This window comes from Megalobrama amblycephala, linkage group LG6 (assembly GCF_018812025.1).
Source record: "Megalobrama amblycephala isolate DHTTF-2021 linkage group LG6, ASM1881202v1, whole genome shotgun sequence".
NCBI classification, from domain to species: domain Eukaryota; kingdom Metazoa; phylum Chordata; class Actinopteri; order Cypriniformes; family Xenocyprididae; genus Megalobrama; species Megalobrama amblycephala.
In genome coordinates, this window is record NC_063049.1 from 39347540 (window position 1) to 39419628 (window position 72089).

Sequence of the window (72089 nt, forward strand, 5' to 3'; positions counted from 1 at the left end):
TATTTTCCAAGGAGAATTTTTGAAGGTTTACCATAGAGCTCTTTCTCATATAAACTCCAAAATGAACAAAATTTTTTAAAAAGCAGACCGTACAACTTCTGCACTATATTCCGATTGTTATGAAGTTATATGATAACTTTATGTGAGAAATTTAAAGTTGCGATGAAACAGAAGTAGTGACAAATCTTTTCTTCCATAATTTTAACGTACATCCGAGTGTAATGGATTATTGAAAACGGGAAAAAAAGTAGGGCGGAGACTTAGTTCTATGCGTCAGTTGCCCATTGGATGTTGAAATGTGGGCGTGGCATTCAAAAGTGTAGGCAGATGAACGCAAGCTTGCAGGGGCGGGGTTTAAGCGGACTAAATGATTGGAGAAGTCCTGCATGCATCATTAGAGAGAAGTTTGACGAGATATTAATTAAAAATTGAGGTCAAAATATTTTTTAAAAAATGAAACATGCACATATTAATTGTTTACAATAAGATCTATAACATGCATTTAGAAAATAGATTGAGTGAGTTTTCATTTCATGATGACTTCAAGTAGTTATTCACTGATGGTGCATCAGAAAAAACTATTTTTATTGATTTGCGTGAACTATTCCCTTAATAGAGCTAAAATACAACTAGTCAAAAAATAATTGCCACAATCAATCAACTATTCTTTTCCATCAGAAAGCAAACTAAAAACTCAACGTTATATTTGACAAATGGTTTGTTAAGCAAATTTGAATGCACGTGTTTTTTCCTGATGATATGTGATTTGTATATTCAGGGCTAATCGAGACTTTAGCCTAAAGTCTCCAAAGTCTCTTTCATAAGCCATGGGGACGCACAGGCATGAATAAGCCATAGAATCATAGACAATCCATTAAACAAAGAATCCTTATGCCTGACAGCTTGTTACTACAGGCTAGAGTTACTCAGTCAGCGGCTGTTTCTGTGCTCATAAATCAACAGTGATCAACAACATTCAGTCTCTACAGCAACCATGAGAGGCAGACACATGGGGTAACAGAAGCCTGTTTAACAGTACAGCTCCTGACTCACATACAGAGAGATACGTGATTTGGAAACAGAAAGAAATAAACTAAATAATAATAAATTAGCTACAGCTGTTATTGTCAAGCCCAGCCTTTTCTGCCAAGTCCAGAAAAATAACAGTCATGGCAGCCAAAACAAATTAACAAGGAACACATCAGCAAAGGAGCTTAAATATTATTAAGAATTAATTAATGGTAGGCCAATGCTAATGCAAGCATTGCTACTATTGCTCAGGGTTATGTTTGAACGACACTTGAACAAATGCCTTACTTTGGTGCATAACCCATCCAATAGTAGCTACATTTACATGCAACCAAATAATCAGTTTATAATGGTATTGATGGCTCATTCGGACTGAAAAGGCATTCATTTAAACATCGCAATCGATAATAAATATTAATAAAAAATAATAATAATAAAAATTTGATCGAAATTTGATTGAAAGGGGTGGTGTAGACCTGAAATAATCAGATCAACAAGAAGAAGAAAAAAACATGTTGTGAATCCAACTATTTTCTTATTGTGTTTATATTTTTAAATTTTACAAGCAACCATCACAAAATACAAAAATCGAACAAATCCTTCTCGAAAAGTATTTCTAAAGAGACCCACAGACATAGATTCAGATTTTGCCAACATTCCAAAGTTGTTATGGGGGAGTTACTGAAAGTTAATGAAAACAGGAGTGTAAAAAAAAAACCTTAATTAATTTGTTTTAAAGGGTTAGTTCACCAGATAAGGGGTTCATTCTCATGTGTTGCGCAGCACGTTTGAGCTTCCGGAAGAGGTTTGATCTTGTGCATCATTCAGGTTCTGCATATGTTCACTGATCAATGTTTATATGTGAATAAAAGCCTAAATTCAGTCTGTTCATCATATAAAGTAATCATGTCTCTTCAGAAAATTTGGTCTAAACCACTCAATTCATATGGATTACTTTTATGATCTCTTTATGAACTTTTAGAAGCGTCAAAGTTTCAATCATAGCCGTCTATGAAGGGACATAAATCTCTCAGATATCATCAAAAAGATCTTCATTTTTGTTCCGAAGATGAACGAAAGTCTTATGGGTTTGGAATGATATGAGGGTGAGTAGCCTAATTAATGACAGAATTTTCATTTTTGGGTGAACTAGCCCTTTAAGGCTTAACCCCACCTTTAAAAAGTCACAAAAAGTAGTTATTATATTTATGTACAAGTAGCCTACATAAGACTGAATGGTTTCCAAACATAATTTTAGTAGGCTAACCACAAAAAATAACGCGATGCAATAAATAAACGCGGGTTCACCACTAGGCCGCTCGAGCGGTTTAAGTTACAATCGAGATTATTTATCGTTTTATTGTAGACTCACATATCAAAAATTAAATGACAAAAAAGCTACTGGGTGTTTATTTTAAACGTATTTCATATATGCCATTTGACGGTCGCGAAAAGACAACTGCACGAGAGAAACTAGTAACCGCGCCGAAAATTCACAGAAAAATCTGGATAAATCTCACACTGGTTGTTTTGTTCTAACAATAAACGTAGAAAGCAAATGCTGTTATTTTGTCTAGCCTAGAACTATGGTCATTTCAACTTAAGAAACATGGCAGTAGTGGCAGTCATAACAAACATTTATCCAAAACAGCACATGAAACAGCCAGCTGTCTAAATATCGACTCTTCATCTGACTTTGACTAGCTTTTGACGTGATGTCATTTCGGAGTAACATGACAGCAAATAGGACCCAGCAGAGCTCTCCGGCGAACCTCACCTGTCCCCAAACGCACTTTTACTTTTCCACCTGAAGTCGCCTGCAGAATCCCGACATCTGTCAGGTCTTAAAGATAACGGTATGTTTTGTGCATTGCTCTGCAGTTTGTTGCTCCTGCACGGCTCGGTCGGGGAGATCGTGTTCCGCTGCCCGAGCTGCACCGCGGAGCGCCAGGCGGCGTGTCCCAAGCTCACCACTTCTTGCGAGATTGTCAGAGAACCGGGTTGCGGTTGCTGTCCGGTTTGCGCACGGCAGAAGGGCGAGCAGTGCGGCGTCTACACGCCGAGATGCGGGAGCGGTTTGAGGTGTTACCCGAGTGCGAATTCAGAGTTACCACTGCAACAGCTGATACAGGGACTAGGACAATGCGACAACAAAGTGGACCTGGAGCCCACCATGACCAACCAGGAGTCAGGACACAGTGGTGAGTCTCAAGACTTGTTTGTGAACATGTAATGATGCACAGCCGCTGCCCAAATGCATGCATCTAAGTATACCACACGGATGATGTTGCACTTTGATGTCTCCTCTCCTCTCCATGTGTCAGGACTTGGGTAATAAACACTGAGTTAAATATCAGTGCAGGGTCTTTGTTCTGGCACCCTTTTCTCCACCATCTTGTTTGATTGTTTATACAGCCCCTTTGTTAGATCACCAACTTCTGTCTGAACTGCTTCTGGTGCTTCTGCTCATACATGCTTGATTTTGTTAATATCAGGGTTCTCACAGTCATGGAAAACATGATAATGTCAGATAGTGTTAAAATTGGGATTTCTTTGGGAAAGTCATGGGAATTAATGCAATTTTAAAAAGGCATGGACATTTCTGGAGTTAATATAGGAATATTTTAAATATTAATATTTAAAAAAAAATATTGTTCAAATATTTCATCTTCTAGAATTCGATATAGTGCCCTTTAACATAAGCGTTTAAAGCATAGGCCTAAATTAATAAAAAAAAAAAAAAAAAAAAAAAATATATATATATATATATATATATATATATATATATATATATATATATATATATATATATATATATATATAAAATCCTTCTAAAGCACTATTTATGTATTTATCAGAGATTTTATATATATATGTCATGTAGTTGATGCAACAAGTTGCTCCACTTTTGCACAAAGTTCAGTCACTGGGTTCAGTTCCTTTGTTGCTGCCGATGGTAATGTGGCTTTATCCGGTAATAAATGACTGGACAAATTCTTCTAGTCATGTTAAGCTTATCTGGTAGTCGCAAACATGGAAAAAACATGGAAATTCATTGTGAAAATTTGTTGGAGCTCTGTTATATTTATTTGGATTAAATGGTTTATACAATGCTTTATCCATGCTTTTATCGTTTTGGTCCTTAGTAGCCTTAGACTTTTGAAATGAGCTTATTTTGTACCTGCGTTAGAATAAATTGGAGATCTATAACATTGTGGCCATGTTTTTGAAACCAAGGCTTCTGGGTGCAAGGATGACCAGTGTTGAAATTCAGTTGACCATGGGTCCAATGATCCTCTCAGTAAGCAAACAAGCAAACAAATCACCTTTTAAACTGTTGACAATTTTATGTTATTGCCATTCTTTCTTGTTTTATTCGTATCAGCCTCTCTCTCTCTCTCTCTCTCTCTCTCTCTCTCTCTCTGTTTTAACCAGTGGTCCCCAGAGAAGCAATTATTTTTTTTAAGTATTTTTCCCAGGGTTTTAAGTGACCTACAATTTACAAATGGATCACTAAACACATTCAGTTAGCCAGAAAACAGACATTTCATCCCTCCTTTTTTACAAGGTTGTACGAGGAAAAAGAGAAATGACTAAGTGTGTCTTTGAAACTTTCTCAGGGACAACTAGAAACATATTCCTAATGTATCATGCAAAATGCTGCCTTTTGCCTTGATAATATCATTTGATCTCATGTGGGTATCATCAGAGGTCATGTCCTTTGCTCTAGAGGCCAGGATGAGCAGTTCCAACCCTTTGCATACAACTGAATTATGTGACCTAGATTTCTAATAAAGAATTTTCAAATTACTGATGTCTAAACTGTGCCAAATGCCTCTGCTTTGAAACAAGTTGGCATCCTTTATACTGTTGTGCTATTTTCCAAGAAATCAAGGGTGAAATAATGTTGCCTGGGCCAAATTGGACTTTTGCAAGCACCATTGTGAATCTGCCCTGCTATGCTGTCTGAGCAGTATCTGAATGGTGTATTTTGGGATACCAATAAACACTAAGCAACAGGGTTGCCCAGCATCGGCAATTAATCTGCTTGTTTCCAACCCTTTCCAATGCAGGTTTCTAATAAAGAGAAAATACTGCCAGTATTACTGCCTCTATTATTATCTTTGGGCCTGTTTACACCTGGTCGCTCATGTGTTTTCACTGATCTGATCGTGAAAATACCAGGTGTAAATGCCCTCTGAAGCGTATCGAGACGGATTTAAATCTGATCACTCAAACTACTTCAGGAGGTGGTTTGAGATGCATTCCAGGCGAAACTTGTCAAGTGTAAATACATCTGGTTGTTGAAGACACATTTGTAAAATTTAACTCTTCCCAAAATGGTAAAAAAATAAATGTGTGTTATATGGCTACCGACTCCGGTAGCCATATGACGGATGAGTAGCTGAGTAGCCGACGCGACCAAACTGCCGCAAATGAAACTGACAGTTCGGCATCACATCCAGAAGCTCAACACAAAATCATCTTCAATAAAAGTATAGTGAGACTAAATGATCTTACTAGTGCTGATGCCACTCTCTCTCCTATTGCTGATGATAAATAAAATGCAGCTCATATCTGTTGCTTTTGCTGACGTGACCCTAACTCCGTTAAATTTTCATATAGCGCTGGAACTGAAGATCAGATTTATATTTGTTTTCTGGAGACTCATTTATGTATGGTGGCTGAGTGTAAATGTTTTAACAAATCTCAATGGATCAGTTTTAACAAATCAAAATACTATCAGTAAAAATGCATTAGGCCCTTTGTTCTGTACAGTATCTATTTTCCAATAGTTCTGAAGCCATACTTTAGCTTTGTGTGAGGCGAAGAACTTTTCTTCGTCCAGAGCAGTCAAATTTAATTAGCACTTGTGTTAAATTCAAAAAGTTTTTTTTCTGAATATTAATGGCTTTTTTTGTCTATTTTTCTCCAAAAAAAAAAAAAAAAAAAAAAAAAAACCCGATGTATGGCTTTTGAAGACTTTAAACATAGATACTGCAAGTCACACATTTTTAAATGCTACTTTTATGTTTATGTTGTTGTATTGTTGTAGTATAAATCACTATCTACTGTCACTGTATGGAAATCAAAAGCTCAGACATTCTGCATTTGATCTCCTTAATGTTTTCTTGAAGAAAGTACCTAATAGTTGGAATTGGATAAACAAAATTGTGACAACATTTTTGGTGAACAAACCGTTTAATTAAACCCTAATTGGCAGATCACGGAGTGAGGTGTGTGGTCAGTATCATGCATTTTTCTCACTGTTTTGTGACAAGAATTCAGAATCAGCATCAAACCAGTTTAGCTACGTTCACACTGTCAGTCCAAATTCGATTAATTGTGTATCCAATTGGAATCTGATTTAAAATGACTGATGTTCACATTGTATATTGCAACTGTTCAGATCCGATTTGTGTTTTCATGCCACTCTTTTGTTTTCCGAAATATCTTTTTTGGTTTCTATGGCAATGACATTGTGTTGGTAGGCATACGCCAAAAACAACAACAAAAAACATAACATGGAGGGGTTTGCAATACAGATGATGTCTTGTTTACAATATGAAAATGTGTAGCAGCCGCGCTGGACTACTATGAGGAAGCGTCAGAAACTGGTATGAGCGGCTTTATTCTTCTCTGCCGGTTTCAAAACATGAATGGTATTTTCATTTTCTGCTCGTCCGGCACCTTGCAACACCACATTCTGCAGCGACTTTCTGCGTGTTTCCTATAACATGTGACATTTACGTTTTACACGGCGTGAGAAATCACATAAACCACACAAAATCCAATTAGAGCAGAGGATTTGAATAGGATTTCAAACCATATATGAATGTAGCTCAAAACGTGATTTTTTTTTTTTCATGTGATTTTTTTTGACCGTTCACACTTGCTAAATCTGATCGGATTTCAGTCAGATATGGAGAGAAATCAGATTTGGACTGACAGTCTGAACGTAGCCTTATAGTCCTGTGAGTGAGAATGATTACTGAAAGTCATGTGGAAATCTTGTTAGCAAAGGCCAGACCCATTCTGGTCTAGTACTTCTGTTTCTGCTTAAAAGAAAACACAAATGAATGCTGATCTAATGAATGACGAGTATGTCGCTATTAAGGTTAATTAGTGCAGTGAACTCTGAATGAATGTTGCAATTATGAAAACTAAGTACATGGTGTACATGCAGGACCTCTGATCCTCATCTTTGTGTTCGCAACATGCCGAGAGGTATTCACTTTGTGTTGTGCACTCATTGGTGTAGCTTTAACTAAATGTGGTGATTTGGCACAATGTATTTCAAATGAAAGCTCATTCAGCACTGATGCTGTCGATTTATGTGTGGCCTCAACTGTGAGCATATTGCACCACCTGTAGTTAGCGTTGTTCATATGTCGAGCTGCTGCCTCAGACATGATCTAGCATGCTGTAGGACCTGATGAGAGAAACATCTTCAGTAATGACACTTAAGCAGTGCACAGATGCTGACTTGCATAATGCTCCATTGGCTTTAATTTTGGACCTACTACAAGAAGTCTTGAATGTGTTTTGTCCATATCCAGGGTTTTGAAAGGAACTATTTTGCAATGTGCGTGAATGACCATTATTAATCTAATATGTTCCTAGTACACATTTGAGGACCTCTGCTATCGTTGTGACCTCTTATGCAAAAATGGAAATTTTGTCATTCGTTGTTCCAACACAAGTGCTGCTCTTTTTGCATACAACGACAGTATATGCATACAGAAAAGCACCATAAATGTATCACACAACTTCTTCGAAAGTCATATGTTAGTTTGTGAAGAACAGACTGAAATTTACTCTGTTTTTCAATAATCCTCCCCTTAACCAGAGTTCACATGTTTTAGTCCAGCTTTTGTTCAATTACAAAATGGCGTAATTATGTATGTCACACCAGATTTGATGAAAAGCGCCAATGGTTCTTGCTTGTCATGTGCCCTTTTACGACAGGTTTGAAAACATTCAACTGCACATGAGATTTTAAAGCTATAGCAGAGGGGAAATTTATTAATATTGCTTCAAATGACTATGAATATAATGCAAATTATATATGTGAACTTTGGTTTGATCAGTGAATGTCTTAAATTTTAGTCTGTGCTTCACAAAAAACTATCGAATGACTTCAGAAGACTTGAAATATTGTGCATGAGTTGTATAGACTACATTTATGATTTTGGGGCTTGGCAATAAAAAATTTTTGGGTCTTGGCAATAAAAATCACCATTCTCTGGCATTAAAAACCGCATAAACATTCAGCCTAACATCATCTTTGGTGCATCATGGAGGTTTGGTAAAACATGAGGTTGAGTAAATAATTATTATTATTATTATTATTTTTTTTAATTCTGTTAAAAGCTTTAATGGCTGGTTTGCTCCAAGACAATGTTATTTTAATATTATTTCTATGCTATTATAATATTAATATTTTGACTTGTTTTAAATATATTTTCAGTTTTCATTTTAATTTAGTATTTTTATATTTGTATTTGACATTATTTTTAATAATAGTGGGCTTAAGTTAATGTACTTTAAGTTGCTTCTAATAAAATGACACAAAACTTGGAAACATAATCTGATGTATCCAGAATTACATTGATCAATATAATTTAAAATAAAATGGACTCTGGGATTGCAAAGACAGCCATAGGTCATTAGATGAAGGCAAGTAGAGAGATGCGCATGTAAACTTTTGCACAAATTCCCTCCAGAAAAACCAGCCTCCTCACCACCATACTACAAATATATCTCAAGTTTATTCAAGCTAGCGGTTTTATATCTCATGTTTGTTTTTCAGTCTTTTCCTCTTACTCCTTGTATGGCGTGTACCGTGATTGCCCTCGGAACCCTCCGGGGTCTGATGTGCAGAGACACGCTCTCTTCAACACCTTTCCAGTGCCTTGGGTGGCGGCGGCTTGTCGAGACCTGTGACACCAGAAAGGCTCCTAGTAGGCGCCATGACTTTACTTTTACCCCGGGGCATCTGGAGTGTCATGGGTGTCAAACAAGCAATTGAAATAACAACAAAAAAAAAGGGCCCTTTTTCCCTCAGGCCATCCCAGACAACCCTCCACAGACTGAGGAGACTATGGAGCGTCAGCAAAATACACAGTCTGACACATCCAGCTATCTTTCACTACGCGCTATAAAGCTGGCTGCCTGCCTGCCGACTTATACAGTTGAAAATGTCAGTATCGACTGCAATGGGTATATTCACTCTGAAATTAATGCAAAGAATACAAGTCTAGTAGCAGTGAGGCTTATTAATACAACTTGGCAAACAGTTGTGTTCCTGACAAAAAAATATGATTTATAAACCATCCATACCGGCGTGATGAATACGATCCTCAACTGGATGGAACTGAAATAAATACTTTGATTGCTGCGATCCTATCAGGCTTATGATAGCAACCTGATTCGTAACAAAGCACTGTTCGCCAGAGGAGAACTGGCCCCCCGACTAAGCCTGGTTTCTCCCAAGGTTTTTTTTCTCCATTTTAACACCTATTTGCCACTTGTTTGCCACCTGATGTCACCTGTTGGAGTTTGGGTTCCTTGCCGCTGTCGCCTTTGGCTTGCTTAGTTGGGGACACTTGACATTTGACTTGACATTTGATATTACGTGATTATGAGCTTATCGCGTTCAAGTTCCGACATGAGAGGGCGTTCAAGTGCAATTTTTTAGGAAATTTTAAGGAAATTTTTCAATCAAGTTTTTTGAGTCCCCGATCGGAGTCATTGAATATTGAGTATCTGCTGATACGGAGCATAGAACGCTAGACACGCTAGAACAGACCTCATTGGTTCTCACACATCACAGACACACATTTGAGCTTCTTCTTTTCCTTTTATGGTGATTGGCAAACCCACTTGAAGGTGCATACCGCCACCTACTGCACGACACCTGCATGACAGCCGACTTAAAATAAAGGATCGGGCCTAGGCAAGTCTGGGTATCTGCAGGATGGAGTAGGTAGGGGCGTGGAGAAGGGTCCTTATCATTGGCCACGAAAGCTGTCTTGTCAGGGTTTGGGGTAGGGTTAGGGGTTAATTTCTGTTGTAGCAATTCACTTTCATCACGCCTCCTTTCCGTACGCCCATTACTCTGTCCCGCAGCTATCCTTGTTTTGGCTTAGGATAACCGATACCTATACATTAAAAAAAAAAAAGTGTAACATTTTATTTTACAGTGTCCTTGTTACACATAGTTACTTGTTATACCTTGTTACTTGTAGTTACTATAGTAATAACTATAAATTGTGCAGAATTACATGCAACTAACCCCAAACCACACCCTAACCCTAACTCTACAGTAAGTACATGTAGCTAATTATTATTACACAGTACTTAAATATATAACTACACTGTAACACGGACACCTTCAAATAAAGTGTAACAAAAAAAAGTCTTGCTTTGCAGTGTCAAAGCAAGCATTTCTAGAGTTTTTAATACATTATTTCTGTAAACTAATGACAGCTTACTTAGCAAAACATCTTCCTGAAACCCACGCTTAGCATTGTGCCAAGTGTGTTATCACTGAGTTTTATAAGTTTGTTGCTCAAGCTCAGGCAGTTCTTGACACTCAGGAGGCTGTAGTTGCTATGGTGCCAAGTGAAGATCAACACTACTTCACAAAATGAATCCAAGGCATTTCCTGAGGAAAACTTTGACTTCAAGCTGTTTCCTCAAAGTTTCAAATTTTAATGCTGAAACTAGGTCACTAGTATTTGTCAAATTATAACTGATTTTCAAATTGCTTGCTGTTGAGGAATACTAGAGCCTTAAAGGGATATATCACACAAAAATGCTCTTCAAAATGTATAAAAAATGGATACAGGAAAAATGGAAAGGATACAGGTTTGGAATGACATGAAGATGAGTAAATTATGACAAAATTTTCATTGTTTTTGGGGTGTGAACCGTTATCGTCTCTGTGTAAACTGCAAAAAAAACGGTGATGTCATGCGCATGCGTATTACGTGTTCAGTCTATGGGCGCGTAGTGTTTCTTTACAAAATGACATCGCCAACTACTGGCCTGACATAGTACAGCGTTTTTAATCAGTGTTTTCATGGATCTGTGTGAACTGGGATAATTTGAACAACTTTGTCGTCTGTACTTGGAAAAAAGCAAAGTATATAGTATATAGACAATATCGATTCTCGTAGACAGCGATTCGATATTTTCCGATACCTCAAAAAGTTCTATGATACGATTAGATTCGATCAATATTTCGATATTTTGAGCCTATTTTACACAACCAGTTAAATTTTTATTAACTCACAACTGCAACCAAAATATATAACAAACATTTATTTCAAAATTTCACATCCTGAACCCTGATTAGGACATCCACAAATAAAAAAATTCACACAGTAATCTAATGACAGCTTATGACATGACAACAGTGAAGAAAGTATTTTAGTTCTGTGCTAAAATGTGTAATGTCAAAAAACTGATAAGCAAGGAATACACACACACACACACACACACACACACACACACACACACACACACACACACACACACACACACACAATTAAAATACATTTCTTTTAAATGTATAGTGCATGTTTTTAATGAAGCAACAGCATATTATAGGTAGGACAAAACAAGACAGGCTATTAATATTCTTTCATTGTGCAAATGTATTATAAAGGCTCTAATAGAGAGCGGCACAAAGCACTTGCGCGCATCCCGTGTGCAGAATGATGCGCTTGAAGCAACACAGAGTCACAGCGCGCGGCGCTCCTATGCGGCAGTTTATTGACCATATTCTTTCAGTGACAGTTCCATCTACTGTCCCGAGTGTCTTTCTCAAGTTCTGAAAGGTAGTTTAAATGAGAATGCACGCGTTGGCGATAATGCATAGACTGATATTGTGTGAAAATGTGGAGACTGTTAAAACAAAGGTGCCTCTATAATTAGCCCACAGGTATCGATTTTTTTTACGCATTGCATCGATGCATCAGATCGTTAGACATTAGATCGATGTATCGATCTATATTGATGTATTGTTATACCCCTAATATCTACTAGGGCTGCACGATTTATCACGATTAAATCGCACGCGATTTGGCAAAGGCTATGATTATTTAATGCGCAGCTTGTCAGAGCTGTACGGCTCTGTGATCAGTAGGAAATGCTTCTCCATCTGAAAGCCAGAGGGAACTCTTGTGCAGAAACTCTAAATAAATATGCCCTGCCACAGAAGATAACAGGTGTCATATCGCTGTAGCTGAATAAACAGAAGATTGAAAGGATTTGATTGGTTAAACATGACTAATAAACATACGACTGCCTTATTCCACATCATCTCACAGAAGGACGCTCAACTGTCGTTTTGAAGTGAGTTTGGAGTAAAAACATGTTATTAAATGTTGTCTTTTGTTGGACAAGATGTTAATAAATGCTTCTCATGTCTGGAAAGATGTTTGACGTGTGTTGCTTTTTTAAATGTACATTATAAGCGATTTAGACTCGCAGTGCTTCCAGATGGATTAGCATTTGGAGCCATACTTCATTGACAAGCTGTGCATAAAAAAAATAATCGCAGCCTTTGCGATTTCATAATCGCACTAAGAATCGCGTTTAAGCGATAATCGTGTTTGTTCAATGTTATTTTTCGTATCCTGCGATAAATTGTGCAGTCCTAATATCTACAGTATACAGCACTTTTCAATTTGATGTTTATTTAAAATAGGGCTGCACGATATATCGCATGAGATTGTCACGCGCATTTCGCCAGTAAAGCCGGTTCCCTGATTACCGCTAAATCGCCATCACCTGCTTTCAAATGGAGCGGCATTTGAAAGCAGGTGATGGTGATTTAGTGGTAATCAGGGAACCGGCTTTACTGACGAAATGCGCGTGACAATCTCATGCGATATATCGTGCAGCCCTAATTTAAAATATTATGGTATATTTCAGTGACTCAGTTAATGAGTGCAAGGACAGTGTATTCATGTGTAACTCTTTTAAATATCTGCATGACTCGTGAGAAACCTGTAGCAGTGCTTTATTTAATGGCATCTCATACTAAGTTATTTTTGCTTGTTGAAATCTGTGTTTATTATATAGAAATTATCAGCAGAAGCATACACGCTCAAACGAAGACTCGAGGACGAATCTCATTCGTCTGCAGAGAACATTTCCTTTGTGCACAGTGGCTGCTGAATCATCGAGGCTCCCTCAGTAGGCCTCTGATTTATGACTGTACAACATCGCTGTTTAGTCTTTGCATATGCAATTACAGAAAAGATAAAAGAGAGAGAGGGAGAGTTGAAGAGAAAGACAGAGAAATGTGCTGGCACGATCCACCGTATATTGAGAAGAGGCTCAGGGCGGCTAGTTTAGGTTGAATGAAATCTTAAACGCTTTTTCATCAAATGGGGGGAGTAAAAAAACGGGAAGTGCTCCCAGAGGATGGTGACAAATTACTTCTCAGAACGATTTTCTTAAGTGGAATCAGAGAGAGTGCGAAATACTAAGACACCGAACAGATGTTTCAATGATGTAGAGGACACATAGAGGACATCAGTGGAAGTTCCTGTTGGACAGAACAGTAGAAGATGTGGTAAAGCATTGGGGAAAGAAGTCAACTAGCTCATGCAGCTGTTTTCACACTTGTTTGAACCCGAGTTCTCTTCCAATGTTATTTTAGTATTGTTTGTATAATTTATTCATATTTTGAATGATCTTTTATATTTATATTACCAGTTTTCAGTTTAACTTAATTATTTCCAGTTTAGTACTTAGTTTCAGTTAGACTCCAAGGCAAAAATGTTTCAACATTTTTGTTTAATACAATTTTTTCATCTAATATTTATATTTTGTTTAATTTAAATGCTGCTTTAGTTCAGTTAACAAAAAAAATTTTTTTTTTTTAATAGTTTTAGTTAAAGGGTTAGTTCACCCAAAAATGAAATTTCTGTCATTAATTACTCACCCTTATGTCGTTCCACACCCGTAAGACCTTCGTTCATCTTCGGAACACAAATTAAGTTCCCTTTCGATACTTCACTCGTACTGCGTATGGGGAAAGGTCTCCTTTTTCCCCGTTACTGAAGCCTTTTTCAATAACGCAGTGTAACTGCATCGTCATTGGTTCACTCATAGACAAGTTGTTGAACCAATGACGGCGCGGCATAGCTGCGCGACCTATGGCGACAGAGCGTGCGAATATTCCCGCCGAAATGGGCGGGGTTTAGGGTTATATAAGCGGGCGTTTCGCCATAGGATTTCAGTTCTCTCTCCTTCAGCGACGACTTCACATCGCTCCTCGCTGATCTCCGGCTGAAGCCTTCGCCGCCTGGAAAGAAGCTCGCCTGGAAAGAAGCTCTCGCCGCCGTCGAAGAGGCTCCCGCAGCGGACTGCTGAGCTCGCCGAGGAAGAAGCGCCGGCGCCCTCGTCGACTGCCGCCTCGAGCGCCGTCTCGAGCCGCCCGCATCCCGCTTCCGGCCGCCTGCCAGCCCGTCTCCTGCCGCCATCCGGCGCGCCTAAAAGAGCGATTTTCCCGCGGTTTATTGCCGCTCTAAAAGAGCTTTCCAACAGCGGTTTTCACTGCTCTAGCGGCCCTCGCCGCTCTAAAAGAGCCCCTCAAACGCCGTTTTCACGGCGGCGGCGTTGTTACAAATGCCGTGCCACTCGTGTGGCACATGCAGAGCCCCTCTGCATGACGACGACGGTCACGGTGAGTGCGTCGGCTGCCTGGGCAGACCCCATGCAGAGGCCGCGCTCACCGGGACCTCGTGTTCTCACTGTGAGAACATGAGTCTCGCCTCTCTGCGCTCGCGGATCGCCTTCTTCAGTGAAGGCGATCTCGCCGCTCGCGCCCTCCCGTCTTCTTCCTCCCGCGAGCCGGCTAGGAAGAGACGGCGGGGTAGAGCGGCCCAGTGCACGGAGTTGGATGACGTCACGCCGGCTTCCCCGCGTGCCTCACCCTCTCCCCCGAGAGAGCAGTCCCCCGTCCTGTTCTCCCGCCCTGAGCTGCGTCCCTCGGCAGATGCGAGCGACCTCATCTCTTTTGGCGGTTCTGAGGACGAGCCGCTTGATGACGTCATGTCTCTCGCGGCCTCTGAATCCGAAGGTTGGGCCGGTGATTCTGACCCCGCCCGCCTTCCTTCGCTGGAGCCCATTGACTGCAAGCCGGGTATGGATGCCGAGCTCTTCCGCATCCTTTCGAAAGCAGTAGAGGTTTTTGACCTCGAATGGGCTCCGCCAGAGGAGCCATCACGGAGCAGGCTCGATGAGTGGTTCCTGCCGGGTTCCCGCCAGGCCCCTTGTCAACGCGCCGCACCGTTTTTCCCAGAGGTTCACAACGAGCTGACGAAGTCATGGCGCGCCCCGTATTCTGCCCGCCTATGTACTACGCATTATTCAGCTCTCACCTCTGTGGATGGCTCTGAAGAGAAGGGTTACGAGCATTTACCGCCCCTGGATGAAGCGGTGGCGGCTCACCTCTGTCCCCCCACGGCTGTGGGTTGGAAAACTAAGAGGGCCCTTCCATCCAAGCCCTGCAGGACCACTTCTGCCCTGGCTGGCAGAGCATATACGTCCGCGGGCCAGGCTGCCTCAGCGCTGCACGCCATGGCTATTCTCCAGGTGTTTCAAGCGAAGCTCCTCCGTTCTCTGGATGAGTCCGGCGTCGATGCACCTGCCTTCCGTGACCTCCGCAGCGCCACTGACTTAGCCCTGCGTGCCACAAAGGCCACAGCTCAGGCCATCGGACGATCCATGGCCAGCCTGGTCGTGCTTGAGCGCCATTTGTGGCTCAACCTGACCGAGATTAAGGAGATGGACAAGACGGCCTTTTTGGATGCCCCGGTCTCTCCTTCTGGTCTCTTCGGGCCAGCAGTAGAGAGCTTTACGGAGCGTTTTACTGCAGCACAAAAGTCGTCTCAGGCTATGCGACACTTCCTGCCTAAACGCCCTAGCTCCACGTCTGCTTCCAGCCGCCCCAAGTCTGTGCCGGCTCAGCAGAACAAAACTGCCCCCTCTACCTCTCAGGCAGCACCACCCAAGGAACAGCGCCATCGTAAGCGCTCCTCCTTCCCGAGGCAACGTCAGGGACCCCGGCCTAAGATTACGCTGGACCCGACGCCTCCTAAGCCCTCCTGATATTTCAGGAAGGAAGAGGATGGGGCAAAGTCTCGCCACGGCCGGACCACCCCAAAAGCTCTTTCGTTCCACCCCCCCTCCGCCTCGTTCAGCTCCGGGCGTGGGAGATATGTTCAGTGTTGTACTAACTGGGCCCAGTGCTGCGTCCATGCAAAACGCTATTCTTATGGCGAACACTATGAATATTCTACCTTCTCTAAGAAAGAGCGAAGTTCCTCTTCCACTCTCCCCGGTGCACGGGCCCCCGATTGGCGGCCCGTCACCCGATACCATTCAGCCCCTTGTCACGCGGGCCGAGGCCTGGCGGGCCATCCCCGGAGTGTCAAGCTGGGTTCTGGGAACCATAAGTCGAGGCTACTCGCTTCAGTTCGCCCGAAGGCCCCCGCGCTTCAGCGGGGTGCTTCAGACTTCAGTCAACACGGACGACGTTCATGTCCTCCGAGCCGAAGTCATGTCTCTTCTGAGGAAAGGAGCTATAGAAATAGTCTCCCCCTCAGAGAGCAATTCGGGGTTCTACAGCCGTTATTTTCTAGTTCCCAAAAAAGATGGCGGTCTCAGACCCATCTTAGATCTCAGGCTCTTGAACCTCTCCCTCATGAGACGGAAGTTCAAGATGCTAACGCTGAAGCAGATCCTCGCGCAGGTTTGCCCCGGGGACTGGTTCTGCTCGCTGGACCTGAAAGATGCATACTTTCACATCCAGATGTGGCATCGGTCAGGAACAGAGCCTATTTCCCTCTGAAGTTTTTCCAGAGGATGCTAGGGCTGATGGCTTCCGCCTCCCCGGTTCTGCAGCTCGGCCTTCTTCGGATGCGGCCTCTGCAGTACTGGTTGAAGTTCCGGGTCCCTCCTCACGCCTGGCGGCACGGCCGCCTGCGTCTCAGGGTCAATCAGGCCTGTTTGGCGGCTCTGAAACCCTGGATGAACCCTGTATGGTTCAGCCAAGGGGTACCCCTACAGGCGGTGTCCAGAAGGACGGTGCTCTCAACGGATGCGTCCAACACAGGTTGGGGCGCTCTTTGCGAGGGCAGACCGGCCTTCGGCTCGTGGTCTCACGAGGAATGCCATCTGCACATCAACTGCCTCGAGATGTTGGCAGTGATTCGAGCCCTTCATGCGTTCCAGGCACACCTGACAGGGTGCCACGTCTTAGTCCAGTCGGACAGCATGACAGTGGTGTCATACATAAATCACCAGGGCGGTCTTTCGTCCAGCCGCTTATGCGCTCTGGCGAAGCGTCTTCTGGAATGGGCATCACCGAGGTTTCAGTCGCTCAGGGCGACTCACATACCCGGGAGAACAAACTTGGGAGCAGACATGCTATCTCGGAGCAATGTCCCCTCAGACGAGTGGATGCTCCACCCCCAGACGGTTCTCATGATCTGGGAGTTCTTCGGAAAGGCAGAGGTAGACCTCTTCGCTTCAGAAGGCAACTCTCACTGCCCAATTTATTTCTTGAAGGAGGAAGATGCGCTGGCCCATGTCTGGCCCAGCACCCTCCTTTACGCTTTTCCCCCGATCGCTCTGATCCCACAGGTCATCAGACGAATCAGGGAAGACAAGCACAGAGTCCTCCTGGTGGCCCCGCTCTGGAGGAGCCAAGTTTGGTCCTCAGAGCTGTTCAGGCTTTCCACAAAAGCTCCGTGGCCGATCCCCCTGAGACGGGACCTCCTCTCTCAGGCGAACAGGACGATTTGGCATCCCCAGCCAGAACTCTGGGCTCTGCACCTCTGGTCCCTCGACGGGAGCCTGCTAACCTCCCCAGGGACGTGCTGAATACCATTTCTCAGGCAAGAGCTCCGTCCACGAGACGCCTCTACGCCCAGAAATGGTCGGTCTTTGTTGACTGGTGTTCTACACGCAACATAGACCCAGTGGAGTGTGACGTATCTCCGATACTGTCTTTTCTCCAGGAGCGTTTGAATCTGGGTCGCACCCCTTCAACGCTCAAAGTTTACGTAGCAGCCATTGCAGCGTTTCACGCTCCTATCGCTGGCCAGTCAGTGGGACGAAACAACCTTGTGGTGCGTTTCTTGAGAGGTTCTAGGCGATTAAATCCTCCTCGTCCTCTCACTGTTCCCACCTGGGACCTCTCTTTGGTCCTCAGAGCTCTTAAAGGGCCTCCCTTTGAGCCACTGCGTTCAGCTGACCTCAGGCCCCTGACACTCAAAACCGCTCTGCTACTTGCACTAGCATCGGTTAAGCGAGTTGGTGACTTGTAGGCCCTCTCCGTGAGCCCTGCATGCCTTGAGTTCGGGCCCAACGACTCCAAAGTCGTTTTGAAACCTAGGCATGGCTATGTCCCTAAGGTGCTCTCGACTCCATTCAGAGCACAGGTTATTTCCCTCTCAGCGCTTCCTCCCTCGTCGGACGAGCAAGAGTTGGAACTACTCTGCCCTGTCAGGGCATTAAGGACCTACGTTGATCGATCACAGCCTTTTCGGCAATCTGATCAGCTCTTTATCTGCTTTGGTGGCCGCACCAAGGGGTCTTCGGTCTCAAAGCAACGTCTTTCGCGTTGGATAGTCGACGCTATTGCTCTTTGTTACTCCTCTATGGGCCTCGACTGCCCCATAGGAGTTAGAGCTCACTCTACTAGAGGAATGGCTTCCTCTTGGGCCTGGTCTAGTGGAGTTTCGATTAAAGACATCTGTGAGGCGGCCGGCTGGTCCTCGCCGTCCACTTTTGTCAGATTTTATCATTTGGACGTCCCGACCTTACAAGCTCGGGTCCTCTCGGTATGATCCAGCGGCCTCTATCGAGCTCCGCTTCATGCCACTCTGGGAGTTAACTCCCTTTTTGTAGTGTAACGAGGGTTCGACGGCTCCGGCCTTCTCACTTGTCCTCTGGTTCCCTCACGGTGCCCAAGACAAGTCCAGTCGTTCCCTGCCGTGGCACGGCGCGGTTGAATTCGTTCCCCATACGCAGTACGAGTGAAGTATCGAAAGGGAACGTACTCGGTTACTAACGTAACCTCGGTTCCCTGAGATACGGAACGAGTACTGCGTTACATGCCGTGCCACGAGGCTGCAGCTTCAGTGTCGTCGCTTCAGTCGAATGACCTGAAATCCTATGGCGAAACGCCCGCTTATATAGCCCTAAACCCCGCCCATTTCGGCGGGAATATTCGCGCGCTCTGTCGCCATAGGTCGCGCAGCTATGCCGCGCCGTCATTGGTTCAACAACTTGCCTATGAGTGAACCAATGACGATGCAGTTACACTGCGTTATTGAAAAAGGCTTCAGTAACGGGGAAAAAGGAGACCTTTCCCCATACGCAGTACTCGTTCCGTATCTCAGGGAACCGAGGTTACGTTAGTAACCGAGTACGATTTTTTTATCCCTCATAGAAAACAATGTAATTACCAGTGGTGCACATAACTTTTTTGATTTGGTTCTCAAGGGAGTACCTGGAGATGTTGCTTGGTACTCACAGTTTACGCGAAACATAAAAGCTGTCCTCATCACTTTCCTCCTGACTGCTCTCCTCACTATCTTCTTTTCTCTCGAACATGGTAGATGATGATAATGTTTTTTTTTTTTTTTTTTTTTTTTGACTAACATTAATGACACAGACAACAGCAAGAAAATTAGGCTGCTGTCACTTTAAGAAGGAAAGCACGGACCGAATAACTGACACACATCCGGTTTCTTTCTTAACTGTTCACTCATGTCATAACCGAGATAATACTTTCCGAGACAGGTATTTTGACATAATTTTTGTGTGTATGTGTCCGTTAAAGTGCAAGAATATGCGAAAGAGGAATTAATTAGGTATTTGAGCGCTGTCTGACTGTCTCTCTCTCTCTGCGTGCACGTGTTTCAGGGGTGTGAGGCTGTGTGCACAGATAGCAGCTCACGAGTCTCGATTTTCGCCTCTTCTTCCGCTTCTAAAATCGTTTGAATGTGTTAAGTGGCGAGACAAAACACATCCAAATGACAAACATTCACTGTATGATGGTTAAATTTAGCAGTTAATCCGCGAATCACAGGTGTGCTGAACCGTTGGACTTTATCCATACGGATCACGGATTAACTGCGATCCGTTGCACACCTAATAATTAAAGAACACACTTATCATCATGATTGCTATCTTACCAGAGATGGAGAAAAATCCTACTCCAGTAAGTAAACATGTCCCTGTGAACCGGTCCTCAAAAATGTTGGTACTCAAAAGCGATTCCCTCCATGTTTTCTGGTGCGCATCATTTATTTTTACCCTGCATGCGTACCTGCGTACCACTTATGTGCACCCCTGGTAATTACCACCATTCAAGGTCCAGAAAAGTATTAAAGACATCGTTAAAACAGTCAACTTGACTACAGTGGTTCAACCTTAATGTTATGAAGCGACAAGAATAATTTTTGTGCGCAAAAACAAAACAAAAACAGTGCCGGCGTTCTGACGTAGAACCTTGAAGCGCTGAACGTAAACAACAAATTTGTTGAATAAAGTCATTATTTTTTTGTTTTTGTGCACAAAAAGTATTCTTGTAACTTCATAACATTAAGGCTGAACCACTGTAGTTACGTTGACTATTTTAATGATGTCTTTACTTCTTTTCTGGACCTTGAATGATGGTAATTATGTTGTTTTCTATAGGGGTTAAAAAAAAACCTTTTGGATTTCATCAAAAATATCTTAATTTGTGTTCCGAAGATAAACGAAGGTCTTACGGGTTTGGAACGACATAAGGGTGAGTACTTAATGGCAGAACCCTTTAACTATAACAACAACACTATTCTGTTCAAAGCTCTAGTGTGAAAGCACCCAGAACAGTATGTGTTTTACACTATTTTTATCCAAAAGCTTCATTCCCAAAGTCATTCGAGAATCAGAGGGAGCCGTTCATGCAGCCTCCGGTCATTTTGAGGACCAGTTTTTTAAACTCTGTTAATAATCATATGATGTTCCAGGCCAAATAAAAGCTGTATCAAATTCCCAAAGGAAGCCATGCTGCCCCCACCAAAACCAACAATTAGTTTTTGCAAAACTCTCCCACACCTGGTCTTGTTTTGCCGGACACTGGCATAGCTTTCCTGTGAGTCGTGTAGTTCCACAAAAGAACGGAAATTAAATTACGTTCTACACTGTTATTTTGTGCCGCCGTGGTACAGCGAGTCCTTGAAGTTACAACCTTTACAAAAGGCCACATGGTTATGTAAGTAAGAAAAAGCGCCAAATACAAGCCGGTTTCTCAGGCATCACAGCTGCTTATGTTTTTCTTGCATTACTTTTTCATACTGACACATTCTGAGAGTCAGCATGCTCACTGCAGCCTGTTTGGAAAAGCAACATGGCTGCTCGGCTCCCTCTTCATAGCCATGTGGGTTGAAGGAGCGTTTTCTGTAAATGTTTAACCAGATGGGTAAACTCCGAACAGGTTTCAATCAATGTCAATGTCTTTGGGTTGTTTTCCCAGCATGCAGTGGGCCTCAGTTCATCCGCAAACTGACCATAGCTTACTGGTTACAAGAGGTTCATGTTGCGTGTCACAGAGTGCATGTTTGTATATATCAGTAGACTGTGTATTGTAAACCAATACAACCAGTTATAATCCTGCCGTCAGACATCTGCATTTTCATAAATCCTGGAGAGAGCCTGTTTTTAAAGCTCATTAAAGAAGTATGCATAGATTAAACCAAATCAGCGGTGAAAGAGAAGATTTAGTGTTTGATTATGGGTGGTAGCATGCAACCAGAGCAGAACTGACCTCGAGGGTTTTTCCACTTTTTCTGTAATAGTTACTCTGATGAAAGTACTATAATTTAAAACAAAATTATTATTTTTTTATTATTTTTTTTTTTTTTTAGCGTGTCGCACCATATGCCTTTTAACATTAAAAAATAGTTATAAAACTGCATCAGGAAACATGTTGTTCCGTTTTGCTGTTTTTGTATGCATCCTACAGGACACGTGCGTCATATACAGATACTTGCTATAGATTGTGAATGAAACATGTTTTTTATGCTCTACTAGATGATATATGTAATGGGTATTCTATCTGTATGATGTTTTTACTGATTTCTGTCATGATTATCATGATCACAATTTATGTAAAATAACATGGTCTAACTTGTCAGAAAATTAAAGGTAGGGTAGGCAATTTCAGAGAGGCTAGCAATAGCAAGCTAGCTTTGAAAGATCCCACCCTTCAGAGCATCTCCAAAGCCACACCTCGTACAGCCAGAGCAGAGACTGCAAAGCATCACAAGAGACGGCATTAAACAACCTCATGTCTCAAAGCACATACCATTTCAATAATAATGAACATAAACAACTTACAGAGCTCTTAGTTGTACTGCTGCAGATTCATTTCAGCGTTGATAGTGTTGACATAGAAAGTCTGAAGATGTGAACAGCTCTGGGTAGAACATCTTGGGTGCCAAACTTGTAATTTGAATACAATAATTGGATGAACATATTTTTGGTCCTGATACTTCCAAAGAAAATATATATATATATATAAAAAAATGACATTGCAATATTTTGTTTTTCTGCGATATATATTGCGAAATGAAAAAAGATGACTTGAATAGCTCTATTTGGAAATAATTAATCATTCTGGGATGATTTGGGGGATTCTGTTGGTGAGCATAGAAAATAATGAACAAATTACAAGCATAGATAAATATAATAGAACAAAGATACAAATGAAATAAATACTGCTTTATATTTTCAGTATATAACAGTATTCAGGTACAGAAATTGAATAATCAAATGTAAAATAACACTGCATAGTCTCACTGTATAAATTAAACACAATTAATCTATGTTAAAACTACAAAAGTGTTTTTTCTCTTTGTCTTTTGTTGTTTGATTAACATTCATGACACAGAAAGCAGCAGGGGCTTCTGTTGCTTTAAGAACGAATACGCGGCGCAGATACATAATACTGTTACTAATAATACGGATACACAGCGTTTTTCTTTCTCAGTTGTTTCGTTTAACTAAGCCACAATCAATTGTGTTTACGAGTATAGTTGATCTTTTACGTGCATTTTGAAATTTTTTTTGCATGTATGTGTCCGTTCCGGCACAAATAGACACGGAAGAGAATGGCATTCGGTGTTCACGTGCGTCTGCGCAGCTGTGTGTGTTTGTGTGTGTGCATTCTTAAAACAGCTGCACATTCAGAAATGAGTTCTTTTCTGTGTCTTTGTGCATTCAAATGGTTTAAAATCTCTTGAATCTTTGAAGTGACATGACCTAAAACCCGTTCAAATGAAAAACTTTCATTGTATGATGGTCAAACTTTGCAATTAATCAGAGAATCATCTGCGTTTTGAACCGTGGTTTCTGGTCCGTACGGATTAACGATCCCTGTACTAGACATCGCACATCCTGCAATGTGACTATAGTGGATGCGCACTTTACGATTTCGATGCTAAAATGATATATATCGTGCAGCCCTAATATATATATATATATATATATATATATATATATATATATATAAATATTAAATATTTAGACCACTTCTATTATTGGTTGCTATCAAGTTGTGAAGAGAGTTTCAACCAGTATAACAAAAAGTGTTTATTAAAAAAAAATGTCCTACCCTACCTTTTAAGTACTAGTTAAGAGTTGGTCAGATTGCCTGTATACATTGCAAAGTTCAGATTCTAGATTTTGAAACATTTTGAGTCAAGTGAAAGTCTTTTTTGAAATAAATTAGCTCCTGTTTAAAGGGTAAAATATTTGTTACTAATATCGGTCCAGAAATCTAATGTTAGGATATGACTCTGCTGATGTTGTAAAGTACTTCAAAGTTATAAATATTACAAATTTTTAGCATTAAAATGTCTTAATGTTTCCAAGTAAACTGAACCAACACTGCAGCAGGGATTTTCTCATTGATTTTATTTCAAGGGGAGTTTTTTTTAGCTCCTGTTTAAAGGGTAAAATCTTTGTTATTAATACTAAATAATAAATTTAATGTTGGACCATCTTTTTTTGGTATTGAATCAAATGCGTTTGTTATTTTGCATTTGCATTGCATTTTCCACCATAATTAGATGTGTTTTTCCCCGCACTGAGCTGATACATTATGGGATTTTTGAAAATTGACGTAAATCTTCTTGTTGGAACAGGTGCAGGAAGTATGTCTATGATGCCTCAAAATGCTCCCTACATAGACCACTCACTATGTTTTGGAATAGAGTCAGTATGTAAATTCACAAGTGGCACTTGACTTTTCAACAGCATGTCATGCTTCCTTGGGAGAAGTGAGAGAGAAACCGGCCCAAGCCCTGAAAAGAGTTCCTGTCCACTCCCCAACCGCACAGCCCACACACTAAGCCTTTGGAAAGAGAGAGGAACTGTGAGTGGGAAGTGTTGCTGGTGTAGGCCCAGGGATGAGAGTGTGGAACAGGGATGCTTCCGAGGATATGTAATGGCAGGTGTCTGCTGAAGCACGCCCGCCAATAATGTCTTCAATGAGGCAAACTCTGGCAAAGTCGCCCGCTGTTTCAGACACTATTCTTAGGTCTGTTCCTCACAATTGGGCTTGAAACTTAGACCACAGTATTCGGTGCTGGACAATGCTCAGAGCGATCACCCTCCTTCAGATCTCTAGGCTTCATACTCACCCTACACTGACATCATGCGAGCAGCTCTGGGCTCGTGGCCTGAGGTTCTGCTTTTTAATGTTGATGGGCCAGACACAGAACAGATCTGAATGCAGGCGAGAGTTTCAAAGGGCCAGCTAGAGTCCAAATGACCCGCTCTGTGCAAGTGATGTTACCAAGAGGTACATGTAACCTACGTGCCTGACACAAAGTCCAAAAGTACATATCTGTTGGTACAGTACTTTCCAGATCAAATACACAGAGGTTTGTTCAGCAGTCACATGTGTTTTGATGCCCCCCCCCAATCAAAATGTCAAACTGGGGTCAAAATGATTTTACCTGGGTAAGAACAGTTCTGTCATTATTTAACCTCATTTCGTTTCAAACCTATATACTGTTTTTTGTTTTGTTTTGCAGAACGCTGAAGGCTCAAAATCATTCACTCACCCACATGCATTGACACTATTCTTTAAGAGCTGCTGTGCAGCCAAAATTATGTACCCGTTATCACTGTAAAGCTGCTTTGACACAATCTGCATTGTAAAAAGTGCTATATAAATAAAGGTGACTTGACTTGACTTGACATGCCATTCCAAATCTGCATGGTTTTCTTTTTTCTGTGCAACACAAAAGAAGATATTCTGAAAATGTCTTTTTTCCATACAATGAAAGTCATTTTTGGGGTATACTATCTTTTTAAATAAGGATAAAAGTCTCTTTTTGTTATTAGTAGTTCACTTGTGATTTGCCAGGCATGGTTTGACTTAAAAGGCACGTATCTCTTCACAGGCCTCTGAGCCTATCTGAATCAAGAGCTGTCATTAATCCCAGCCTTTAACTTTCTTTCTCTTCCATGCTTTGATGCACTGCCAGAACACTGATCCCGGGTTTGTTTTCATTGACAAAAAAGATTGCTTGCAGTCTTTGACCTGAGAGCAATAATACAAATTTCTATAAATAATATGCTAATTTGTTAAGCAACACCTAGCATTCAGAATGCAATTGAAAATGCCTTTTAAAAAGCTAATGCATTTCTGAATTTTTATTCTGAATTTCACTTTTCATTGTCAATTACATATGTACTTTAAAAGTCATACAGTGTATATATATTCCTACAGTATATATAATCCATATTACAAAAATAAAAATATTAGCGCAAATATTAGGTACAGCGGGAATCCACATTTCTCTTGCCTCCCCTGAGCCCATTGACTTTAAACAGACCCCCTAAAAGCATGCCGTGGGTTTGGTGGGGAGGAATGGAGAATGAATGGAGGAAAGTCACATGAGAGGAGACGATGCCTCCATTGCGCAATAATTGGATATGATTGGTTATAATGGGATACGATTGGTTCGTGCGATTAAATCCCACCGCTCTTAAATAAACAGAACATTAATTACACTGTTTACTGTAAATACAAAATAAAATTGCATTTTTTAATGTAATGTTTAACCATGTTTAAAATGTGACAACATTGAGTGTAGGTATAACTGGGACATGAATTTACATTTAATTAAATTAATAATAATAATAATAAAAAAACGGTTACACTTTATTTTAAGGTGTCTTTGTTACACTGTAATTATACAAAAACAAGTACTGAGTAATATTAAAGGTGCACTAGAATCAAAAATTGAATTTACCTTGGCATAGTTGAATAACAAGAGTTCAGTACATGGAAATGACATACAGTGAGTTTCAAACTCCATTGCTTCCTCCTTCTTATGTAAATCTCATTTGTTTAAAAGACCTCCGAAAAACAGACGAATCTCAACATAACACCGACTGTTACATAACAGTCGGGATCATTAATATGTACGCCCCCAAATTTGCACATGCCAGTCCATGTTCAAGGCATTACACAAGGGCAGCCAGTATTAACGTCTGGATCTGTGCACAGCTGAATCATCAGACTAGGTAAGCAAGCAAGTACAATAGCGAAAAATGGCAGATGGAGCGATAATAACTGACATGATCTATGATTACATGATATTTTTAGTGAAATTTGTGAATTGTCTTTCTAAATGTTTCGTTAGCATGTTGCTAATGTACTGTTAAATGTGGTTAAAGTTACCATCGTTTTTTACTGTATTCACAGAGACAAGAGAGCCGTCGCTATTTTCATTTTTAAACACTTGCAGTCTGTATAATTCATAAACACAACTTCATTCTTTATAAATCTCTCCAACAGTGTGTAATGTTAGCTTTAGCCACGAAGCACAGCCTCAAACTCATTCAGAATCAAATGTAAACATCCAAATAAATACTATACTCACATGATCCGACACATGCATGCAGTATGCATGGCGAACATCTTGTAAAGATCCATTTGAAGGTTATATTAGCTGTGTGAACTTTGTTAATGCACTGTTTTATAGTCGAGAGCTCGGGGGGCAGGGAGCGCGCAATTTAAAGGGGCCGCAGCCTGAATTGGTGCATAGTTAATGATGCCCCAAAATAGGCAGTTAAAATAATTAATAAAAAAAAATCTATGGTATTTTGAGCTGAAACTTCACAGACACATTCAGGGGACACCTTAGACTTATATTACATCTTGTAAAAACTGGTTCTAGGGCACCTTTAAGTAACTACATGTACTTTCTATAGGGTTAGAATTGGGGTTTGGTTTGGTTTAGGGTTAGTTGCATGTGATTATTCATAATGTACAGTAACTACATGTAGCATATGTAACAATGATACTGTAAAATAGCATCACCAAAAAAATTGTGAGGACTTTGCCTCATTTCAGAACACCACTGCATGCCACTGATATATATCCCTTCATTCAATGAAAGAGAGAAAATGATTAAATTCTGAATTTTTTCCAAATCCTGTAACCTACTCTTCTCTCCATCAGGAGAAGTAAATGGCACGCGCTCCCCTCCGATGAAGAAGACCGGCAAAGAAAACACCTACCAGCACTACAAGGAAATGGCTGTGAAGCAGCATCACAACAGTAAGAAGAACAGGATGTACAGCACCCTGGATGATCCCAAAACGCTTATCCCCAAACTGGTGAGTGTCCCTCTGTGAAGTACTCACAGCACTCTTGAGTACTGGTGAACACAAAAGATAAGATTATATTAGATTAACACAGAGAATGATAAACCTATTGAAATAAAGACCTGTATTCACCTTGAATGTCATTGTGTTCAGTACGGCAGTGCCCTCTTCTGGTTATCAAACTAACCCACCACATACACAACAGTGTGGGCTCACACAACACACACACATACCCCCACTCTCTCTCACTCTGACATAGATAAGCTCTTTTCTGTATCAGCTAAACATTAATTATCCTAACACAGTTTTCTGGGGTTCAGATTTACGGTATGTCCTTTGTACAACCCTCTATATTTGATGTCGCTATAATTCTGTGGTCTGAGGTTGTTTGTCAATGTATAATTTATTGCTCCAGTATGTTATTTTCATGATTGGAACTGTGCAAAAACAGCTGTAAGCTGTGTTTTTCGAGTGTTTTTCGTATTAAGGCTGTTTCTGCTGCCACTTTTGCTATGTTTTTAGTTAAAACACATGATAATTTCCTTAGTTACCTAATTAACCAGCGATTACTGATGTCTAAAACACTGCCCGATGATAGCATGCAGTCACAATCGGATTGCCAAGACAGAACAAACGGCTGCCGTCTCTGCTGAAACAAGTAATGGGCCAGTGCTTGTCGAATTTGGCCATCACACAAATACACAGAGTTAATTAACTTTTCTTGGAATTGTACCATGTTTTACCTGGACCCTTAAATCGTTAGCCAAGTGACCACTGCAACAGGACCTCACCCCAATCAGCATCTCTATCAGGCATCATCAACTGTTCTGAGCCAATAGACAAATTGTCTTGCTAATTTACTTTAGTTGGCAAGTCGGTTTTCTTTTTTCATACTTTTTTTTTTTTTTTTTTTTAATAAAGTAAAACATGGTGCAGTAAACGGCAGGTCTGGTAGTTTTTGTAGTAACTCAAATGTAGGTCTTGTTTTGTATGACAACTTATTTAGATCAAGCCTGTCTGCTTTACATTGTCTTATTAGCATATCCTCACCATTTAAAGGACGCCTTAAGTTACGGTGGCCCAGTAGTGCACAACACAACGAAATTAAAAAAGCAAACATAAGTACCATAACATAAACAACGGAATAAAGCCACAACACAACTGAATAAAGCCACAACACAACGTAATAAAGCCACAACACAACGTAATAAAGCCACAACACAACGTAATAAAGCCACAACACAACGGAATCAAGCCACAACACAACGGAATAAAGCCGCAACACAACGGAATAAAGCCGCAACACAACGGAATAAAGCCGCAACACAACGGAATAAAGCCACAACACAACGGAATCAAGCCGCAACACAACGGAATAAAGCCGCAACACAACGGAATAAAGCCGCAACACAACGAAATCAAGCCACAACACAACGGAATAAAGCCACAACACAACGGAATAAAGCCACAACACAATGGAATCAAGCCACAACACAACGGAATAAAGCCACAACACAACGAAATCAAGCCACAACACAACAGAAATGCTCCCGACCACTAGGGGGCTCTCAGAGCTCGTTAATATTAGTATTCCTTGCCAATGTTCTATAAAATCGACAGTCTTACAAAGATATCAATACCATGATTAGTTTTAAGTATGTAAACGTTGCATATCGACTTGACTTTGTTTAACATTTAAAAACAGACATGTTCAAATTCCAAAGCTTGTTAGTTCCTGTTGGTAAGACTGACAAGATTTGTAATTTGAACATGTCTGTTTTTAAATGTTAAAAGTAATTTTAATGAATACAAATGACGTTTTACGTTTTTATAAATTTTAACCACTTGGTGGAATTGGCAGACGTTCCCTTCATCATTCGCCGTGGTAGCGCGTCAAATCATTCACAGGTATAAATATGAAGCTATTGTGCACTCAAGTGATTTTGAATTAATATTTCATGTCGATATACAGTGGTTATATACTGTTGAAACTAATCGTGGTATTCATATCACTGCCGACTCTATAAAACATTGACAAGGAATACTAACAATAACCGAGCTCTGAGAGCCCCCTAGTGGTCAGGAGCATTTCCGTTGTGTTGTGGCTTTATTCCGTTGTGTTGTGTATGGAGTCAAATTAATGCCTTAAAGTTGTGCACAAAAATAAAGTTTTGCAAAACACAAAAAAGAATTGAGCAATAAAAAAATGTTTTGCAAACAAAAATAAAGAATTGCAAAGGAAAAATAAAGTATTGAGCAGAAAAAAATAAGTTTTGCAAACAAAAATAATAAATTGCAAAATAAAATAAAGTAGTGCAAAAATAAAAATATAATAAATTACAAAAATCAATGACAGCTGTAATGCTATTTTATCTTTGCCAAAGATTTTTCATGCTCAAACCTACTAAATCATTTGCAACGCTAATTTTATTCTGCGTTTCAGTCAAGCGTGCGCTCACGATACTGGTTTTCTTTTGCGCTGCACTTTTCTGTGCGGATCTCTTTATGGCACTGGTTTGACGTGGGGGTGGAGTCAAGAAACGGGGGCACGCCCCCGCGAAATGCATTGTTGGGGAACGTAATCAGCGACAGGTGAAATAATTCTTTGACATGGTTAAAAATAATGAATGGTTTGTTTTTGTTGGTTTGTTTAGCATATGTTGTCGCCAATTACGACCCCCTCCAATGCATTTCTTATAGTAATATGACCTGTTGTGCTCTGTCTCACTGCCTGTATCCACTTTTGTGTCCTTAAACATTCGTTTTTTGGGGTCGACAGCTTATAAAAACTTATTTCTGGGTTTTTTAGCTTGTTAGCTGTACACCTTGTCACACAGCAGCTTTTAGGCATTGTTCTGTTTTTTGTAATGAGTCAGAAAAGACAAGGAGGCAGCATCATGCATTACAAAGTCAATGGAGACGGTTGGATTGATTTTTCCCCCGGTTGGATTGTTTTTCCCCCGGTGGGCATGGTTTTCAGATTATAATAAATGCGCTCTGTCTCTATGCTTGATCTGTTCTGTTGCGATCTGCGTCTCCTGTCGATGACGTGTTTCGCGGGGGCGTGCCCCCGTTTCTTGACTCCACCCCCACGTCAAACCAGTGCCATAAAGAGATCCGCACAGAACAGTGCAGCGCAAACGAAAACCAGTATCGTGAGCGCACGCTTGACTGAAACGCAGAATAAAATGAGCGTTGCAAATGATTTAGTAGGTTTGAGCATGAAAAATATGTGGCAAAGATAAAATAGGATTACAGCTGTCATTGATTTTTGTAATTGATTATATTTTTATTTTTGCACTACGTTATTTTATTTTGCAATTTATTATTTTTGCTTGCAAAACTTATTTTTTTCTGCTCAATACTTTATTTTTCCTTTGCAATTCTTTATTTTTGTTTGCAAAACATTTTTTTATTGCTCAATTCTTTTTTTTGTTTTGCAAAACTTTATTTTTGTGCAAAACTTTAAGGCATTAATTTGACTCCATAGTTGTGGCTTTATTCCGTTGCGTTGTGGCTTTATTTTGTTGCGTTGTGGCTTTATTCCGTTGCGTTGTGGCTTTAATCCGTTGTGTTGTGGCTTTATTCCGTTGTGTTGTGGCTTTATTCCGTTGTGTTGTGGCTTTATTTCATTGTGTTGTGGCTTTATTCCGTTGTGTTGCGGCTTTATTCCGTTGCGTTGTGGCTTTAATCCGTTGTGTTGTGGCTTTATTCCGTTGTGTTGTGGCTTTATTCCGTTGCGTTGTGGCTTTAATCCGTTGTGTTGTGGCTTTATTCCGTTGTGTTGTGGCTTTAATCCGTTGCGTTGTGGCTTTATTCCGTTGTGTTGTGGCTTTATTCCGTTGCGTTGTGGCTTTATTTAATTGTGTTGTGGCTTTATTCCGTTGTGTTGTGGCTTTAATCCGTTGTGTTGTGGCTTTATTTAATTGTGTTGTGGCTTTATTCCGTTGTGTTGTGGCTTTAATCCGTTGTGTTGTGGCTTTATTCCGTTGCGTTGTGGCTTTAATCCGTTGTGTTGTGGCTTTATTCCGTTGTGTTGTGGCTTTATTCCGTTGCGTTGTGGCTTTAATCCATTGTGTTGTGGCTTTATTCCGTTGTGTTGTGGCTTTATTCCATTGCGTAGTGGCTTTATTCCGTTGTGTTGTGGCTTTATTCCGTTGCGTTGTGGCTTTATTTAATTGTGTTGTGGCTTTATTCCGTTGTGTTGTGGCTTTAATCCGTTGTGTTGTGGCTCGATTTCGTGGTGTTCTGAACTTATGTTTGCTTTTTTAATTTTGTTGTGTTGTGCACTACTGGGCCACCGTAGATAGTTCACCCAAAAATGAAAATTCTATAATTATTTACTCACCCTCATGTTTTTCCAAATCTGTATGAGGTTCTGGTCTTCTGTTGAACACAAAAGAAAATATTTTGAAGAATATTTTTTTGTTTTACTTTTCGCTTTTGCAATCACACGTACTCTCTGAATAGGGAGTGGCGGTGCTGCGCACACATTCTACAAAACAAGATGTTTGTCAGACGCTTAGGCTCGGTTGTTCAACGAATCGTCCGCCATGGTCTTGTCAGTCATCTTGTCATTTACTCTCGTCATGTGATCGGTGAACTCTGATTCTTGCTGCACTACGTACAGTGCTTCAGCTCGTGTTGGATGAGCTGGATGGGATTGAAGCAACCATTATCCAACTGAATTAAATGGTGTGGCGACCAGGGCGGGCGAGAGCCGTGAGGGAACGGCGCGAGGCCGGTGGCGCGAGAGCCTTGAGTCTCTTACGGAGGAGCTCCGGGAGCATAAAAGGAGGAGCGACGACAGTGAAGGACGAGAGAGGACCAGGCCTGGAATTTATTTTATGTTTTATTATGTTTGTGTGGCCGGCAGACGTCCGCAAGGGTCTGCCGGCATTACTTTCGTTTTGTATTTGTTTATTTTGAATTAAAGTTTTGTTCGCCGGTTCCCGCCTCCTCCTTCCCATACGTACGAACTGTGTTACAAATGGTTTTTATTCCATAAAAAGTGAAATGACAGTAGAGGCGTAATGTAAACGTAGTGGTGGCATATTCTATCCTAATTTCACCCTCACACTCCATCATGGCAATTTCGTGAGACAGCTTTTCACCTCGATAAGAAATCGTGGCACAAGATCTCGTCACACCCCTAGTGTTCAACAGTAGAAAGAAATTTATAGAGGTTTGAAACTTGAAGGTGAGTTCCTTTTTGGGTGAACTATCCCTGTAAGCGCATTGATGAAAACGGTCTTATATCCACTCATATTTTCCTCCTCATTGAGCATATTCTGTTGGGCAAGAAATAGTTCAGAAAAAAATACAATACATGTGACCATCAACAAACAACAGCAGAGACAACAATAGCTGTACTATGAAGCACACTGGTTCTGCTGATCTGAAAACTATATAGTAACTACAATAAAAACGGCTAAATGATATGTTGATAAAGCAAATGGATGTTGGAAAGTACTAAAATAAGGTAGATGCAATAAAACGAAGAAGCCAAGGCAATAAAAATTCAAACCAGTGATAATGGTAGGGTAATAAAAGCCAAACTGAATAAACAACTTTTCTGTGGGGGTCATAAATCAGTAGTGTAACCATCACATATCCCAATGAAAAGCAGACATTCAAGGAGAATGTCAGGGTGACGGCATGTCCGATGACAGCAGGGGACTGTTCACTGCTTTGTGATGGAGCACTTTTCATCCACACGGTACGGATAAGATCCCTGGCAGGCCCTCTTCCCCCAGTGCCCTCTTATCCCGGGCCAAGCAGGGAGCAGCCATCATGAGAGATATAGGGAAAAAGAGAAGGAATGGGAGACAGGAATGGTCTTTGATGCCGATGCCTGTCCTTGCGGAGAGGTGGGGAGGTAGAACCAAGCCAGAAAATTAGCTCAAGTACGAGATTAATATCAGCCACATAAATGTTTCATGAAGCCGCTGGCTTGCTGTTTATCTCACTCTCCTTCTTATATGAGTGTTTCTTCGAGGATTTTTATTAAAACTAACTTTTTTAATATAAAGGTCAGTCTTTTACCACCTTTTCTCATGCATTCATCACATACTTTTGCTCCTTTCTACTTATTTTTGTGAATGCCTGTTATGTTAATGTTTTATTATATCATAAAAATTTGAATTATTGTTTTTAAACTATTATCATTTAAATAGTGTAATAATCATGAACCATTTCAATATTAATTGCGTGAAAATTATACATTTTTTCCATCATTTCCACCACGACCAACAAATTTGACTCTAATAAAGTATTCTCAGATACTAACTGTACTTGTTTAGCAAGATTTGAGAGATTTAAGATGTGTGAAGAAAAATGAATAATCCAGGTAAATCTCACTCGTCAACAGTATATTTTTACATTTACATTTATTTTACAGTTTTTACGACTTAGAAAGGAGATTTCTGATGTCTGAAACACTGTCCGGTAATGGCATACACTCGCAATAATTTTTGCACAGCATTTCAAGCTGTAATCTTGTGCATTAAATGTAAAAAATTTGAAAATATTACTTACTTGTGTGTAGTATACATAAAAAAATGATGACTATGAAATTACCCTTGGCAAGACAAAAGAGATTGCCATGTTATTCCAAAAAACGTAATTTCCATCACAGAATGCTATTAATCAATTTGAGATGATGTGGAAATGTTAAACTAGAAATTATATTAAAATGACAGAATTGCCATGTATATATGTATATTTTTGGACATTGTAAGTAGAAAAATAAAGTGTGTGTGTGTGTGTGTGTGTGTGTGTGTGTGTGTGTGTGTGTGTGTGTGTGTGTGTGTGCGTGTGTAAAAAAGGGTTTTAGGCTGTTTTAAAAGTTGAAGAAATACTCAAATATATGTTTGTATGTCTGTGTTGTCTTACAGAGCCAGTGTCAGCAGGAGCTGGATAAAGTGTTAGAGAACATCTCCCAAATGACGTTCCATGACAACAAGGGACCTCTGGAAAATCTGTATGACCTGAAGTTTCCCAACTGTGACAAGACAGGACAGTACAATCTTAAGCAGGTGAAACGATCAGCACTTACCTCAATCTTTCAAAGACATCCCTTACGTGCTAGCTCGCTAATCCCCAATTTTACCTGCCATTTTGATTTTTCAATTGGAAAAATAAGTTACTATGTAAGTGAAATTAAAGTAGTTTATGAAGTCCTCTTGTTTATTGTCAGTTTAAAATGTTTAGTAGTTCACCTGCAACATTGGCTAGTAGATTAGCACAAAAATGACCCGCATTTGGATGGCGATGGGTGTTAATTTCACTGCAGGGCAATAGGAATATGAGACATTGCACAACCTTTCAATCTGCAGCAGCCTGCTGTTTTATTACCCAATTCCACATGGAAGGTTCAATAATGACACAAAGATGGAGCCAAAGAGAAACTGTGTATAAAACATTCCCACATTCTCTACAGAAGGCTGTTTTTATCAAAGCCAAGGCAACCGTATCTGAGCTGAGAATTACAAGCTAATGAAAATTTTGCTGAATGACTAACCTGTCTGTGGGGTGGCTTGCCCTTCTTTTTAGTGACGTTCTCAGAGGAAAGAGAATCACAAATGAGATCTCTTTTGTAATCTCTTTTATAAATCTTTGGCCTGTCTTACACATCTCTTACACACTGATTAGATGAAATGGGTAGCAAATGGATGGATGCTTTTGAAGGGTTTTTTGTTTTGTTTTTTTACAGATTTCTAACAGCCTTTTGGTTCTGAAGTTCTTGAGGAAAAATGTCACACATGTCCATTCATTTTCAAAAGAAGTCTCAACAATGTTTCAAAATGTGCTCAAATTTGCCAAGATGTCTAAGTTTGCTATTAAAATTCTGAATGAAATCTCAATATGAATTGATCTACAAATGATCTGGTCTTTCCTAGCTACATACATTATATATATATATATATATATATATATATATATATATATATATATATATATATATATATATATATATATATATATATATATATATATATATATATGCTGGGTGGCACGTCATATCAAAAAATGTGCCCGGTGCAGATATGTTACATGGGTATATAATAGGGGTTTATAAGGGATGCACAACGTGCGAAAGGGGGCGTTTGGAAAATATGCTGTATTTTTGTAATTCCGCTAGGTGTCACTAGTGTGTCGCAAAAACGACACACTTCACCTTTAAACGGTACAACACATCGGCTTAAAGACTCAGATAGAAATCATAGACAACATAGTAAAACCATGACAGGTGTCAATTTAAATGTATGTCAGAAGTATTTTTAAAATTAAGAATTAAAAATATTAATATATTATAATAATATAATAAACATTAGTAGCCCATTATAAATAAAATATAACTAAAATATAATTATAATAAATAGAAGTATAAATAATAAGTATTCTTTGAAAAATAAGTTGAAATAATGCAAATTGATAGGGCTGGGACAGTAAATCAGAAATGATTCTGGATCGATTCCGAGATTTTCCGAATGCATTTCGATTGTCTCTCGAGTCGATTCTGAGCTTAGTTTTTAACAGCAGATGGCACTGCGTGCTTTAGAAACAGCCATACTTTGCTTGCTTCCAATTCCTTACATTACTTGAACCTTTTATAAAATAATAATTTATAAAGTTTGAAAAGGTGTTTGCAATGGGCTGTTTACATTAATCTTGTGTCATAAAAGCATTCTGAGGTGCAAGTACATTCTCAGACTCAGTCGAACACATGAGCACTCTTCAGTGCTCTTCTTCGTGAGCATTTGAGTGTGCGGTTAAAAACTAGCCTAGAGCGCCATCTGCTGTTAAAAACTGAGCTCAGTATCGAATCAAGAGAAAATCACGATGCATTTGGAAAATCTCAGAATCAAGTGATGCAATGATTTATTGTCCCAGCCCTACAAATTGATGACTTTAACAAACGCATAGACTATTGATTAACAACCTCGGATAGTTACAGTAGGTCAACTTACAGTAGAGGTCTGTCTTTAACAGTTTATACAGTTTTTTTTCTAATGGAGAAAATGAAATACTTTGAAAATAGTTTCAGATATGACTTTTTTCATTTTATTTAGTCTAGTTAGTTTTGCATCAAATACAATATGATTTTCTTTGATTGCGATCATTGCATTGCTTGATTGCACATTTTTTTTCTGTTTGGGTGAGCGATCCACTCACAGCTTTCCCTGCGCATGAAATCCCCCATATGCCAGCAAACCAATGAGAAAGCAGCTGCAGCACCAAAGCTGTTGTGGATCCACTTAGCCGAAATCCTCCATAACTGGCAGATTTGAAGAAAATTTCTGTCGTTTGGCGAATAAATAAATCACATACGTATTACCAATTTTTTTCATGTGAGCTTTATGGTACACCTCAAACAAGGTCATTTGTGTTATAGTGTTATTATCAGTTAGCGAGTCCATGAATGGCTTGGGTATGCAGAGCAATAGACAAAATGGCTTTATATATATATAAAGTAAAAAATATATTTATAAAGCCATTGTTTTGTCCATTGTCTACTCTAGGCTCTAATTTTCTTGCCACAATCATGTTATATTACTTTTAATGTGTACTTTGCAATATGTATTTAGTTACTTTGATTAATTACTCAGCATGTCATGTATTTTAGTGGATTACAATTGTTAATCTACTACTGACAGCCCAAATAAATGAATTTCAGGAGAAACAGCTTGGAGACAAAGTTGACATTTTGCTGACAGAGCTGATAACTGAGAACTTTTAAATAACTGTTAAAATAACAATTATTTTAACAATTATGGTATAATGTTTCTGTGTCCTGGCATGACATGGTGCAGCTTAAACCAGGACATGTCCCGGAGAAGTAAATTGGTATGTTGTTTTGATGTGCAAACCCTGTTCTCATGCAGGGCTCAAAACAGTGTACCTCACCACACTTAATTGTTTTGTAATCATCCTGTTCCTTTTGCGATTACTGTAACTGTCAGTTTTTGTTCTTTGCCATTGGAGGACAAAATTGAGAATCTGTTTTTTGCCTATTTTGGGTCTCAGCGTCAGCTATGTCCAGTTCAATTATGACCTCATTTTGGGAGTGCTCAGTTGGGGTCAATGAGACATGCTGGGCCAAATGATGCGGGAGGGCTGTTTTGGGGCAGTGCCTCCACCCCGTACTCGCCCAAGAGCTTCATTAAGCCCCCAACACCCACCATTTCCCCGCCCCTCTCATCATCTTCCCTTTCTTGTATTCCAGTGCCACATGTCCAACCACGGACAGAGGGGCGAGTGTTGGTGCGTCAACCCCTTCACTGGTGTCCAGATACCCTCGTCCCCCAAAGTAAGGGGGGACCCCAACTGCAGCCAATACTACGGCGGTCCCGAGCTGGAACCGCCAACCGCCCAGCAGAAATAGACGCTCCATCAGTGAGATGCCCCGGGTCGCAAACGAGGAGTGTTAAAGCGAGTGCAAGAGCGATGTGCATGTGTGTAATTCTGTACATGTATGTGTGTGTATTTTCGAAATAGTATGATCTGTATTGTCAATAGGAGTGTGGAAAGTCACATGCCAGCAAAGACAAGTCAAGGACAGATAGTTAAACTTCTCAAATCCAGATAACTGTACTCCAAATTTAACTCTTGAGTGATTGTTTTTTTTGTTTTTTTTTCTGCCTATTTATAGGCTCATCTGGTGCCTTTTAATCTTGTGACTGAATCTGGTTCCATGGAGGCCCTTATACAGCATTTGCAGCTGTTCGGTGTGAAGATGTGTCCGTTTAATTCTCTCTTTTGTTTTTGGAGACCCAATAAAAATGGTTGCATGTTTATTGCACCATTGGTCACCAGAAACAAATTACAGCAAATGAAAATGCACAACAGCAGCAACTTGACATTCCAAATTATGAAACCAAAAATTATGACTCGTTGACAGAGAAAGTGGAGGGGTCGTGATTTGTTCGCTGATTTGAGAGGGTCTGTGCTTGAGAGGCTGGAGGCCATTTTGACTACTTGAGTACCCAACAGATAAATCAACCTCGAGTACTCAAGTGCCGCTTTTCCGCATGAGTGTTGCATTAAGACCATGCATTCAAAACATTTTTAAAATGTTTCTCTAAACCACTGCTTTCGTTTCCATTCAGTTGCCTTGGGCTAAAAGTCACTGTGTACGCAAGTTACTATGTGGTGTTACTGCAAATTTCTGTCCCTTTTACCAATCGGAGCACAAAGATCTAAAAGCCAAAAATGTCACAGAGACAAATGCTAAACTGAAAATGAGGCCCCATTTTACTGAAGTTCACTCAATTAAGTGTGTTTTCACAATCGATAATTGCCGTCGCTTCCAGGTACTCGAGATCTGGCCATCCATGCTCCTGGCGACTGATAGACCTCTGTTCTCTTGCTGTCTCTCGATCATGTGGTTGAATGCAGGTGGTGTATGTGTGTGTTTGTAGAGTGGGGATCAGCGTTTACTAATGATGTGCTGACAGAGGGCTAGATTTGGACACAGGGCTGACATTGACAAATGCGATATAAAGTGGGTTAAGTGCCTATAAATAAACACAAGTTTGCCTGCAGTGCCAGTGGGCTGTGGCTCACCTTGCTTCACTCTCATCTGCAGAGGGATGTGTTGGGGATTGGCAAGGGTGATTTTGCCCAGTGTAACTTTTGAATTTGGAGTTGAAGAGTTCTCTGAAGGAATGTGAAAAAACATTATTTTTTTCCTCCTTGGATAGCCCAATGCAACACGCTTTTCTAAACAAAAAAGCTTGAACTTAGTGAAAGTATATGATTTATTCTTGGTCACAATTGGAATCTGTGGGGAACTACAGGGTTAGACTAAGTTGGTCCAATAGAAAATTGAAAACAATGAAGTAACATACAGCGGGGTCCAAAAGTCTGAATCTTAAATTCAAAATCTTACTAAAAGCTTGCGCCAGTGCAAACCCTCTTTTGGTTTTATAAAACTACTGTCAGGATTTACTAAAGACACGCAGTGAAAAATTAACTCTGAAAATCCATGGACAAAGTTATTTTTGCGGCTGACCTTATTGCATTTGTAGCAGTTTCCTTTTCAGATGCAAAATTTATGGAAGGAGAGTATTTAAATTAATCATGCAAGGTGATTTACTAAGGTTTGTGCTAGTCAATTTACTGGTATTTGTGCCATTATTTACTGCCCAAAAAAAAGCATGTCATGCGCTCTCAAGCCCAATTGTCTTGTTTAGTAAATCTGGCCCTTAGTATTCTGTGAAATAAAAATAAAAATAAAAATAAAAATCAGATTCTGCACAATCTAGGTCACTATTCAGTAAGTAAATGTGTAAAGTTTGGGCTCCTTAAGATTTTTTTCTTTAATAACCACACTGTTTATTTGATTAAAAAAAAAAAAAAAAAAAAACAATAAAAAAGTATTGTGAAATATTACTGTTTTCCATTTTAATACATTATGAATTATGAATTATTTTTGTGATGGAAAAGCTGAATTTTAACTGCTTTTATTTATGCCATTACTCCAGTCTTCAGTCTCACATGATCCTTCAGAAATCATTCTAATATGCTGATTTGCTGCTCAAGAATCATGTCTAATTATCAGTGTTGAAAGCAGTTGTGCTGCGTAATGTTTGTGGAAACAGTGATACATTATTTTAGAATTCTTTGATGAACAAAAAGTAAAAAACAAACAAACAAACAAAAAAAAAAAAACTGCATTTATTTAAAATTGAAATCTTTTTTTCTAACATTATGGGCCCTATTTTAATGATCTAAGCGCATGGCACAGTGCATGACGCAGGTGCACTTAGGGCATGTCCGAATCCACTTTTGCTAGTTTATCAACAGAAAAAATGGTCGGCTCGCCAGGCGCATGGTCCAAAAGGGTTGTTCCTAGTCTGTTAATGAGTCATGGGTGTGTTTTGGGCGTAACGTGCAATAAACCAATCAGAGTCTCATCTCCCATTCCCTTTTAAAAGCCAGGTGCGCTTGCACCCGCCTTTAGGCACATATTACTAACTAAAAAATAATAATAATAAAAAAATACTGAAAACCTGGTCTAAAGTCAATGGCGCAGTCGTTTTCAGTTTCCTCAAAATAGCAACACGTCAACAATGTGCAAAAAAGCAAGCACGCCCATGGGCGAACAGATGGGCACGAGTGCAATTGCTATTTAAACAATGTGGCCCTGGACGTAAAAATGATAACTGCTTTGGGCTGAAACTAGCAAAAAACACTTGCGTTGCACCTAGCGTCGCATTGTGCCAGGTGTCTGATAGGGCCCCTATGTCTTTACTGTCACTTTTCATCAATATAATGCATCCTTGCTGAATAAAAGCATCAACAACAACAACAAAAAAAATCTTACTCATTTTCCAAAATCAAAACTAAATAGATATGGCCAGTGGGATTTAATGGGTTACATCGCTCTGTTAGCAGGTGTGATCTGTAACTGCCTGTTCACACGAACAGTGGTTTTATCGCTGGAGGTCCCCAGATCGATGTACTGTTGGATTGTTCTGGGCGTTCCTACTGCTGCATGTTCTGACGTTATTGGTGGCCTGTGTAAATGGCCATAGCTTTTGAAAATCTGATCAGTACCCAGGTGCTGCTCATAAATTTAAACTTTTGAAATTTCGATTCCCATATTTTCAATGTAGCCTCGCCTTAGACTTTTGGGTGCCACTGTATGTGACCTTATTGTCAATGTGAATGACAGTTAAGGGTTGTAAAGGGGTGGCAGCTGCTGTAACATCCCTTGATTAAGTTATATTTTCATTTAGTACCCATATCTCTTACTCTTTTTATCTCTTCCCCATCTGTCTCTCTCTTTCCCATCCTCTCCCTCACTGTGAGCATTGAATTGAACAGCTCAATCCAGAAATAGAAGTCGATTAAGCTTTAGCATTGATCCTAACGTGTTAGACAGTGTTCAGCCCAGCGTTTGCTTTTGTAGCTTAGTCTTTATGATATATTAACACATTAACCTCCAGTAGCTTTCACAGCATTACCACATCTCGCTCGCCTTTAGTAGTAGCTAGCATGTATTTACATTACCTAGTTAGCATTGTGCTAACTACCGCTACAAACTGCCCCTCGTGTGATTTTGGTGCCTCACAGATAGATTTGCTGAGACACGGGTTACGAGTTTTCCGTTTTGGTTTGTTTCCAAAATAGAATGCTGCCTAGCCTCCGGTGGTACAGTAAATTTTACGGTAGCTCGAGTTTGGCCTACTTTGAAAACAGTGCGAAACCAATCCCTGTGGTTTTCGGGCATATTGATTTGCCAGAGCGGTTCCGATGGGATGGAAGTGTTCATGTGTGCGTGTGTGTGTGTGTGTTTGTGTGTACTTGTGTAACGTTTCGATGCTGTGCCATGCCTGGAGCCAGTGTGACGGTGGGAAGGATTGCTTGCCATCTGGTGCAGTGTAAAACTGTCAGAGCGGGTCTCTGCATTTGGAGAGTCTCACACAAATGACAGGGGGAATTTCTTGAGCAAATCCAAAGCCATGTACCATGCCAGCATCTCACATGCCTTTTTTTTTTTTTTTTTTTCTTTATTTCATTGCGTATCCTGTGTGTCACGAGATGCGGTGGTTTTAAATAACATACATTACTCCAAGCATGTGTCCACTGTCATGCGAATGGTGCATGAACTGAGTTTTCTGTACAACTGCAATGGAAAAAGCCATAAATGCATGCAAAAATAGACATTGGTTTTAAATTCTTGTAATAAAATCCAGCATGATTAAATGTATTACCTCATTTGTCGGGTTTTCTTTCTATGCATTTTTTTATGATTTCTTTGTTGGGTTTTGAGTTGTCTTGTTAATGTTTTCCATGCACACAAATCATAAGCCCGTCCTGAAGTTTTTTGTGTGTGGTGATTACCTAGACCTCATCTTTTCATGGTTTCAAGGAACATCCAATAATAATATTATGGTATTTTTAAAATTGTGATTTCTTGGCGTGGAAATGTATAAATCGTATAAGAATTTATGAAATTATTTTATACATTTTCACAGCTTTTCCATGCCAAGAAATCACAATTTTATATATAGAAATACGATTTTATGCATTTCCAAATTTTAAAAATCATATTTCTAATTTTAAATTAGTATATATATATATATATATATATATATATATATATATATATTTATATATATATATATATATATATAAATTATCCAAAGATGTAATTGTGGTAGACAAGCAAATCATTAAAGGATTAGTTCACTTCTAAATTAAAATTTCCTGATAATTTACTCACCCCCATGTCATCCAAGATGTTCATGTCTATCTTTCTTCAGTCGAAAAGAAATTAAGGAAAACATTCCAGGATTCACGAGTGACCTTTCCAACGTGATTACGTAATGTGTGGCACATCGCAAAGCAGTGCAAGATGAGCATTTGTGGTTAAAAAGTACATTATTATTATTATTTTTTTTTTTTTTTTTTTTTTTTTTTAGAAAATGACCAATCATTTCGCTAGATAAGACCCTTATTCCTCGTCTGGGATCGTGTAGAGCCCTTTGAAGCTGCACTGAAACCACAATTTGGACCTTAAACCCATTGTACCCCACTGAAGTCCACTATATAGAGAAAAATCCTGGAAAAAGCTTTATTCAGTAAAAGCAAGCAAATGGAAAACTTATGGAAATTCATTGGTCAAAAGGTGTGGGAATCCTGTCTTCTGAGCTTCAGTTGTCAACCAACTTTTGGCGTCTTCAGGCCAGATTATCCCTGTGATTATGACTGTGAGTAGAATCAAGATCATTGTCTCTCTCTATTTTTTTTTTTTTTCATTTTATCTGTATAAACTTAGAGCCTTCTCTTATTATGTATACTTTGGCAGCGCACATGATTCTGGTTCCGTTTGGTCTACAGAGAGATTGTCAGTAAGAGATCCACCTTAAGCTTCCCCTTGTGTATAGTAGTTTATCTGCACTTATCACATCTGTCCTGGCATTCCTTTCTTAAAACAAAGCAGAATGTGAATCTCAAGAATATTACAGGAGCGAACAGCAGCGGTGTGCCTCACGCAGGGACCGGCCGAGGATGAAAAGCTAAACTCTAATCATTGTGTTCTCAGGCGAAAGAGTGGTGTGGAGAGCCACATGTTGTGATAAGATGCAGCCATCTATAGTTGTTCAACTAATTGCGCGATAAAAGGGACGTGAGTGCTTTGAAGTCTAAAACGCAGTTGTCAGTTTCTTTGAAGGCTATAGTAATTGTCATGTTCACTGCCCCACAAATCAAATCGCCGACACGTGTTCCTCTCCGGGTCTGCTTCGTTTCCCCATCCTTGATCTGGCTCTTACAAATGAACAGACGATGTCCTGATCCATTAAATCTGGAGTCCGTAAACCTGAGTTATCCCAGGAAGAACTTCACCTGTATGTCTGCATTAGCCATTACCTTGAGGCGACTAAAGTCTTGTTAGACCCCAAACACTATCTAGTACTTATTTCACACATAAAATGCACATATTTAATTTTGCCAGTCATCTGCTTGAGGTCTGAAGCAGAATATGAAATCACAAGAAAACATGTTAGAAATGCCCACCTATTTATCATCAATGTTTTGCAATATAGGCTCTTATCAGTGGCACTTTTGCCTCTTTGGCTTGATGCTCGAGTCCAAGCAGTCATGAAATGTTGTGCTGACTTGCCCTGGAGCTTTGTGATAAAACACGGCTCCACATAATCTATCCGTACCGTTGGCTTCCTCGCTTATTTGAATGGAGAAGTTGGGACTCCTTTCTGTCGGTCAGAGATCCCGCCATCCGCCCCCCCCCCCCCCCCCCCCTTGATGTTGGGGCTCTTGGTAAATGACTTCCTTGTTCCTGAGCAATCTCTTTGACTTCTGTGGAAAGCCAGGTGCCTTGCCTCTGGGCAGAGTTTAAATGCAGTAAGTCTTCACCCAAAATAAACCTGTATCCTGTAACGCTCCATTCCTCTGGGCTCCTCTGTTAATCACCCAAATCCTGATTCAACAATGAAGACAATTGAATTAGCAGATGAACAATGTGTGCATGTGTCATAGATTCCCAATGGACTGGACCTTATGTGTGTCTTCTGTCCTAATAAAGGAGTGTTAAGGAGTGTGTGTGTATATATATATATATATATATATATATATATATATATATATATATATATATATTTTTTTTTTTATCTTTTCATTTTAATGATTACAGTATGACACTTATCATTGAAGTAAATTGGGCCAGCATGGGTTTAAATAAAAAAAATAAAAAATAAAAAATAATAATAATGTGTTTTTGTTAAAGCACTTGCATGCATTAATCAGTGAAAACATGTTTGATCTGTTGAATTTTTTTCAAATGTGACTACATTTCCATATCTCTGACATATAGGATAGCTTTGATTTGTTTGACATTTTGGTTACTAAATAATTCCCATACTTCCATTTATTCTATAGTTTTGATGACTTTAATATTATTTTAAAATGTGGAAAATATATCATGCTAAAGTTACAGGCATTATATTCTCATGATGACATCGATGATGGAAGATTGACAATAGGATGTTTTTGCGGTGCTGTGCAGACCGATCGGTGTATGACATTAAAGTACTGCGAGAGCGATTCAAAAGCCATGAAGCCATCTGCTCTCTAATCGCTCTTGCGGTACTTTGATGTCATACACCGATTGGTCGAACAGACCTATCTATCGACCTCACACAAAATCAGTAAGTGATTCTGTCACACTAGTCAAATGTCAAAACACGATTAATTCGTGTGGCTTTTGAAACTGTGTATTTAAAGGGATAGTTCACTCAAAAATGAATATTATTCCATAATTTACTCACCCTCAAGCCATCCTAGGTGTATATGACTTTCTTCTTTCAGCCAAACACAATTGAAGTTATATTAAAAAAATATCCTGGCTCTTCCAAGCCTTTATAATGGGAGTAAATGGTACCCGAGATTTTGAAGCCCAAGAAAGTGCATCCATCCATCATAAAAGTAATCCATACGGTTCCATGAGGTTAATAAAGGCCTTCTGAAGCTAAGCAAAGCGTTATTGTATGAAAAATATCCATATTTATAACTTTATAAACTATAATCGCTGGCTCCCAGTTACGGACGTATACGAGTTCCGGCGGAAGAGGAGCTTGAGTTTGTTGCCCAGCCCTATTTGTATTAACCGCGAGAGGCATCTACTCTCACCTAAGCTTACACTATGGCTACGTCCTACATGTTCGTCATGTGACAGGTCAGAGGTCACACTTGTGTACAGCCATTACCGGAAACCAGTGATTATAGTTTATTAAGTTATAAATATGGATATTTTTCTTACAAAAACCCATCGCTTCGCTTCAGAAGGCCTTTATTAACCTCCTGGAGCTCACGGATTACTTTTTCTGATGGATGAATGTGCTTTTTTGGGCTTCAAAATCTAAGGTACCATTTACTCCAAGGATATTTTTAATATAACTCTTTGTGTTTGGCTGAAAAAGGAAAGTCATATACACCTAGGATGGCTTGAGGGTGAGTAAATCATGGGATCATTTTTTTATTTTTAGGTCAATTATTCCTTTTAAGAGTGTGTACGTCCATTGTATGTGCTTTACTGCAACCTTTAAAAAAATAAGTCAAAGTTATTGCTGTTGATAGCACTCTGAACATTCCTTTAACATATGCCAACCTGATGAATTTACAAGCAGTGTATATACTTGGTAAATGTGATGATCATATCAAGATTGTGTGTGTCTATTGTGCTATTGAAATGTCACAGTGTCTGCTGACGTTATATTTGCATGCAGTGTGTGATAATGGTGACATCTGGAAAACTCAACTCCTGTGGTTACTGCTGTGGCTAGTGATAAAACTTTATTTAAATTGTTCTCATAAACAAGATTGAATTCCTGTCATGTACAAATAAATTTATTGCACAAGCTTAAATGAATACATAACTTTATTTAAATAAATGCTTTGTCATAACAAAAAAAGACAAAGGTTAAAAGAGTACATAAATTACAAGTTGAATAAATATTACACAGTGATATTCACTTTCTTAATAATTTGAGATTTTTTTTTTTTTTTTCCATTTTATTGGTTTTTAATAAGAGTTCCAAATGCTGAACATTTTTAGAGTCCTCCAGCCACTAATGGGTCTTTTTCACATGCCAGTTTAAGCCACATTTAGGTGGTCAATCATCAAGTCTTTTCTCATCCACAAAAAAAGAAAATCAATAAAGAAAAAAAAAAAACTGTTATGCATTCAGAGAAAGAAAGAAAACCTGTCGTTTCTACTGTAGTATGAGTTATGAACACTGCTGTCTACCCAAGTAGGAGATTCGGAATCTGATGAAAGCAGATAAGCACAAAAGCAACATGCTGCGTCCTGGCAATCGATAGTCTTTTACCCCTAATTACAAATCAGAACGGATCAAAATCACATTAATGACATTTCTTTCCCATTCTCACAATGACACCCAGATGGATTCTACAACCTGGGGAAACAAGGTAAAACAGTTTTCAGCCATAGTGCATCGTCTTAAAACATTCCGGGTTTTCAAATAAACACTTTTTTTTTTTTTTGACTCATGACCAAAGCCGTTGCGTGCCTGCTTATCAGATTCCGAGACTGTCCGTCTAAAAATTCTACTGTGAAGTGTGAAGCACTGCAAAAATTGGTATTTTTGTCTGTTTTTTCAGTAGAAATATCTAAACGAAACTTTGTATGACAATAATACTTATTTTCATTGAATATGACCCTCGTGATGTTCTTTCTTCCATGGAACACAGCAGAATGTCCATGAATGGTGGCCACGGCTTTCATGCAAGACTTTAAAGGCAAGATTTTAAATGAACAACTGAAATTGAATTATGTTTCTTGCACAAAGCTCTCGTACAGCTTTGAATGTGTTGCATGACTTTTACGGTACTACTTTTGTCCGTTTTCAAGCTTGTCAAACTCTGGTATTGAAGCGAACAGCTCGGACATTATGCAAACTTCTCCTTTGAGTGTTCCACAGAACAAAGTAAGTCAAACTGGTTTGAAACATTTGAGCTTTTGGCCATACTAGTTTGCGCAATTCGCAATTCAAGATATGATTTTGCTTTTTTTAATTAAATTCAACTACTTTCAAAGTCATTCAGATGATTTTACTGAAAAACAAGACACAAATACTTATTAAGAAAACGATGATTTTTGCAGCATGTATTGTGTGTTGTGAAGGGAGGCCCAGCACAAGATCACCGCTTAAGGCTCTCACCCGCTCTCCTTCTCCCCGGATATCACTGAGACGCAAAGTCTATTAAGAGTAGATGGAGAAGAGACTGTGATTGGTAGAGTTGTATTACTGGTAAACCCACTGAATGATGACGCGGGTCTCAGGCTTGGGCTTTGCGAAGCCCCTGTCAAAGGTACTCAGGCAGGGTATCTGTCCGAGGCCTGCTCCTGCTCCTATACCTGAACTGAGATTCACTTTGAGACGGCACTAAACGTGTGGCAAGGTAAGGAATTAAGTGCAAGCTGCTTTCTTTAAATGGGGGAGGGGGCTTTCGGCATGGATCAGGACCTGGATAACTCTGATTACTGTTTTCGCCCTGCGGTGAAGACACCTACGAGGCTAATTGTGCAATAACAGAGGCGACTACGCCTCCACGACGTACTCGAGACACCTGCGAAAGTCTGGTTAACCCACTCGTTCTCTCGCTCACCACCTCCTACTGGAGAGCCAATTGTCATTCGCAATTCTTTTTTGACCTGCAACGGTTACATTCTGCGGACCCGCGGTTATTTGGAATCACAGCCAGGCCCACGCGGAATCTTTGCGTACGCGGAATTCTACGCTGGTTAATTTGATTGTGCTTTCAGCTACCAATAAGAACGTCGTTCTCTCAGCTCTGAAATATGGAAAATGCAGATGTGCAGATTCCGTCTGGGCCTGGTTATGATGGGTGTTTATACGATTGAGATCTGAAGAGATTAGTGACTACTTTTTACAGCCCCCTCCCAGCAGTGAAACTACGATCATTCGGGCCCTGAAATAAGATCCGGACGGACCCATTGTGGCAGGGAATGGCTTCACTCACTCTTCAAGAGCCGACCGGTGAGTATCCCTGTGTGATGTATAGCTTGATTGAAAATACTCTCGTCAGCAATTACACACATTTGCAGTCTCTGTCAAATCAATCGTCAGCTTATTCGTAAGAGAAACAACAGTAAATGAGCTAGCGCTAGCTGGACTACGGTCTCCCTATCTTAGCCTCGGTGCAGGGAGCGATTTCTGATAGCTGCTTGACATACAATGTAGTGTAACGGATTATCAGATCTGATGCTGTATTTGAACGCAATTGAGGTCCTTCGTCAATATAAAAAGGTTGTTTCGTTCCCCTTGGCTATTGTGTAACGTTCACGTCACCATTCAAATGTATTTGCATGTAGGAAGGCACTGAGACTCGCACACAGAAACTCACACTGAACGACGCTGTAGTGAAACACACCTTCTGTTTCCACCGTGCCTCGTGGTTCGATGAAATACAGAAATACAAATGAAACGTGTCATCATGCTAACCAAAAGAGCTATTACCGATTTGTGAACAGTCAAAGTGGGCGGATCTTAAAAAGTGGTCCGACCTGCATTCAAATGAGCAAGTTGTCACTGTGACGGGTCAGATGGAAATATGCAAATTGATAATGCTAACACTCCTTTGCTGAGCACCTGATCGTTGTGGTTGTTTGTTAAGGATAACAAAAGAAAAGAAAAGCAAAACATTCAATAATCTAGAGTTAAAGGTAATATACCAAGGTTACACCCATTTTCAGTGAAACCACATGGTCGAGGAACATGGCTCATAAGTGGACTTTCATTACCTCCATGAAGTCAAAGGAAACAGCACATAACAAAAGTTTTTCAGAAAAAAAAAAAAAAATCAAACATTACAGACAGAAAGAAACTACCGCTTTGCACGGTGAACGTCCGTCAAAGTTCAAACGCAAATGCTGGGAGCGTTTAAGGGTTACAGCATCTGTCTCGATTTTAACTCGGCCCAGATGCCACAATATCTGATACGAAGCTATTCCAGAGTGGCCTTTTCTTTTCTAGGCGTGGACACCGATTGATTCTCTGTGTGGACTTTTTTTCTGCTCACCCGTGTAACTCTGCGTGGCAGCGTCTGTTTACATAGGCACGGTTGGCATGTTAGGTAAGCTACAAAGTCTGGAGCCACTGAAACAGATTTGTCTAATGGGGTCCTGGTTTTAACTACGTTCTGGGAGGGATATGCCACAAAGACAAGAAAACATTCCTTTTTTTGAAAGCTATCGCCCTATTTCGTCGCTCGCACGCGTGCAAACGCACGCTCGTACACACATACACTGAACTTGGTGAAGTTACACATTTCCAAGCAGGTTCCCCAATGAATAAGTGCTCTGACATGACCAAAAAAAGCCAGATAGAGATGACTGTATCAGCAGATCTCTACCATGTGTTTTCCTTTTCTTTTTTCTTTTGGAAAACAAATGTTTGTATTTTTCAAATAGTGAGAGTTCCTGCTATCTCATTTGATACCTTGACAGTAAAAGATGTAAAAGACCAAGATAGCCCTGTTAATATTCAACATGCCATATATTCTTTCTTTTTTTTAACTTTTTTTTTTTTTGTAGTTTTTTGCTTTATGTTAACTTTAAACAAAACAGTATGGTGCTCAAACCCCAGCTTCTATAAAAATATATAATTGTATGTATATATTTTTAACAATTTTTGTTGTTGTTATTGTTGCCGGGACTCAGCTCTAGCAGGGGGCTCCTCTGATTGGCTGAGTCCAGTGAGATAGAGATGAGCGCTCAGTCAAAACGATTCCTGTGGATTATCTCACTTTAACATTTTCTTTTTAGTCTGATTTGTAATAGCTGTTGTGTTTCTTTGACGTTTTGCATCAAAATCTCAAAGTGACTGGCGGGTAGACTGGTGGGACAGGACAAGGAGGGTGGGCCCTAGGTCTGGTGATCAGGGTGGGTTGATTCTCACTCGTTGTTGTTGCTGTTCTCCAAATCCTTGCACTGGATGTTACCGCCGCTGTAGTCAGTGCCGGGCAGCTGTACGCCATATTTGTCCACGCACCAGCAGATGCCTCGTTTTCGGCCACGGGAGGGCTTGCACTGCGGGGTGGACAAGGGACAAAGGGTCATATAACTGCAACAAGCACAACTTAACATCCAACTCGATGAGAATGCCTCAACTAGGTGATGTAATTATAAAAAGATGGGCAGTTTCAGTGTAGATGGCTGTGTTAATTATAATGGGAGTGATAAAGTTTTGAAACTACATTTAAACATTTAACATTTAAACTAAATAGTTGACTATTTTTTAAAGTAGACTTAAATTAGACTTAAGTAGTCTGTGTTAAAGGGATAGTTCACCCAAAAATTAAAATACTGTCATTAATTACTTTTTTTACTCAAATTTTCGCAAATTTCACCAGAAAGATCTTCATTTGTGTTCTGAAGATGAACGAAAGTCTTACAGGTGTGGAACAACATCAGGGTGAGTAATTAATGACAGAATTTTCATTTTTGGGTGAACTAACTCTATCCCTAATGTTTCTTGTTTCATCACATTCAAGCATTATTTACATGAATCACATAAATGATAGCCTTTACTTCAGAATTATAAGGGTGACATTTGACAAAAAAGTTTAGTTTGCATCACTAATTACATTCTACCTCACACTCTTTCACCCTTAAAACTGAATGGTTTCATTTTTTTTGAGCTTCTGTAAACTGTAACGCCCACCATCTTCGATTTAATTGGTCATCTAAATCGTTTTGACCTTGATGAGCACAGTAAGACCACTAAGGCAGACCAGCCTAAAAATGTAACTTTTAAATCTTTTTGTCACCCTCACAACAAGCAGAGCAGTGCATGTAAATAAACTAGTGGACCTCACTATTCGACTAGTTGATTGTTAGACGACTATTGTGATATGGTGTATTTTAGGTTGTTTACAGTTGCAAAAGGAATGTTGCAAATAGATGGTGCGCATGTACCTATATTTTACAGATTTGTTAAATAATCTGATCATTTGGTTTGCGTTCATAGAGCCCAAAATTGAATAGTATACAAGAGAAAATGAGGGGATTTTTCAGTGACTCTGTATGCAAATTACATCAAAACACCAGTAGGTGGCAACAGTGACTGTCTGTGTGAGTCATTTGAATTATTGACTGAACCAATTTGTTCAAAAACATATTAATTCAGGAAAGGTTTCTGAGAGACGCGCAATGGTTCTGCAGTGACTTTGTTTCTCACTATTTCCTTTGGCGGCATTAAATTCGACTGGCAATGTTAATTAATGATTAAAAAAATGATCATATTAAATTTAAATATTTGTGTTATACATTAAAAAGAAACAACAGTCTTACCTGCTTGCGCTTGAAGAAGCCCTTCCTGTCACAGTTAGGCAGGTAGAGGGAAAGAGCCATGACACGTGAAGTGTCTTTCATACTTTGAATGATTCCATCCAGCTTCCTTCTGCAGGGACCCTGCGTCAGACCAACACATTGTGAGTTACATCATCACCTCAGTGTTTAACATCTAGCTATCATTTTACTGCAGCTGCTGCGTCATACAACTTACAAATTCAGGCTCATGCTTGTCGATGGGAAGGGGGGAGTAATCCATCGGCCCCAGTGACCTAAGCTTCTCCTGTTGTTTCTTCTTGTCCTTGCGCACGGCAGCATGCTTCTTGCTGTTGATTACATCTGGAATTTTAAGGGGAATTTTAGGACTCTGGTCTTCAGTCGTGTCTGGCTTCACTGTATCATCATGCTCTATTGACTCATGATCTAAGAAAGAGAATCAAACAATAAGCGTTAACTAGATTTTTACTGAAAGAAAATGTGAGTGCCAGTGCAAAACTCACAGCCATGATGCTAAAGTGATTGCCAGGGTGTTGCTATGTGGTCGCTGAGTTGTTTTTAGCAGGTTGTTATGCAGTTGTCTCTTTACAGTACAACTTTTTCAGCGGCGCTAATTCAAGAAGTTTTTTTAGTTTTTTTTTTTAATTCATTTTAAAATAGTCTTTGTTAAATAAGCCATGAACCAAGCCAATCAGCTATGAGGTGAATCGCAACACTACAAACTTTGATTTGAAGCAAAAAAGTTTTTGAAAATTGGACAAAAAGACAAAGGCACAAGACTGTGTACTTAACGGTTTTAGTGAGGGAAAGAACTACAATCCCATGAAGCATTGCGAACAGCATAACTGAATTAAAAACGACGGAGAAATATAAAACTACTCATTTACAAATGTTGATATGTATGAAAACAATATATTTTAAGTTTATTCCAAAATATGCATATATATACAAACATTTCAGAATTTTGAGAGCGTAGGGAGACCGACTCGATTACGTCGCGCTTCCTGGAAGTAGGTGGAGCTAAAGAACTATGTTTTTTTTTTTTTTTCGACTCTCTGGTGTTTTTCTGCACAGCATCATGGGTAATGTAGTTTTTCCCCAGGAATTCCACCGTTAAACACAATTATTTAAAAAAATAAGCTTAAATAATGTAGGCTAACGGCTTGAATTAAGTTTTTACTTCCAGAACCCGACTGTTGCAGTCTAGTCTCTGTTATATTGTTGTGTCTAAAAATTCTCCGGTCCTTTAATGTAAATCTATGGGATTTTTTTCACTTGTTTTATCATCCACTTGGCTAAAAATGAAATGCATCAGCAAATCTTAATAAGCCTCACAATTTGAGGTATCATTGAAATTACAATACCAACCTTGTTTGATTGGCCATCTCAGTCATTTTGAGATTGACGAGCACCGTAAGACCAACTTTTTGTCTTCCTAACAACAGACAAAGTGGTGTGTAATGGAGTCGGTTGTTGGACAACTGGTCGACTATTGTGATATGGGGTATTTTAGGTTGTTTACAGTTGCAAAGCTACATTGGTTGCCAAATGCATTAGCACAATAGAGCAATAGTAATTTGCCTTAGCAAACACCAATGATCTTAATATCCCATAGTTGACTTCGACACAATTCAGGTTGGATGAACTAAATTTGATTTATAAAAACGAGACAAATGTCTTCTTTTTTTCCCCATCTAGAGGCGTTTTTTACACGTCCTGGTTGCTAATGAGTGTCTAGAGTGTAAACATGAAAGCAACTGTTTTTCCACCAAATGTTTCCTATGCATTTGTTTACAGAGGGTGGGGGCAGGATCAACAGCTGATGACCACCCCCTACCCAACCTATCACACCCAAAACAACTTGAAACAATTGGTTATGCCTTAGGTCGAAATCCTCAAAATTCGAATTCAATTTGGTGGGAATTTTTTTAAAATGCATTTAGGTGTACAGCCTAAACGTTGAATGCGCTTCTGTTTTTACAGCTGAATAATTCCTTTGATTTCATTATAGAGCATGTGCATGAGTGAGAACAGAAACGGCTTTTCAAAGGATCCTTAACAGCTCAGAGCAGTACTTGAAGAACTTTGAAGTCACAATAACCACAACACCATGACAACCACAACCTTCTTCTACAAGAATCTAAGGCTGTGTATGTAGTAACTGTCTACATGTGTCCAAGGGAAATTTGGAGATATTGCAGAACAAGTAATTCAAGCACATATACTTTGATAGTAAAACTCCACAGGATGCATGCTTCTACTTATAAATTGTCTTTCCACTGAGGTCAAATACTGTTGGACAAAGCTGAGCTTCATAAATCTGAACACTTGAACCATGCAGAGCGAAGCCAAACATAGTACATCCAGAGGAGATTAACAGATCATTAACACTAAAGCATACAATATCAAGAGATAAAATTAGTCATGCAAACCAGTAAAATCATCTAATAAATGAATATTTATCATATCTGCAATACAAAATGCCATTTTAATAGGAGTTATTATAGGAAGTGTTTTGTTTATGGTTGTGGTTTAATCATATAATTTAGTGAATAATAGGCTACATTGTTTCCTTTCAGACTAAACCTGATGCCACACTCTAAAAAAGTTGGGTTGAAAATGGACAAACCAAGGGATTTGGTTCTTTTAACCCAGTGGTTGGGTTAAATGTTTGCCAAACATGCTGGGCAGTTTTATTTAATCCAAATATTTTTTTAAAATGACTATATAGCTTGCTTAAAATGAACCCGAAATAGGTTGGAAATTAAAAATCAAACACATAATTACTAGAGGCAACATTATTCATTATTATTCATTAAACTTATTAATAAATATTCATTTATTAAACATATAAATAAAAGTTAATTTCCGACATACTTTGGGCAAGCAAGCAATACAGCAATACAATTTTTAAACAATAGTTGAGTAAAAAAAAATTGGGTGAACATTTAACCCAATCGTTGGGTTTGTCCATTTTCAACCCAACTTGGGTTGTTTTTAACCCAGCATTTTTTAGAGTTCAGCATGGAATTTATTCACAAATTAAATTAATTTATGTCCCAATACACACCTGTTTTTGAATGTTCTATCTTAATGCACCAACTTGCTTGGTTCATTCCATTTATTATGCAAATAAACTATATTACTGACAAATTGTTTTATGCATTTGCAGAGCATTTCATTCGAGTAAAGGTTTGTCTTAAGCACAACACAAAGCGATTATTATAATATATAGATTGATATGATAGTATTTTGTTGATATTGCATCTTATAGTGGCTTCATTCGAGAATGGAAATGGACACACGGATTCAGGCCTGAACGTCAAGCCAAGTATTTTTTGTGCATACAGCCAAGAGGGCATTATCAGACAGCTGAGGCAGCCAGCAGAAATGATTGAGATAACTGCCCTCGCAGTCCCTCTGAGCTCCAGTGCTTCACATTGCTGCGGACTGGGGCAGGGTGTTCTGGAGTGGCCCGGTGGTGAAAGAGTCTGTCTGACTTGGAGACGTATGGGGCGGGTGCCTGGTCATTACAGGAATTGGTTTCCTAGCTTCTGAAGTTACAATCAGAGCATGGTGCTGTCTCTTTGAAATCAATCCCGCAACCCATGACTTGGCAGACTGAAATTTCTGTACAGATTTCCCTGCAGGTTTGGACTCCTGAAGCCACCGAAATTGAGATCACCTCATGGAAATGTTGTAGGGACGTTTGCCTAGAGCGAGATTTACATGGCTTAGAAATGTAGACTTAGAAGGGAGGGTACAGGATGACTGGGTTGGCAAAAACAATTCCTTACGGTTGTTTTCGTGATTTTACTCCTTGCGCACGGTCCAAACGCATCGCGTTTATGAAATCAGCAAAGCCTAGAGTTTGTAAACCACTAAATTCGTCTTTTCTGTTGCAGGCTTTTCGGAGTGAGGACCAAAATCAGTTTTTCCATGCTCGTGGTCCCCAGCTTGTAAAGGTTTAGTGGGTCTGTGTTTAACATCTGACACACAGCCAAGATCCTGGAGCCCGGCCAAACCAGACGTATCACGTGTAGCCTGTCTATTCAAATGAGCTTTGGAAAGAATGCTCAAGAGGTATTGGTGTCTCTCCTCTTGGTCTTGCAAAACTTTTCATTAAGATAAAGGGACGCGAGCCTGGCCAAAAGAGATGCATGTGATAGGGCTCTGTTTAATAATTTACATGTGCGCTAGGCAATTATACTTCATGAATATCCACAGTTTCTTACAGCTTGGGGGCTGACGATGAAAGCAGATCCCCTTTTGAGTTGCGTTGTCACCTAGTCTGATTTTTTTCTTTCTTCAGAATGTGCTGCCAAACAAACCGAGAACCGCAAATACAAGGTGCTTCTGAAATCCTTAGGGGCCTCAAACAACGTCTTTTAGTCTCTTATTAGCATGCCCGGTTAGAATTAGGTCTTGCTATTGTTAAATATTCAGACTAGCTCTCCTTTGAAAGTCGTTCTTGAAGCAGGCCATTCTGCTGGGCTTGTCTTTGTCTTGCATTCATTGTCACAGACCAACCATGGCATCCCTGGCAAGACTCCACTGCTAAATATTTAAAGCTTGGACCGTGTCCACAACATGTTCAGGCCGCTGTAGCAGAGAAGCATGCTACATTAACAGAAAACCACCACAAAAGCAACCGTGCACTAATGCGAGCTCAAATCGGGGTAATTTCAAACTACAAAGTAACGTTAAGAGCTAAACTTTGGGATAAAAGTTTCCATGTTGCAGTATGCTATCGGTTACAACCAAGAAAGTCAGCATATAACTTACTATTCAAACAAGTCCCCTGTAATTCAGGACAATGCAAAGTGATGACACCTGTCGATGCCCTTCAGGCTGAAAGCACATGTGCGCACCTCTTCATCGCCTGACCGTGTCTCATGTCATCAACACTCCGAAACATGAACTCAGGAGGTGCTCTTCAGGACATCAGTCGATCACTCCCAGTCGCTGATTTCAATTAGCTCAGACAATGGCAAGAGAGCGATACTGTCTGTAAGCTCAGGGCATCTTTCCATCAAGAGTATCTAGGTACAATCTTTCCTCTTCCAAACTATCTCAAGATTATATATTATCATTTATAGGGGATGTGTAATTGTTCACGTGTGGCTTAAAGTAAAAAATGTATAATTATTAGGCCGCTTTTTTCTCTACAGGTAAAATGGGCCTTAAAAATTAGTTTTAACTGACGCTGAAAAGCCAAAAATTATTCAATGCCCATGAGAAAGATGCATTGTGGGATATATTGAAGGTTTTAAACTGTAGGAAGTACGACTGGGTGTTATGATGGTGGAACTGTGTCAGACAGAGATTTTGCTATACCATTTCAACTGTGGTAGGTATATTTGCATGGCTATCAGTGGACAGGACTGCTTTACATTGCATGAGAGCGACGAAGAAACAAGCAGTAATGTGAAAGTTTTGTATATATAGGGGAGTAATATGACGGAAATTTTGCTTGTTTAGTTGAGTGTAGGCTTCATTTGTGGCTCAGAATTTAGTGTCGTAACTACTAGTTGTGTATGCTTAGTAAGTAATAGTGCATATTTTGAGTGTTATATGGTGTGAAACTTATGGTTTATTATAATTAATCATAATGTTTGTTTCTATTAAAAAGGAGAAAATAGTCAAATAACAATTATCTTTTATTTGCACTTTTTATTATCCAACAGTAGATGCTACAGCATGATTATTTAAAATGTAAGCCTTTTACTTCAATTTCCTGCAAAAATAATTATAGTAAATTGCAATTACAGTGTCAACGTAGTAGAGTAGTAAGTACATTTGTTATGCACACAAGTAAGTGTTGTTTAGAGAATGAGCTTTATCAAATCATTCTCGAATAAATGAGCTATCCTGAGCAAGCCAAATTTTGATTCTAAGCCCCAAATGTCACCACATCAACAACCAAGTGTAAAAACTGTAACAGAGCTACTGCAAATTAATGGTTTTGTCTTGCGCTGTATCTTATCCATCCTCTCGAGAATCCTGCAGGGCACAAAATTTGAGGCGGCGCTTTGGAACCACATCTGAACCTGTGCTTCAGGCAAGAAATTAGGCACCTTTTGTTCTCCTTCCCTAAAGAAACGTGACACTGCGACTCCCCCTCCACCACCCCGAAGCACATGACAGGAGGTTTCAACAGGTCGGCGTCTTCTGCTAAACCACATGGTTACAGCCCTGCTGTCTGCTTACATTCTGTATGTTTCATTTTCTAAACGTGAGCTGTAAACCCATAGATTAAATAGATTGTTTTTGTGCGTTCACTGTTTTGGTCAGCCTAACATGTGTTCCTATTTAAGCAGGGCCCAGCGTGAGGATGTCGCAGCCTGGGAATCACGTTTCTGACAGAGACTAGACTACTGTGCAAGCTGATTTTCTTCACAGCTGTTACTCGCTAGCTTTCCAGGTGCCAATGACAAATACACGCTGGGCAGATTGCTGTTAAACTTTACTGGAAGAAGTCATTCAAGCGTGCCAAATAGGTTCCCTGCTTGCATTCCTCTGCAAAGGATGACTGGGCAACTTGATATACGAGCGCTGTAGACTGTAGGTTTGGATTATGGTGAAAAATTGTAGAATGTGCAGATTATACCAAGTTTCAAAAGCCGGGCATCACTTTCAGAAAGTGCAAGAGATCCATTCAGCTTCTTTTCAGTGAAGCGAGCCGTATATCTGTCAATGTCAGTCTGATGTTGCAAGCAAGTATATGTTTCTGTGAGTTTGGCCTTTGGCGTAATATAAAAATGAGATGACAGACAGGCAATAGAAGAACAACTGCGTTCTATTCCCTTGTAATCATTGTTTAGTTATGGCTACGGCTCTAGTGGGTAAATAAAACGTATAAAGTACGAAGTAACCTAATACAACAGCCAAGTTCTTTTGGCCCGATTCTTTATGTTTGTTTATTTGCACGCTCTTAGATTCAGAACGTCTATGATGTGCGATCATTGCTAACGCAGACTTAACGGGCAAGTAGCCTGTAGTCATATCTGTTGGCAATTACATCCAAGATCCACATGGCGTGTCCAAACAGAAAGTCTCCCATGTGATAATCGACAAATTTGCAGTATTTGCCAATCCTGGAGCTGGCATCACCTTTTGTACTTGGCTCAAAGCTTTGAATCTTTAAACCGTGAGCGCCAGCATTCAAGACCATGATGGTATGACACTATTCACGTGTTATGTGATTCTGTTTTAAACTTGTATTTCAGTTTTATGTTTGCATAACTGTGAAACTAATGGGGAATAAAAATGGATCAGGAAGACATGAGCCAAAAGGCTCTGAACCCTAATGCGGACAAGGACGCTCGACCTCTCTCCCTCTCTCGCTCTCTCTCTCTCTCTGTCTGTCCTGCCCAGCTAGTAAAACCAGGCTGAAACCGAATACCACAGGAGGCTAGAAGCGTCCCTCTAAATTCATCCCCATGCTTCACGAACAGCTCTTGATAGATCGGCTCCATGGACATTTTGCTGAATCACAAGGGCTCGACTGTGTGCCCACTGCAATCACAGAAGGGGTAAACCAGCAACCGCACTCATCAGAGGACTTCACATAGAGACAAACGGGTTTCTGATGTGCACCTGTGTGTGAGGGGGTTGTATTTGTGTACAAACGGTCATGGTGAAAGCCCACGGCTGAATTAAACCTCATCTGTTTTATGATAAATTTCTGTTTCATGCATTGCTGTTGTTTAAAAGATATAGTTTTGTTACCTGAAAAGTCTGTTTTTGTTCCTGTAGCTCAACTGGTAGAGCGTTGCACTAACACCGCCAAGGTTGGGGGTTCGATTCCAGGGGAAAGCATGACTTGAATGCACTGAATAAAACCGTTTGCCAAATACATAAATATCAAGAAATATGCATGCTGTGCATGGTTATTCTTCATAAATGTGTGATTTTTGCACATAGGAAGGCTTGTAGACACAATACAGCTACCCTCCTTCCCTTGGGTTTAATCTTTGAACGGTAATCCGACCCTCAACACCACCCACAGACTTAGACCTAAATTCAGAGCAACCTAGAATCTCAATCAACGAATATCATGAGGCGTGGGCACACCGTACAATGATGAGAGGTGTGATCATAACAATGGAGGAGTCACTAATGTCAATAGAGCACCATTGCCAAATCAAACACTAACTATGCACCAAACAAGACTGTATGGAGTTATGCATCTTGAGGCTCTTTACACAGTTCTGAGGAGCATACTAAATTATGCAGTTCTGCTTAGTCTTCTGTGCCAATGAAATGCAGCATCAGAGCAGCCTTAAACTTTGCCATGATAGAATATATATATATTTAATTGATCTTTTATAGTTTTTATTCACAATCAGATTTTTTCATGAAATTTCACTTCAGGTTTATTTGTATGTACATACATTATATGCTACTTTAACAGATTCAGTACACACAGGTGGTACAATTCAGTATTTCTTACAAAAAAGTAGTATAGGACTCCAATAATGGCATTTATTTGGTATTTTGGACATGTACTATGGTAGTACTATAGTACATGTCCAAAATACCATAGTACCAAGGTAAAAAAAAAAAAAGACATGGTAAATTTAGTAATGTTTGCTGATATTTGGCTTTGAATGAAACAATTTACACTAATACTTATAATGCGCAGCTCTCAAATATGGAAGTACCAGATTATAATACAATAGTAACTGAATGGTATTTGCATTATACGTCAAAGAATACCATGGTACGTTTTCAGAATACCCGGTACTACCACGGTGCTTTTTATTTTGCAGCGTAAAGATGGCATTGGAAATCGTTTGTTAATGATTGGCTTTGGATGAATCATAAACAGGCTTCACTAATCCTAATAATCTACAGCAGTGGAATATGATGGAAAACAGCAGTGAGCAGCACAGACCGGCCACAACACAGAGAAGCTCATGCAGAAACATGCGCACGCAATAAAACTGGATCAGCGCAAGCCACAAAGTTCCCACCAGATACACGATCTAAACGCAACAATGTTCCCGTGCAACAAATGCACAATGCTTTCCAGTCAACTTACCAATGGGTGGGTGCGATGGTTTGTATCCCTTTTCGTTCGTACACACTCCCCTGCCGTGCAACAGGGCGTGAAGCGGCTTCTCCTCTCCGTTGCGCGGCAGGCAGCGCAGCCCATGCGTGCATGTACCGGTGTACACTCCGCACGCCTGCCCCTCCGCCAGAGCACAAGTCAAGCAGCAGCCACAGCCGGGCTCCTTCACCAGCTGACAGCCCACCGGGGCTTGAGGACACATGGAGAGCGCCTTCTGATCGCACGGCTCGCACGGAACATAAGAGCCTCCACTGATGGACAACGCCGTCAGAAATGTACCCAGCACAAGAAGAGCCATACTTCGTTTCAAAGTGAATGAGGTCCGGTGGCGAAAAAAAAAAGAAAGAAAAAAAAAAAAAAAAAAAAACAACAACTAGATATGAGAGCGCATGAACGTTTGGCTCAGATTCGACTCAATGGGAAAAAAAAGTCCGCATGCAAAGTGAAAGCACAGGTTGGGATGTTTTAAAAATGAGAAGATAAAAAATTGTCTCTTTAAAAGATGATAAAGAAGAATCCGGTGGATTTTCATATAAATACATATAAAATAAATGAATCACTTGGGTATTCTCCAATAGTCCAGTTTGTGCGCAGTTGGTTGCGCACTGAAATTCTGGACTTTCCGATTCCAAAACACTTTCCCCTCTGGAAGTTTTCTGAGCAGACTGATCAACTTCACAGCAGTGCTTGCCTTTTTAAAAACAGCCAAACCCAAACCCCTAACTATGAATAAGCCAAACAGCGGTGAAGGGAGGCGCACTTGCCAGATCGTGGCGCAGCGCCAGCGCCTTTTTTCCCCCCTCGGCAATAGGATCAGTCTTTTACGCAGTGATGCCAAGAGCGCAGAGCAAAACACAAATCCATGCAAAATCGAAGATATGCTCCTCTGAGATCTTCCGTGCACTTTGTGGCTGGTCTAGCGTCAGATTCGTGCACGAAGCTCAGCGGCTTTCCAGCAGATTCAAGACAAAACGCGTCAAAGGCAACATGGATGTGACATGATAAAGACTCTCGCTCACATACAGTATACGTGCGTTATTATGGAGAATACACGATTGGGCTGATAGGCACCACCCGTATATTAGTGCGCGCGGAGAACATATATGAGTAGGGGAGAACGGGGAGTGTTTTGTTTCAACGCCTGTAACTCTGCGTTGTTTTGCTGTGTGTGTCTCAAACTGTTATATATTATTCCCATGTTCGGCTTCTACAAATTAAAGTAGTTTTGAAATCTGTTACTTATCCACGAACTGTTCAAATGAGTGTTAAGCACAAAGTGCGTTGTTGATATGGACAATCAAATTTACTTGTTCACAAAATAAAGACATTCCCTCATCAAAACAAAGAACGTGTAGGACATATTTTTATTCTAAACGTATAAAACATACATAAGAGGCTGACAAATGCAAATCTTTTTGTGAAGTAGTTTTTAAGGTGTCACAAGAGAGCTTGTGTGAATGTTATACATCAAATTAAACAAGATATCCTGCTGATTCAGATTATATCATGTAATCTCCATTAACGTGATCACAAATTGAATTAAAATCCAGATCTGAACGTACACAACTGTCCTCATTAGTTCTCAAAAAGTGATTTCATCCATGTAACTGGTTTCTAAATGGTTAAACTGATGGGGTTACAGCTGTTACAAAACTCCTTGGTCTCCCCTAGAAACTTATAAGCGACATGACTGCAACCATGAAGACAAATCACTGCAGTGCACAATTAAAACCAGCTGAGGTGTGTGGCAAATACTGTGGTAAATGCTTAGAATCTCTTTTCTCTCATGCAGAGAGGCTTTCGTTGAGTTGCCAAGTCTCGTTTGAGCTTTAATTACAGTGGTCTTGGTGGTAGTTGAAGAATAGGCAATCTACACCCACCTGTTCCAAACTCTGAAACCACAATTTGAAAAAAAAGATGAGATTTAACAGACACAATTGTTCAATCATGCCATTCGCTCAGTGTCCAAGTGGCCCTCTGCTGTTTACATGTCCCTGATTTGCCTTATAGAGTGCTCCAAAATGGCATTTGCACATGTCACATATGTAAAGTTCATCAATGCTGCGAAATGAGTTGCTCTGCTTTGCTTTAAAATCGCTTTGTCAGATGTGTGATACCGAGTTTAAAGAACCACAGGCTCAAGATATTTCATTTCTTTTGATTGTTCTGCTGTGTTTTTTATACATGCTGTCTCTTGTTTTACCCAAGGCTGAGTGTCTGTGTGGGTCTTGCTGCTGGATTTAGTTCACCTCTGAGATTTTGACCACTAGAAGGAGCTGTTAGCAATGGTAAGAGGCTCACCGTGGAATGAACGCTGGCCCGCAGATGCTGGATGTTTCATTACCAGAGATTTACACAGTGCTGCTGTACACATCTCACACTCAGGAGTCAAAGAGACAGACATCAGCTGTCAAGAATGTACATGCTCTTTTGATACATGAAGTTTAGTGATCTGTTGTCTCTGTATGCATGTTTAGAAAACTTTATCTGTAGAGGCCTGTATATGTAGTTTTGTACATCATTTGTCATGAATTGTTTGACTGATGTCATCTTTACACTAATGGGTCCACAGAGAAAAGATGACATCAAATGTCCAGAAAGCTTGCAAAGATGTTTTGCTGTTCATTGAATTATGCCTGTTTTCATATTAGATCCTGCGTGTCTTCGTGAGTCATCTATGATCTACCATTCTGGACCTGAACCGGGACTGCTTTCCAGTCGTATAAGATATCAGATTGCCCCGGTTCACTCACAGTGTATTTATCCCTGCCTGGATATAAAACAAACTTAATGGATGCAGAGTGCACAAGTTACTGGAAACAAGCTGGAACTGTTATACGCTCGCTAATGAGGAGATAAACGGTTGCAAATTACTGGTGTGAACATTACTAACCGCCATTGTATCACGTGGACGTGGTTTATTGATGATGCTGAGTCTTCTTGTGTATATCGTGTTATAATATATTGGATAAAATAGTATCTAAAAAAAATAAGTCATATTTAAAAAAAAAAAAAAAATTAAATTATTATTTTATACATTTTTATTATTTATAAAACTATTTTTTTTATTTCATAAAAATATTGTGCATATCATGTTTTAATGTATTGGATAAAATATCTAAAAAAAATAAGTCATGTATATGTTTTAAAAGACATTAAAAATATTATTTTATATATTTTAAAACTTTTTTATTATTTTTATAAAAATATTGTGCATATCATGATTTAATATATTGGATAAAATATCTAAAAATAAGTCATATATTTTTAAAAGACATTAACATATTATTTTATACATTTTAAAACTATTTTTTATTTTGTATAAAAATATTGTGCATATCATGTTTTAATATATTGGATAAAATATTATTGAAAAATAAGTCATATATTTTTGAAAGACATTAAAATATTATTTTATACATTTTAAAACTTTTTTGATTTTTTTATAAAAATATTGTGCATGTCATGTTTTAATATATTGAATAACATATTATCTAAAAATAAGTCATATATTTTTAAAAGACATTAAAATATTATTTTATACATTTTAAAACTATTTTTTATTTTTTATAAAAATATTATACATATCATGTTTTAATATATTGGATAAAATATTATTGAAAAATAAGTCATATATTTTTGAAAGACATTAAAATATTATTTTATACATTTTAAAACTTTTTGATTTTTTTATAAAAATATTGTGCATATCATGTTTTAATATATTAGATAAAATATTATCTAAAAATAAGTCATATATTTTTTAAAAGATATTAAAAATATGATTTTATAAATTTTAAAACCTTTTTATTATATAAAAAATTGTGCATATCTTGTTTTAATATATTGGATAAAATATTATCAAAAAAGTAATATATTTTTTAAAAAAATATTAAAAATATTATTTCATGAATTGTAAAACTATTTTTTATTTTATAAAAAATATTATTTATACAATTTTATTAAATATTGTAATATAATAAAAATATATTGTTGTTTTTTTCTTTTATCACGACACAATTAAGTGAATGATTTCATGTATTTCACAAATAAATTATTTCAGAGCAGATGAACTTTTAACATGAAAAACTGACCATTTATTTAGAAATTTAGATAATATTTCTAATTTATATAGAAATATTTATTAAGAAAGTGTTTTTTTTTTTTTTTTATTCAAGTATGCTTCTTTCCCAAATCAATATGCTTAAAATAACATTTTCATATCTTCTTAGAAATGTTGTCATAATAGGTCATCTATTTAAAGTTTTTCCTGTCCTCAATATTACTTTCCATCCTGTTAGTCTTTTTTCTTTCTTTTCTAAAATCCTTTTAACTAACAGCCACTTCCCTAATGATATCATTCTCCAGGAAGTGACTTCATTTTGAAGGGAAAGCAACAGCGCACCATCTGTGAGTATGAGCGGTGGTTTGCTGTGGATGTGGCACTCTAAAATATTTCATCTTCTTTGATATGATAATATAATGTTTCAAAATATTAAAATGCACTTAAAGTTGAGCGAACTCTCAATCCCCCAAGGAAGAAACTGCTAATTGTAGCGCTTTATATCTTGCTATTGTGTAAATAATCAAGTAATAATTAATAAAGTGTTTGGTACTTGACGTGTATTTATAGTTGCTATTGATACGTTTATATTTATATTTAGCATTTGAACTTTATCGCCCCCGTTTGTGTTTGTGGACTTATAAAGTATGTTTCGGCCTACTTCTTTGTATGTTTATCTTAAAACACCTAACGTTAGTAGAAGAGGTCCAGCTGAAATATAAAATGTGTGTTTATTTTTCCTTTAATGGCTTATTGACGTGACTTACATGCATCCTTTGCTGTTTGTTCGCATTTGTGTCATAGTTAAGACCTTTTACACTGTTCTGTCAGCGATATCTCAATCTTAATTACATTTTAATTGTGTTGTCTGGTTGTTTGAATATTTACGGTGCTTAAATGTTTCTTCAGCTTGCGAATGTAGTCGCCCACATGGTGAAAAATCGATGGAAAAATGTTGTCAGTGGAAGAAAGGTGTCTATGTACAAATATTATGAGTAGGATGTGGTCTGTGAACATCAGTGTAGGAATTTCTCGCACTCCATCATGTCTGCGTCACAATGAAAAACGCCTTAATTGGTAAATTAATGTCTCTCATCGTGTAATGCTTCCATCTGTCTTTTATTCAGGCAGGCTTGTGGGCGTCGCACTGTTTACACAAACTAATGATTTCAAGCGTTAACATGTATGTTAATATGTGGCTGTGACTGTATAATGGTGTTTTCGGTGTGGTCAGCTGCTCCTGTGTTATTTTAGAATTGTTTATATACTATTATTATAGTATTTATTACTATTTTGAAATAGCTTTATATATATATATATATATATATATATATATGCAATTTTTTAAATTAGTTTTGTGCCCTTGTCATTTTTTATTTATTTATTTTTTATTTGGCTTTAAATGTCTATCTTTTAGCAATTTTAGTACTTCAACTTAAAATTATTTTATTTCAGTTAGTTGCCAAGGCAATATTTCAAATGTTCTTTAAAATGTTTTTATTTAATATTTATATTTTATTTCAGTTTTTTCAATTAACGAAAACTTATTTTTAAGGGTTAGTTCACCCAAAAATTAAAATTCTCTCATTAATTACTCACCCTCATGTCGTTTCAAACCCATAAGACTTTTGTTAATCTTCAAGCCCCAGAAAGGTAGCCTGGTAATACCAGACTCTGCTACTTCACTTTGCTTCGTAGACAGAGTCTGGAATGGCATAATAGAGAAGTGTTTTCTCTCTCGCTAGGGGACGCTGTCTGAAGTTTAAAATATTGGTTACCCGTAAGCTAATCAGATACGTTTAGTTATGACGTATGTTATCCGCCTTACAGCCGCATGAAGCACAGACATCATGCATCGAACTCAAATCTATGATTGAACTTCCACTGTAAACCTGTTGTAAACACATGATGATGTGAGCGAAATACCGGAGTGAACATGGCTGTAAACGACTTTTGCAGATTATGCGAAGTTAATGCATCCCGAAGTTTGCATCCCGTGTCTCGTTTCCCATTTCCGCGGTCGTTTCGGTTTTCGATTTCTCTAACCTACAATGTAAAACTCAGCGCTTAGCATCTCGTCACGGCTCTCAGCCCGCCCTCTGTTCGTTGATTGGCCCGGCTGTTTCCAGACCGGTGCAAACACAAAGCTTGACGCTGTACGCTGAGTACAAAGCGAAATGAAATTGAGCGGAAGTAGGAAGTCTGACGTAGTCAGGCTCCAGAAAGGTCCACTGGTTTAACCTCCACTGGTAATATTAAGTGATGTGAGTGCTTTGTTTGTGCAAAAAAAAAAAAAAAAAAAAAACATAATTTACTACTTTATTCACAAAATATTAATCTCCTAAATGCATTCACGCAACAACGTCCACTCTCGCGTCAATGTGGTGCTCTCTTGAATGTGCGTTCGAAATTAAAATTTTGTAAATAAAGTGGTAAATTATTTTTATTTTATTTTTTTTTGCACAAACAAAAGTATTCGCGTTGCTTCATAAAATTGAGGTTGAACCACTGGAGTCGCATTGATTGCTTTTATGATGTCTTTACTACCTTTCTGGGGCTTGAAAGTAGTTGTGTAGGGACAATGGAGGGACAGAAATCTCTCAGATTTAATTAAAAAGATCTTCATTTGTGTTCCGAAGATTCACTAAAGTCTCACGGGTTTGGAATGACATGAGGGTAATTAATGTACTCATCCTCAAGCCATCCTAGATGTATATGACTTTCTTCTTTCTGATGAACACAATCGGAGAAATATTAATAAATATCCTGACACATCTGAGCTTTATAATGGCAGTGAGCGGGATCCACGAGTAGAAGTGCTTCCATCCACATCCATCCATTATAAACGTACTTCACATGGCTCCGGGGGGTTAATAAAGGCCTTCTGAAGCAAAGCGATGCGTTCCGTATTCAAGTTACAAAGAAAGTGTAAAACTCTTGCAGTTACACTTACACTATGTCCTACTCCTTCTCTATTCAACTTACAGAAAAAATTTAACTGACGTGATGCCAGTTTGCATTTTCATTGTAACTTGAATACGGAAGGCGGTCTGGCGGAAGCTAGATATTTTACTTCATAACTTTTTTTACACAAACAAGCTTCAGAAGGCCTTTATTAACCCCCCCGGAGCCATGTTGTGAAGTATGTTTATGATGGATGGATGTGGATGGAAGCACTTTCTTCAGCTCATACCTGTGAACACTGTTCACTGTTATTATAAAGCTCGGAATGCGTCAGGATATTTATTAATATTTCTCTGATTTTGTTCATCAGAAAGAAGAAAGTCAATCCTTTAAGTTTAGTTCTACAAAAAAAAAAGTAAGTTTGTAGAATTGAGGCATAGTGTGTGTCCAGATGTTTTAGTCTTGGCCAGTAGTACTGGTCACAGTGATCCATCTCTCCATAATTCATCTCGGCCCAATTCCTGGGATTGCATGGCTTTCCTGATGAATAGAAGCGGCATCAGAGAGACAATGAGGGTGCTGGATGTCTTAAACTCACACAGCTAATTATTTTTTTTTTTTTTTTTAAAGCTCTCCCTCATGTTCAGCCACCCAGTAAAGCCCTCAGGTATATATATATATATATATATATATATAAAGAAACATGCACTTTATGTGAGAAATGCTATTTGTATGTTGCTTAGCTGCCTATGTTCCAGATTGGTATCTTAGGATTTAGGATGCTGTGCAGGATGCTACATATACAGTATGTAGTAGACAAAAAGGCAGCTCACTAAACTTGATCATAGCAGGTTGCTTTCTGAGGATGTCCAGCTAAAATATTTAAATTTATAAGTTTTGCTGTTGCTGATTTATAGTTCATATTTTTTTGCTGATGCATGAGTGTCCTTCTCTAGAAATGCTTACATTTGATCTTTCTGTTGATTTTGAAAAAAAATCCTTTCCTCTCATCCATCATTTCCCACAATATACATATAGACGTTAAAAGCGCCATGAGAAAAAAATTATTCATTTAATGCAAAATCAATAATACATTGTCTTTCATTTGCATTTCTGATGTGTGTTGGGATGTTTGGCCCAGGGACCGTGCACATTCTAAGAGGTCAAAGCCGTGGTTTTTGCTGGCACAAAATATTCTTTCACACAACGCATGTAGAATTTGTTCTCAGCTAACCCAAATTTCCTGACATTTAAAAAAAAAAAAAAAAAAAAGCACAAGGTTGACTAAATCATTCCTGACTGAAGATTATGCTACTTATAAAATGCCTAAGGGGCCTTTTTAAAAGGACATTATAAGATGGATAGCTTTGGCAGACTTTCCTGGGCAAAATATGTGGATTTCTATGGAACACCTTTTAGATATAGTTAAATATGGTACACAGAGCTGAACTATACAACAGTTTAAAAGTTTGGGGTCAGTAAGACTGACACTTTCCAACAGCACAACTGTATTTATGTATGCTTGTTTCTGCCACAAAATTAAAAAGGTTATTGCAACTTTATCTCACAATTCTGACTTCTTTGTATTTTTGCCTCACAATTGAACATTATAACATGCAATTGCGAGTTTATATCTCACAATTCTGAGAAAAAAAAATCAAAATTGCGAGGAAAGAAGTTTATATCTAGCAATTCTGTACACTAGTACTAACGCAACTCAACCAGGCCTATTTAAATGAGGGAGAACTCAAGACCACAGTCAAGGTGTTTCAGGGAGTTCAGAAATAGAGCTTATAAAACGGTTAGTTCCTGTCCTTGATTCTGATCAATAGCTGTTTTATTCACGATAAAACACGACTACGACCGCTTCACCCAACGGTTCTGTGTATCACTACACAACACCCTTAGCAACCACGCTTAGCATCGTAAACTGTTTGTTCTCAATTGATATTGTTCATTGAAGCTTACTGTATTATGTAGAAGATTATTGCGAGGAAGAGATAGAGTGAGCAAGTTTATTACCTGCATTCAGATTTAGCATTTTCCTTCAGGTCAGTTCTATGTTCGTAATAAAAAATCTGTTTAAATGTCTGATGTATTATCTTGTCCTTTTAACAGTTAAGGGGTTTTCCGTGACTGACAGAGCTAGTCAAAGCATTTGTCAGTTGCGTCTTGTTCCGTGTTCACAACAGTTCAGTATTTTCAATGTAAAAGTCTTCGCTACGGACTGACACACTCATAAAGACAGTCTTTGCCGCCATCTAATGGCGTAATAATGTAACTTCTGTTGCTATTCACGGTCAGGGACTATTTTTTTCCAGCGAAAGGAAGGCTTTTAGTGAAAGTTCACTTCATGAAAGTTGCATTGATACATATTTTTGGCTTTAATATTTGTATTGTGTGGTAACCATTTTATAAAAGCAATAAGGTCCTCGAGACTAGTGCTGTATCGTGAATAACTAACAACGCCCTTCAGCCGTGACTTCACGATACAGCACAGCCTCTTGTACCTTATTGCATACTTGAATAACTCCCTTCGGACTGGAATTTGTGCTTTGTAACTTTGCAGACCTTTTTCATGCTCAAACAGCCACATTAAAGAAAGCTGAAAATGTAAAAAAGCATAATAGGTCCTCTTATAGTTAATCAGACAAAATAGTATGGAATTTTAAAGTTGGACATTTATTGGCCGGAATTTTAATATTGGTGCCTCCGTTGTGTACACCAAGGATCTATTATTGAACAAAGATATTTTTTATCATATTGCTGATGCTGCAGATATATTGCTCATTGTGACTCAAGACATGGCCTCTTGTGGCACATGCTGCTCAACTTGAGTCCATGCAACTGTGCCCTGCATTCTTGGTCGTTTCTATCCTCTACGCCTGTCAGACTCCTGGCCCGCACAAACCGATTGCATGTTTGACACGCTCTGCTGTCCTTCATAATGTCGTCACTACTTAAGCACAATTGTTTTTTCTACTTCTAGCAATCTGTCTTCTTTGACAGTATACCCCGCCAAAGATATGCACCATGCGCACACTACAATGGATGTATTGTTGGAGTCTTGTGTTCGCCCATTCAGAAAGGTGGCTGCGCTTTGACCACAATGAGGCCGCACCAGTGGTATGTTCTGCTTTCTCTTGCACTGACCCAGCCAAAAGGAATGCTGTGACTTGTGTCGAACATGGCAGCCATTTGTAGGGGAATCGTCTGGTTCTTGGTTTTTAGTTTATGACCATTCGGTGGGTAAGAACTGCAGTTTGGTCGTGGATCCCAACTGCGTCTACAGTTCTACAGAGACTCTCAAATAGTTCTAGAGAGGACACGGAGGCTTTACAGAGTATATAATTATGTTGCAAATTTTCCTGTGGTGAGAAGGATGTTTATCAAGGGCCCTCATTTTCGAACCCGCATACGAGAGGCTCCCGTCTCTGCAAAGGGTTAAGGCAAATTCTTGACCGAACTTTGTCAACCATAAACCTGGCAGTGACCTGTTTCTTCCCCTGGCTTGTCTTAACGCAACACTTGAGTGTAATTACGACAAAAATTAAATAAAGACAAACCTTGCTGCAACAGCACTGATAAGCAAGTAAACATTAAGGCCACTTAAATGCACTCGTTTCACAATGGTTCTATCTCAGCCATGGAGAAAGTTCACTTAGCATGAGATTTTATTTGGAAGAGAATACGGTTTCTCTCATTACCATTTTTATTTTCCGATTTTAGTATGCTGCTAGAGTTGCCAGCCAGGGTGGAACCAGAGAAACACAGTCAAGGAGAGCATGAAGCACTTCAAGGTAATTTATGTGCAATTTCAGCTTGGTGAATGAAACTTTTTGGCTCCCAGTTCAGCTCAGAGAAGATGTCTCAGCGCTACTGTCAAAGTGGTTTGTTATTTTAGCAACCTGAGCAATATATTCACCCAACCATCCCAGTTCTGAACT

The 72089-nt window shown here is 39.2% G+C and overlaps 2 protein-coding genes across 3 annotated transcripts; one reads left to right on the forward strand and one right to left on the reverse strand.

Moving 5' to 3' along the window:
• The first annotated feature begins 2677 nt into the window (after positions 1-2677).
• On the forward strand, positions 2678-40108 carry igfbp2b (insulin-like growth factor binding protein 2b). The gene is made up of 4 exons (XM_048194576.1): positions 2678-3230; positions 27593-27750; positions 34635-34775; positions 37967-40108. Exons 1-4 carry the CDS (start codon positions 2888-2890, stop codon positions 38123-38125), a joined length of 801 nt encoding a protein of 266 aa, XP_048050533.1. The 5' UTR covers positions 2678-2887; the 3' UTR covers positions 38126-40108.
• A 6490-nt stretch (positions 40109-46598) lies between these two features.
• Positions 46599-62198, reverse strand: igfbp5b (insulin-like growth factor binding protein 5b). Of its 2 annotated transcripts, none has more exons than XM_048194578.1 (4): positions 61146-62198; positions 52317-52441; positions 52103-52222; positions 46599-50839 (listed from the first exon to the last, which is right to left on the reverse strand). In XM_048194578.1, the coding sequence occupies exons 1-4, from the start codon at positions 61471-61473 to the stop codon at positions 50705-50707; spliced, it is 708 nt and encodes a 235-aa protein (XP_048050535.1). In that variant the 5' UTR covers positions 61474-62198; the 3' UTR covers positions 46599-50704. The 2 variants fall into 2 exon arrangements, with proteins under 2 accessions (XP_048050535.1, XP_048050534.1); XM_048194577.1 differs by having other exon boundaries at positions 52317-52525; positions 61146-62172.
• Between the last annotated feature and the right edge of the window lie 9891 nt (positions 62199-72089).

What these genes read in the sequence shown, in the direction of transcription:
- igfbp2b (XM_048194576.1), top strand. Translation starts at nt 2,888, where the DNA reads ATGTTTTGTGCATTGCTCTGCAGTTTGTTGCTCCTGCACGGCTCGGTC. An exon ending in AAACGCTTATCCCCAAACTG is followed by an intron (nt 27,751 to 34,634) that starts GTGAGTGTCCCT and finishes GTTGTCTTACAG; the next exon opens with AGCCAGTGTCAGCAGGAGCT. An exon ending in GACAGTACAATCTTAAGCAG is followed by an intron (nt 34,776 to 37,966) that starts GTGAAACGATCA and finishes CTTGTATTCCAG; the next exon opens with TGCCACATGTCCAACCACGG.
- igfbp5b (XM_048194577.1), bottom strand. Translation starts at nt 61,473, where the DNA reads ATGGCTCTTCTTGTGCTGGGTACATTTCTGACGGCGTTGTCCATCAGT. An exon ending in ACCATCGCACCCACCCATTG is followed by an intron (nt 52,526 to 61,145) that starts GTAAGTTGACTG and finishes TCTCTTTCTTAG; the next exon opens with ATCATGAGTCAATAGAGCAT. An exon ending in ACAAGCATGAGCCTGAATTT is followed by an intron (nt 52,223 to 52,316) that starts GTAAGTTGTATG and finishes GGTCTGACGCAG; the next exon opens with GGTCCCTGCAGAAGGAAGCT.